The sequence below is a fragment of the Herpailurus yagouaroundi genome, unplaced genomic scaffold (genome assembly GCF_014898765.1).
Source record: "Herpailurus yagouaroundi ecotype Mexico unplaced genomic scaffold, PumYag 498, whole genome shotgun sequence".
In the NCBI taxonomy this organism is placed as follows: Eukaryota; Metazoa; Chordata; class Mammalia; order Carnivora; family Felidae; genus Herpailurus; species Herpailurus yagouaroundi.
The window spans coordinates 125932-198020 of NW_024412715.1; the positions used below are offsets into that span (position 1 = coordinate 125932).

A 72089-nucleotide genomic window follows, 5' to 3' on the forward strand; every position below is an offset into this window, starting at 1 on the left:
CTGACCAAACCAGAAGAAGCAATCTACAACTCCAGAGGTTCTGGGAGACTGCAGCCCTGCTTTAGTCACTCTGGAAGCTGACTAATCTACGCACAGCAGAAGCTTGAGGAATCAACCGTCTGATGAAACAAAAGACTGTCCTTATTTTGTAAATCTGTTTCCTTACTGTGATACACTGTCACCCTTTGTCCCTTGCTGTTATTGTGATTCTTCCTCTACTCTTCGCCATAGGATTGGCAGAGGCTGCCCCAGCTGGCTGGGAGTGTGTTGAGAGGTTTCTGTTAGTGCTCACCTTCCTTTTGTGGATAGGATGCTTCATTGGTATTGGCTGCTTCTAATCTGGACCCCTTCTGTAGACCTAAATTCCTCATCATGTGACTCATGTGTTTGCATAAACCAGGTCAGGCCAGGGAGTCACTTGGACCTTACCATACCATACCCACTTCTCATGCCAAAGAAAAGTCCTGGGGCCCTGCAGACACAATAAGACCACCTATTCTAACTGCCAATGGGAGATTCAAAACCCTCATAGGTATTACCCTCTTGATTTTGGGAGTTTGCTTAATCCTACCTTGCCTAGCTCCCCTGGTTATAACATCATCTCCAGCCTCATTGAGGTAATGGTAGAAAGGAAAATGGCCACGCATGTGACATATAAAATATATGAAATATATGATATATAATATATATGAAATATAAACCTCTAAACCAAGATGATGCTCTTTGACCCAAAATAGGAGGACTGTGCATCAAAGGGGGGAATGTAGTAAAGCCCCTCCCTAAGGCATGTGGTGAACTGCTCAAGACAAGAGAAGGCAACTTGGTTATGTTCACGTGCATGAGATTCCTCACAATTCTGTAACATAGACAGCCCATTCAGACTTTTTGTTACCATATATAGGAGATAAAGGAGCAAAAATTGTACAAAAGGCAACCCCCCCCCCATCCGGTTCGCTCAGGGTTCATTCAGCCTTTTGCCCATGCTGGCAAAAACCCGTGCTGGCAAACCCGTGCTGGCAAAAAAAAAAACAAACCCGTGCTGGCAAAAAAAAAAAAAAAAAAAAAAAAAAGCTGCTTCCTGGAAGAAAAAGCCTTGGTGTCCCAACTCTCTGTGTGTGAGTCACTGCTACACATTTACATAGCATAAAATATATGTATAGGCACAGTTCCTTAAGGCACATGTGTGACCTTATGCCCACCTATATATACAATGACAAGGCTTCCCTTTTTAAATATTTATCATAAGTCTAAACAAAAGGAGCCCATTCACCCTCTCTTGGGGAGTCATTGCTTTGGAAGCCATTCCCCTGATCTTCTTATTTGCTGCAAATAAAAGTTTTCTTTGTGTGACAACTCAAACTGGTGCAGTTTTGACTCACTAAGGAACTCAGGTTGGTTTGGTTACAATGTGTGTGAATGATATACAGCTGCACACAGCAGTATGGATGACTCTCTTAAATATAAATTAAGTGGAGGAGAGCAAATAGACATGCAAAAACATTAGAGTGAACTCTATGAAGTTGCCTTTATGGAGGTCAACAACTAGAATATTGACAACTTCATGGTTCAACATAAAACATACCGTAAGGTTCCATTTGTATCATTTATGGTGGGGTTTCAGAGTGGTGGGGATTTGGAGCTGATGGCCAAGGCACCGTTGGTGCAAAAAGGTTATTTTATTAAAGCATGTCTGGGGCGCCTGGGTGGCTCAGTCGGTTAAGCGTCCGACTTCGGCTCAGGTCATGATCTCACGGTCTGTGAGTTCGAGCCCCGAGTCAGGCTCTGTGCTGACAGCTCAGAGCCTGGAGCCTGCTTCAGATTCTGTGTCTCCCTCTCTCTCTAACCCTCCCCTGTTCATGCTCTGTCTCTCTCTGTCTCAAAAATAAATAAACATTAAAAAAAAAATTAAAAAAAAAAAAAAGCATGTCGATAGGACCCATGGGCAGGAAGAGCTATATTGGGGTTATGAGGAGTAACTATGGAGTTGGGGGAGGTAAAGGCAAAGGGAGGCCTCCCGGACTTGCATATATCAAAGAGGATTCCTAAAAGGCCTTGCTATTTTCAAGTTAAGGTTGTTTTCTCTCTAATAAGCTATTAACATTAACATTAAGAAGTAAGAAAAATGTTACTATCTGTATTTGCCTCAAGTATTTGCCAATAGGCTGCAGATTATAAAGGAATTTAATTTTACCTACCATTTCCTTCTTGGCTTTGTTCCCCACATCATTGTGGAGGGGAGGGTGACATTAGGGGCTCCAGGAAATTGAATCTATAGGTTTCTGGAGATAAGTCTATTGATAAGATTGCCTTTTTCTTGTAATTTACTAAGATATTTGCAAACTGATGGAGACTCATGTCCTGTATGACTGTGATCTCTATCAGTTAGCCATTTCTTTCCTTTCCTTTTTTCTTGGGTAGCCAGGAGTGCCTGAGGAATGTCACACACATCCCACCTGGGGGGGGGGGGGTGGTTGCAGGGTGTCAGCTTGCCTTATGCTCCCTCATCAATTTATATAACCTACAGAAACTGACAAAGCAAACCTATACCATAGAGGTCAGGACAGCGGTTATACTTGAACTGAGGACAGGATGGTAGTAACTGAAAGGGAGCAGGAGGGAGGTCTGTGTCATGCTAATATTCTGTTTCTTACTTGGTGGGGGGATGGGCTGCTTACCTGGTTGTGTTATCACTGAAAATTTTGTTGAGTTGTGAACTTAGGATATTTATACTTTTCTGAATGTATACTTTAATAAAAAGTTTGAATTTTAATTTCATCATATAATACATATATATAATTTATAAGTAATAGATTTGTACAATCATCCTAATATTTTATGTTATAAGCAAACACAAAACATAGATAATTTTAAAGGATGAGAAAAAGATAAACACAGAAAAACATTCAAATATTTTGTTCTGGCCCCAGTGGATGGTTTTATGCCTCTTCAGGGGACAAGCAGCCCCTGCTGGAGATTTTTTGTAGTGGAGTCCTGGGTTACCTAGCAACTGCATGACAAGGAGCAAATCTCCTAGTTTCAGTTTCTGCATTGGTAAAATTGAAACATTGATCACCTCTCCACCTTTCTCCTACATGGCTATCCTCAGGATCAAATGAGATATTTATGAAAACACACTGTAAATGGTAAAATGTGAGATTATCATTGATTATTACTGTGATATTGTGATTTATAATAAAAAATACATATTTGGTCTTCGTTGTCTCTTACACAGAGCTCTTACTCCTTGTTGGTTTCTGAGTAAGAAAGATCCTAAGGATATCTTTTGTTGTGTTAATAACCTGTGACTTTTGGACCACATCTAAGAATGCCTTTGTTCCCCATATCATCACTGAGGGGTGATGTTGGGGTTCCAGGAAACTGAGTCTATAGGTTTCTGGAGATTGCCTTTTTCTTGTAATTTACTAAGATATTTGCAAACTGATGGAGACTCATGTCCTGCATGACTGTGAACACTATCAGCCATTTGTTTTCTTTCCTTTCCTTTGTCCTTGAGCCAGGAGTGCCTGAGGAATATCACACACATCACCTGGGGAGTGGGGGTGGGGGTTGTTGCTAGCTTGCAGTTTGTCCTCAGTCTGCCCCAAGCTACCTCAGAACTATGCACCCCTTCCATCTGGCTGTTCTTGAGTTACAGCCTTTTATAATAAGCCAGTAATCTAGTAAGTACAGTGTTTATCTCACTCTGTAAATCACTCTCCCAAATTAATCAAACCCAAGGAAGCGGTTGTGGGAACTTCTGACTTATGGCTGGTGGGTCAGAAGTACAGGGAACAATCTGGACTAGCTACTGGCTTCTGGGGAGGGGGGGAGGGGTACAGTCCTGGGGGACTGAACCCTTAACCAGTGGAATCTGATGCTATCACCTCCAGGTTAATGGTGTCAGAATTGAGTTAAATTGTCAGGACATCCATTTTGTGTCTGAGAATTGCTTGTTAGTGTGGGAGAACCTGGACCACGTTGGAACTGGGATACAGAAACAGCATGGAGTTAGCATTAGCAGAGTCACTATTAGCATAGTGTTACATGCTAATAAAGAAGCAATCTTACAACAAATCGTTGTGAATTCAGTTAGAAGTAGCTCAAGATTTCAGGAAGAGCTTTCCCCATCACTAGCATTGGCAAAACTACCTGCCAGGAATGTTGCAATCATTTCTTTTTTTTTTTTAAGTTTATTTATTTATGTTGAGAGAGAGAGAGAGAGAGTGCAAGCAAGGAAGGGACAGAGAGAGAGAAGCCCAAGGGGCTTCACAGTGTCAGCACAAAGCCCAATGTGGGGCTCGATCTCAAGAACCATAAGATCATGACCTGAGCCAAAATCAAGAGTCAGTTGCTTAACCAACTGAGCCACCCAGGTGCCCTACAATCATTGCTGTACCAAGTAGAGAGTAGAGATAGATTAGATAGATGATAGATAGATCGATAGATAGAAATAGGAAGAAAGAAAATTGTAATACTGGAAAATACTATGTAGCAGATATTTTCAAAGCACTTAATGTATATAAATAAATCTATTATAAATAAATAAATCTATTATAACCCTTATAACAACCAAAAAAATAGGTCATCTTATTATCACTATTTTATAGGTAAGAAACCAAGGCTCAGAGAAGTTAATTAACTTAATTAGGGTCTCACAGATAATAACTGAGAAATCTGAGCCTCAAATCCAGGTTGCCTCATTCTGGAGTCTGTATCATACTTAAAAAAGATGTCTTCCATATTATCTTCTAAAGCTGATGCTAACATTTGTAATCTCTTCTCATTCAATAAAGCTTAGTCTGATACAAAATAAACTTCCTTCATTAATCTATTATTCAAAAAATATTTGTAGACACCAATTACATACCAGGCACCCAACTTTGAATTGGGTGTGTCAAACTCTGATGGGTCTCTGACCCATCCCTGACACCCAAGGTTACTTTGGTGTGTGGATATGATGGCCGGGATGAATATGTACATGCATATGTGAATACTTGTTTACATGAATAAGCATGCACCTACCTGTGTGTCCCACTACACCTCAAACAACGTGTATATGGTGTTAGATTTTATCCAAAGTGCAGTGGGAATATAACTGAACTAACATGAGTTGGCTTCTTCATGAGTCACAGCAACTGCACCAGGTGAGCTGTTGCACAAAGAAAACTTTATTTGCAGCAAATAAGGAGATCAGGGAAATAGTTCCCAAAGCTGTGGCTCCCCAAGGGTGAAAGGGTTCCTTTTGCTTCAAGTTTGGATGAATATTTAAAAAGGGAAGCCTTGTCATTGTATGTAGAGGCAGGTATAAGGTCACATATGTGCCTTAAGGAAACATGCATATATATATAGTATTATAGTATGTTATGTAAATGAGGCTGGGTTTCTTCCTGGGGCAGAGCTTTTAGTATTATAATGAAGTAAAGGTAATGTTAGGTCATTCCAGAGGTCACTCCATGGTCCGTCTGTGCAGGCATGAGTCAGGGGTTCAGTTCAAAATGTATGAGTGGTCTGGGTCAGCAGGAGGACTTGTCAGGGCAGTCACTATCACCTGAGGGGTGTTTTCACATTTCATTTGCATGAACTAAGAGGTAAACTTAAGCTGGAAAGAAGACCTTAAGGAAAAATGTAAGACAATGGTTAGTGAGTCCTAGCAGTTTGACAGTGTCAGGTCTTGAAGTCTAGCAGGTGACAGTAAGACCCTGAAAGATTTTAAGCAGAGAAGTGACATTTGATTTGACTCGAGACCTCAAAACATGACTCAATCTGCAAAATGGATAAAGGAAGGATGATAGAGCATGCCTAAAAGGACATGTAGTTATGAGTAAAGACAATGGATGGCAGCAGCAGAGACAAAGAGGATGGACCTGAGAAGTGTTTTGCAAGAGAAATTAACAGCATTAACAGGTGGATTCACTATGTGGCACAGAAGAGGGAAAAACACAGAAGTACTCCCAGGTTTTTATCTTGAGTAGATGGTAGGGCATTTACAGAGAGGTGAAGACTAGGAGATATCTGGATATATAATTCTCGAGCTCAGAGATGTTTAGGGCAGAAATATAAATTTCAGAGTCGCTGAAATCACCCAAGGAGAAGAACAGGGGACCCTGCAGGTCTCAAGTTTGAACAGTGGAGGAGAAGCCTGTTCGGCCAGCCAGCTAATAAGGAGCATGCAGTGAAGGCAAGTGAAGTCTCAGAAGACAGGAGAATAGAGGAGCGGAAGAAATCAAGGAGAATCAGTCAGTTGATTCAAACATCACAGAGGTCTCTGACACCTTTGACAAGACTGGTCTGAGTGACAGCAGAGAAGCCAGGATAGAACGTGGTGCTGAGGTCTAAGGGACAAAAGGGAGATGCCAAGGTGAAGATGATCTGTGTGGACTGTTCTTTCAAGGTTCTTGGCTATGAACATGAACAGAGAAAGTGGGTGATAGCGAGATGGAAAATAGGAGTCAAGGACACTTGAGCTGTTTGGTTTTTCTTAGGGTAAGTGACACTAAGAAATGATCCAGGAGAGGGGGAAGATTGAGGATAGAGAGGGAGGAGAAACTGAGGACTGAGGTACTTAAAATAGATACCTGGCAGCCTCACTGTTTAGGTCCCAGCTCATGCTAATTCTTGAAAAATTCTTACATGCCTCCTAGCTGTACACACACATACACGCACACACATGGCTGTCACCATCACCATTATTACCATCATCATCATTCTGTTTTCTATGTGTTGAGTTTATATTCTTCTTAGCACTTACGTAACACAATAATAATATAGGTAAAAAAACTTTCCTGTCCCCTCATCCACCTCCCCTCTGGCAACCACCAGTTTGTTCTCAGTATTTAAGAGTCTGGGTTTTTTGTTTGTTTGTCTCCTTTTTTGTTGTTGTTGTTCATTTGTTTTGTTTCTTAAATTCTGCATATGAGTGAAATCATATGTATTTGTCTTCCTCTGACTGACCTATTTCATTTATCATTATACTTTCTGGCTCCATTCATGTCCTTGCAAATGGCAAGATCTCACTCTTTTTTATGACTTAGTAATATTCCATTGCATATACACACCACATCTTCTTTATCCATTCATCTATTGATGGACACTTAGGTTGCTGCCATATCTTGGTTATTATAAATAATGCTACAATAACCATAGTGGTGCCTATGTCTTTTGAATTAGTGTTTTTGTTTTCTTTGATAAATACCTAGTAGTGGAATTACTGGATTGTACAATAGTTCTATTTTTAATTTTTTAATACTGTTCTCCATAATGGCTGCACTAATTTGTGTTCCCACAAATTAGATTCCTTGCCCCCCACCCCCACCCCACATCCTCACCATCACTTGTTATTTCTTATATTTTTGGCTCTAGCCATTCTGACGGGTGTGAGATAATATCTCATTGTCATTTAGACAATGGTGATTAATGATATTGAGCATCTTTTCATGTATCTGCTGGCTAGATAATAATTCTTTGTTTGGATGTTTATTCTGATTTTTCCCATTTGAATATTAACTCTAAGAGGACATGGATTTGTCAGTCTTCTTCATGACTGTATTCATACCATCAGAACAGTAAGCTACACAGCAAGTATCAATAAGTATGTGTGAATTGAAGGGTTCATGTGGAGAGAGGGGAGGAACACTGGCTCAGTGGTAACAAGAGGGAGGATGGAGAAAAGGCATCTAGGCTGTTTGACTTGGTGGTGAGGAGACAAGGCAGTTCCCAGCTGAAGGCTTCTGTTTTCTCAATGAAGCCCACGTTGAAGTCTACAGTCATGGGCTGGGAGTAGAAGCAAGGGAGTATAGGAGATAGAAAGTATAAAGGACTTATCCAGTAGGCAGTACTTGACAGCCATAACTGTTCCAAATCATGGAAGTTCTCAAAACATATTCGACTTTACATATGTTCTTCCCTCTCCTGGGAATGGCCTTTTCCCCACTTGTCGCCAGGCAAACACCTCCAAGATTTAGCCAAAGTGTCACATCATCTGTGGGGCTCTCCAGCAGAGCTCCTTCTCCTGACAGCCTGAGCTTTGCTCACCTATTTTGTGTCCCCATTTGTACCTATTCACATAAAAGTCATCCCTTGGTGGTGGTCCCACTGGATGTAATGGTTTGTAGGCATGGTAGTCTCCCCGACCTGCCTGCAGGCCCCCAGAAAGCCAAGCCTATCATTTTCTTCCCTTCATCCCAAAGCTCTGCATGGGGACTGCCACACAGTGATGTTAAATACAGTATCTCTGGATTTAGTTGGATTTGTTTGCTGTTCAAAGAAAATTGCAGACTAGAGCTACCTTGGGACATAAGAGGCCTTAATGAAAGATGTGTGGCTGTGGGTGTCAGGTGTGGACAAGCTAATGGGCAGGATCATGGCTGAGCAGCCTGCTTCCCAAAGCCAGGGGAGAAGCCAACCCTGAAGGCTGGGCTCCATTTATAGGGCTTTCAGGGTGGACCTGGAACTTTCATGAACACTGTGCCCCAGTTATAAATGCAGCCCCACCTGAGCCTTTAACACCATAGAGGCTAAATCAGGTACAAATGGTGAGTGTGCTTCAGGCCATAGTCAGATTCCACATGGAGCTGTACCATGAAGTTCACCCTATCCATCCCTGCCTCTCAGCCCCCACCATGTCCTAGAAGAGGGAGCACCACTTCCTCTCTACCCTTTAGAGCCTCATGCATACATGAGGTTTACACACTGTACCCATCACACCAAATGCCATGACACATGTAAACAAACACACACACACACACACACACACATCCTCCATGGGCACACACTACACTACACACACATGAACATAATACACATGCACCCACATACATAACACATGTTTACTCACATACATAAACATAACACATAGGCATACACATGTGTATAAAATACACACACACACACATACATACATACATACACACAGCTGGCTCTCCTCCAGAGCCAGTGCAGGTAACTCTGGATGCTGGCACCATGCCTGCCCCCTTGCCCTTTGCCTACTGCTTGAGCCTGAAGCACAAGCCACGTGGCCACAGAGGCAGAAGGAAAATTATGGTTCTATCATTTGGTAATGTACCTCTATCATTTTTGTCCATCACAGCGTCCTCAGTTGAAGGTCTGAGTGTCTACAGATTCCATCCAGCATTGGAGGAATCATTCCATCTGATGATCCAGCCATTACCACCAGAGACCCCCAGTTTAAAGACAGAACACAGCTAGCCTCAGAGAGACCCCAACCCTACCCTCTGGAGCCTCCAGAGAGACACACCCAGTTTGAAGGGCAAGGAAAAGCCCCTGGCCTCAGAAGCCCCCCACATGCTAGTGACTGTACAAAGTTTGAGAGTACTCATTTCACACACCTCCACCTCACGTTTTCCAAACTTTTATTTTTTTTAATGTTTATTTATTTTTGAGGTGGGGGGGGGGATTCAGAGGATAGGAAGCAGGCTCTGTACTGTCAGCACAAAGCCCAATGCAGAGCTCGAACTGAGCCAAAGTTGGATGCTTAACCGACTGAGCCACCCCAAGTGCCCCCAACTTTTTCTTTCAGAAGACATTCTTTAGGGGCACCTGGCTAGCTCAGCCAGTAGAGCATATGACTCTTGATCTCAGGGTCATAAGTTTGAGCCACACCAAGGGCATAGAGCTTTAAAAAATTATAAAAATAAAAGTATTTAAAAAAAAAAGACTATAAGAAGCATTATCAACAATAGCCAAACTAAAGGGGCACCTGGGTGGCTCAGTCAGTGAGCGTCCGACTTCAACTCAGGTCATGATCTTGCAGTTTATGGGTTTGAGCACTGTGTCAGGCTCTGTGCTGACAGCTGTGAGCCTGGAGCCTGATTCAGATTCTGTGTCTCCCCCTCTCTCTGCCCCTCCGATGCTCATGCTCTGTCTCTCTCTGTCCTTCAATAATAAATAAATGTTTTTAAAAATAAAAAAAAAACAATAGCCAAATTATGAAAGAGCTCAAGTGTCTATTGGCTGATAAATGGGTAAAGAAGATGTGGCATATATGCACAATAGAATATTACTCAGCCATGCAGGCACCTGGGTGGCTCAGTTGGTTAAGCATCTGACTTCAGTTCATGGCTCATGTTCAGTTCATGGGTTCAAGCCCTGCATCAGGCTCTATGCTGACAGCTCAGAGCCTGGAGCCTGCTTCAGATTCTGTGTCTCCCTCTCCCTCTGCCCCTCCCCAACTCGTGCTTTCTCTCTCTCTCCCTCTCTCTCTCAAAAATAAATAAAACACTAAAAAAAATATTATTCAGCCAAAAAAAAAAAATGAAATCTTGCCATTTGCAATGATGTGGATGGAGATAGCATATATTATGCTAAGAGAAATAATTCAGTCAGAGAAAAACAAATATATGATCCCATTCATAAGTGGAATTTAAGAAACAAAACAGATGAACATATGGGAAGTGATAAAAAAGGGAGGCAAACCATAAGAGGCTCTTAACTATAAAGAACAAACTGAAGGTTGCTGGAAGGGTGTTGGATGGGGGAATGGGCTATAGGGGTGATGGGTACTAATGAGGCCACTTGTTGGGATGAGCACTGAGGGTTATATGTAAGTGATGAATCACTAAATTCTACTCCTGAAACCAATATTATACCATATGCTAACTAGAATTTAAATAAAAATTTGAAGAAAAAAAGACAAAAACATGGTATAAAAAACAAATGAAACACACAAAGAGAAACTTACTAAATTATTCATGTTTAAAGAACTGTGTAAAATCTGGCAAGCATTTTTCCACCTATATGTTGAGTACTCAGCTGAGGTCCAACCCAGGCTAGGGTCAGAACACTGATTCTGACATTCCCAGTCTATATATAATTGCAGCTTAATACACTACTACCAACACCATCACCCACATTTACCTTGACCCAATTTTAAACTCAAGAATTTAAATTGCTCTCCAAATCCCAGGTGACATTCCCAAGACCAGATCCACTTGACTGATGACAAAGCTCACTATGTCTGACTCAGAATGAGTTGCCTCATGCACATTTGAAAGAAGAGGACAGTTATGCAACGTGTTTTGACAGACTGTGAGGAGGGCCAGATGTGTGGCAGCAAGAAGAAGAACCAGCTGATAATTATCACTGCTTCTACTGGAATAACCAGGTGACAAATCCACCTTGGTGCCCATAGACCCAGATGTTGTGAAAGCCAGAAATGGGTGAGTCTTATTGGCTATTCCATCCATGGACTCACATAGCATAAAAGGATTACTCTGTTTCAGCTTCATCTGGGATCAAATCATCAGATCCATTTGCTGCCCTCTTTTCTATCTCTGGGGTGGGTAAGAGCCAAGGATATAAATAATGTTGAGCCCCTTACCTGTGAAAAGAAGAGATTGTACTAGATGCCCTCTAGCCACATCCAGTGCTCTAAGCAGGAGTCAAGAACGCTGGAGTGGGAAATCACCCATACATATATGAAGTATATGAAACAATGGGGGACCTACCCAGAGCACCTTAGTATAAGGTTCCAGGAGAGGAAGGCTGGTCTCCAGCTCCACACTGCAGAATAGTGGCAAATCCCTGGCATAACGAGTGTTTGACAGCTAAGTATGAATGCAAAGATTGCTCATGAAACTGGCATGGTGTGTTCATTGGTCTGTGCATTCATTCAATACACATCTAGTGGGAACCTTCTGTGCCTGGCTCAATGCCCTAGGAATTCAGAAAATAAGACAAAGTTTCTGCCCTCAAGGGGCTCGAAGTCTACTGAAAGAGGCAAACATATGAACAAAGAAACAAATACAATATGATGAAAGAAATACAATGCTAGAAAAGTGTCTAGCTTAAAAGGTGGCCAGAATGAGCAGGTGGATAAGAAAGTTATTTCATAAAAGCAGAGATAATTGAGCTATAACTTAAAAAAAAATGGACCTGGGACCCCTTTAGCTTGACCTCGAATTCTTGGTACTTATAAGCTATGTGGAAGTCACCTGTGTCCTCAGTGTCATAAAAGGACAGGTTTATAAGATGAGGGTATGCCCACAATGCTCTTATCTAGTTCATAAAGTACTGAACATCAAAGAACCAATACAGTGACTCCAAGTGCAGGCAAGGACCCAAAACATAAGTATGATTCAGTCTCTACAGGCCGATATCAACCATGAGCTCAGGCCCTAAATAAGTTTCAGGTAAACGCTCAGTCCTTAATGTTTGGCAACATTCAAACCTCAATCTAACTGCAATATCATAGGTGTCATACATCTTCAAACATTGGTGAATATGGCAATGTTTTAGCATCCCCTTAATGCCTATCTAATAATGCAACAACACTTTGGGATATAATAAATTTATGCCTTCAAGCCATGTAGAATTGGAAGGTGAGTGATACAGTTCTATATCATGGTTCAGGTAAGGTCTCAAGGGACCAGGTCTAGACTATAATTACCTCCAGAGCATATGGATCAATAGTAATTGATCATTACTGAAAATAGCTGTCTTTGGCAAATTTTCTCTAAAATTCAGTTGACTCAGTAATTCCATGAAGCAAACTTGTACATTCCGCCAAAAATGGTAGGAAACCATTTTGCAGCTAATTCAAAACCACGGGGTCCTGAGAGAAGCCTCTTGGCTCAGGATCAGGGGAATCTTGCTAAGGTATTCTGTAATAAAACTTTTTGTTTTCAGAACAAATTAATTCTGCCTGTGCTGTGGGAGAGAAGACTGGGGCCTCAGTCAAGGACCTCTATAAGGGTTAGAGCTGAGCCTAAATTCTTCCCAGAGAAAACTCAGACTTACCAGCAGGTGGCCCCAAAGCCTGGCTCTGTACAAACACAGGCCACCTACCATGTAGGTTTGAGCAGTGGTTTGACTTCTCAGTTTTCATAACAGATCATGAAGCCTGCTTCCTACTCCCCTGTTTCCAAATCCTGTATTTGCACAGTGCACAAGCACTTCAGGCATTTATCTGAAATGGTACCTTCTCATTCAGTGCTCCAGAATCTACTAGAAGCCTCAACCAAGAGTAGGGTGACCATAGGCAACATTGTTGTCCATGTATGATATGGATATCATCCACACCACAGCCCTCTCCAGTAGGGCCTATGCTTCTTTCATCTGAGACTGGGACTCTGAACTTTAAAGATGTCAAAGTCAGAAAACTAGTGAGGAGGTGGAGCCAGGACTTGAACCTGGGCAGTTTGTCAGCCTTTACTTCTAACACTGAAAAGAGAGTCAAAGGAAGCTGCTATCTAACCACTCTTGTCCTCTAAATCCTATGTAGGAGACAAGTTAGACAAGTTAAGACTCAAAAGTCAAATGCATTAACTTAGATGCTCAAAAAGTGACCTTCCTTGGACCAAAATGTCATTTGCTGACCTAGGATTTTATGCAGGTTTTAACAAAAGGGGGCTATGGGAAACTATGTATGTTACCACACTCTTACTGGAGACTGGGTGCTCTGGGTCACCCAATGCCTCTTCTGTAAGGTCCCACTGATATTTCTTTTTTAATGAAAAGTTTCCTTTGAGGAAAACAAGACTTCCATAATTTATTCTGTTTTCCTTTTTGCTCTAGCTACCATGACCTAAAACACAATGTTTAGTATAATCATGAAAAAAAAAATCAGACAAACCCAAAATGAGGAACATTCTGCAAGATATCTGACCAGCACTCTTCACAACGGTTGAGGTCATATAAAACAAGGAAAGTCTGAGAAAATACCACAGTCTAAAGACATGGTGACTAATGTGGTATCCTGATGCTGGGGCAGAAAAAAGACAGGTGGAAACAAATAGGTGGACAAATTGAGTATGGACATTAGTTGATAATAACACATATTGATATTTGTTCGTTAATTGTGGCAAATGTATTACAATAATGTAAGATGTTAACAATAGGGAAAACTGTGCAGGGTAAACAGGAATGCTGTGTTATCTTTGCAACTTTTCTATAAATCTGAAGCAATTTATTTTAAAATAACTTGATTAAATAAGTTATAAAGATAAGAGGTTATCTCCATGTTTCTAGGTAGGTAAATAAACAAATAAAAGATAACCTCCATGTTTCTAGGTAGGTAAATGCAAAGAGCAAAAATATCAATTCTCCCCAAATTAATTTATAAAATGAATACAATGCTAATCAAAATCAGTAGTGTCCTTAGAAGTGACAAATTATTCCAGAGTTTATTTATGAAAATAATCAGATGATAATAGCCAAGAACATTTCTTTAAAAATTAGTGAAGAGTGGACTTGTGTCAACAAATATTAAAGTATTTTATAAAGCTACAAAAAATTTAAAATACAAACATGGGAAAAGAATACACAGCCAAGAAACAAACCAAAAGATATAGTTTAGTCTATAATAATTGATAATTAAACAAAAAAGTGGGGAAATTATTAAAATTCCAAATTAATTTCATTTGAATTCAAAAAGTAAAAGTAAAAATTATAAAAAAAGAAAAACTGGAAAAATACAGGCAACTTATCTCATGGTACTCTTTTCAGTATGCAAGCATAATAGGCAAGAACAGCAAATAAAATACAATTTCTGTGTCTATAAGTAGAAACAAAATAATTGGGGAACCTGGGTGGTTCAGTCAAGCGTCCAACTTCAGCTCAGTCATGATCTCACAGCTCATGAGTTTGAGGCCCACATCGGGCTCTGTGCTGACAGCTCAGAGCCTGGCACCTGCTTTGGATTCTGTGTGTCTCTCTCTCCTCCTCCCCCCACACCCCCATTCATGCTCTGTTTCTCTCTCTCTCTCAAAGTTAAACATTAAAAAAAAAAAAACAAAATTAAATAGCACAAGAAAAACTGAAAACAATACATTTATAACATATGACCAGCAAAAGGTTAATATACATTATTAATAAATTAAAGAAATTCATAAAGAAAAAGATGAACAATTTATCCCAAACCAAAAAAAAAAAAAAATCATTTGAAAATTCACTAACAAATAAACAAATACCAACAAAGACATCAAAAAGAATGTTTATCACTAGTGACCAAAGAAGTAAAATTAAAGCAACATGTTTGCTTATCAGGTTGGCAAACAATGAAATAAATAAGAGGAATGATAATACCCCATGTTGACAAAGGTGTGTAGAAATGAATGCTTTCATACAATACTTGTGGGAGTTAAAATTGAGACACTCTCTCAGAATGATAGGTTGGCACCCATAAAAACAATAATGATAATGATGATAGCCAAGAATTTTGTGCTTACTGTGGGCCAGGCCAGGATCTAAGGACTTCCTATCTATTAGGCCACTTGCCTAATTGAGTCATGGCAACTCAATAAAGGAAGTACTGTTAATATCCACATTCACCAGGCAGGAAAACGCTGGCTAACAGGGTGGAGGTTGAGGGGGGTGGGAGTGGCTAAATTAAGTTCTTAAAATAAGGGAACAATGGAACTGCTCTATCAACTGACTTCCTTTCAGGAATGATTTCTCTGTAGCATAGGATGCTATTTGATAGCATTTTACCCACAGTAGAACTTTCAGAATCAAAGTCAATCCTCTCAAACCCTGCTGCTGTTTTACTAAGTGTATGTAATATTCTGAATCTTAGTTGTCATTTCAACAATCTTCACAGCATCTTCACCAGGAGTAGATTCCATCTTGGGAAACCACTGTCTTCGCTCATCCATTAGAACCCGCTCCTTCTCCATTCAAGTTTGATCATGAGAAGGCAGCAATTCAGTCCCATCTTCAGGCTCCACTTTGGCATTCTCTTCCTATTTCTACCACATCTGCAGTTACTGTAGCCACTGAAGTCTGGAACCACTCAAAGTCATCCATGAGGGTTGGAATCACCTTCTTCCAAACTCCTGTTACCTTTTGACCTCTTACCATGAATCATGTATGATCTTAATGGTATTAGGATGGTGAATCCTTTCCAGAAGGTTTTCCATTTACTTTGCCCAGCTCCATCAGAGAAATCACTATGGCAGCTATAGCCTTAGGAAATGTATTTTTTAAATAATATGGCTTGAAAGTTTTTTAACTTTAAAACTTAAAATTACTCCTTGGTCCAGGAGCCACAGAATGGATGTTTTTAGCATCATGAAAACAAGATTAATATTATTGTATATCACCATCAGAGCTCCCGGTTGACCAGGAGTGTTGTCAATGAATAGTAACATTTTCAAAGGAGCCTTTTTTTTCTGAGCATTATGTCTCAACAGTGGGCTTAAAAATGTTTTGTAAACCATATTGGAAACAGATGTGCTGTCACCCAAGCTCTATTGTGCTATTTCTAGAGCACAGGCAGAGTAGATTTAACATAATTCTTAAGGGCCCTGGGGTTTGTGGAATGGTCAATGAGCAGTGGCTTCCACTTAAAGTCACCACTGCATCAGCCTCTAACGAGAGAGTCTGCTTGTCCTTTGAAGCTTAGAAGCCAGGCATTGACTTATGCTTTCTAGTTATGAAAGTTCTAGATGGCATCTTCTTCCTATACAAGGCTATTTTATCTACATTGAAACCCTGTTGTTTTTTGTAGCCACCTTTATTAGTGATCTTAGCTAGATCATCTGGATAACTTTGCAGCTTTGACATCGGCACTTGCCTCTTGGTCTTGCACTTTTATGTTATGGAGGTGGCTTCTTTCCTTAAACCTCATGAACCAACCTCTGTTAGCTTTAAACTCTTCTGCAAATTCTTCACCTCCCTCAGCCTTCACAAGAATGAAAGGAATTAGGGCCTTGCTCTGAATCTGGTTTTGGATTAAAGGGAGTGTTGTGACTGGTTTGATCTTCTATCCAGACCACTAAAATTTTCTCCATATCAACAAATAGGCTGTTTCACTTTCTTATCATTTGTGTGTTCACTGGAGTAGCACTTTTAATTTCCTTCAAGAACTTTTCCTCTGCACTCACCACTTGGCTGTTTGGCACTAGAGACTTAGCTTTTGGCCTATCTTGGCTTTCAACATGCCTTACTAAGTTTAGTCATTTTCTAGCTTTTGATTCGTGACTCTTCCTTTCACTTGAACACTTAGGGGCCATTGTAGGATTTTTAATTGGCTTAATTTTAATATTTTTGTGTCTCAGGGAATAGTGAGGTCCAAGGAGAGAGACAGAGGCAGTGGAATGGCTGGTCAGTGGAGCACACACACAAGTCAGAACACATATTTATGATTGCAATTTTTATATGGACGTGGTTTGTGGTTCCCCAAAACAATTATAATAGTAACATTAAAATCACTGATCACAGATCACCATAACAAATATAATAATAATGAAAAAGTTTAAACTATTGTGAGAATTAACCAAAATGTGACACAGAGACATGAATTGAACAAATGCTATTGGGAAACAGTGGTACCAATAGGTTTTTTTCCATGCAGGGTTTCCACAAACTTTCAATTTATAAAAAATACAATATCTGCAAAGCATAGTAAAGCAAAGTGCAATAAAACGAGGTGTGCCTGTGTCTGAAGAACCAAAGAAAGTGTGAAAGGCATCCTACTTTCCTTAACTCAGAGGTGTGGCTGCCTACAGAAATGCCAAGACCCAGGGTCCTGATGCAGTAGGAGGCATCAGGGTGGGGTAGGGTTGCACCATAGCACCATCAACCCACTCATTCTTACAGCTGAGCACTTAAGAAATCCCTTTTTCTTGTCACTGAAACATTGCAGAAGAAAGGGAGCACCTGGGGGGCCAAGGTGCCCTGCTAAGCTCTGTTGCCAGTCAGTCATGTCCTGGGAGCAGTTTTTCCAGAAGTGATGATGGATTTGTGTTGGTCCAATCATTCCCTTGTGATGAGAGTCACAGGCCACTTGTCCTTGCCAGCCCTTGGAGGTCTCACCTGCTGCCTCCACCTTGGGAAGAGAGAACTGTCGGGAGAACATTTAGCTCTTCAGGTCCCTCACACACCTCCTCCTCAGAGGGATATCTGGCCATCACCTCACATACCACATGGGGCCCTGCAGGGCCACTTTATCACAGAAGGCATCAACTCTGGGCACTGAAGCTTTCTGCAGCCACACAGAGTGATGCCCCATTCAGGAACTCAGCATAATAAACTCTGTAGTCACTTCCCTGGCCTTTGGGGACACTCCTGGCAGCAAAGGAGTGCTGAATTGTGCCAAATGAATACTGGCACTCACACACTATGGGTTCTGAAGCCACTTTCTTGACTTCTGTGAGCCTTCATTTACTCAGCTGCAGGGTGGGAGTAACAATGATGCCAAAATCACGTTATTTTAACAATTAAATGAAACAATTCTTTAACTACTGATCAGGGTAAAGGTATTCTCTGATTTATTTGTTCCATGTGAGACTATCAGACCAGCCAATGTAGTCAGTCAAACTTGGTCATGGTTACAAGATCCACCTTCTAACATTTTCCCAGGCTGCTGCCAGCCCCTTCCTGGACCCCATTCCTGTTGTGCTCTCTCTCCCACAAGTCTGCTCCCACCTCAAGGCAGCCCAGCTTTTCCTCAGGGTGCCAGTATTTTAAGAAACACCTTGTGCAATTAAGATTTAATCAAGCTTTTTCTTTCTAAAAACAAAAACCAAACAAACAAAAAAAAAAGACAAAAAACCTTTGGTGGCTGCCCATATCCTTTAAGATAAAAGTCAAAACTCCTTGACATGGCTTTCAGCCTCCTTCATGATGCCTCACCCCTCCCTCTTCACGTGCACTACACCACACAGTCATCCTTCCTGGCCCTGCAGTGCCCTGCACACACCCTGCTGTGTTACACCCATGTCTTCTCACATGCCTCTCCCTCTGCCTCAAATTCCTGCCCACACTTCTGTTCCTATGACATATTCTGGAAGATTCTAGACCCCACCACACTTTGTATGCACCTCTAAAGTATGTTCCTGTGTGTCACCCGTGGTGCAAACATGCATCAACAATTCTGTCCTCTGGAGGTCAAGGGCTGTGTTTTCTTCATCTTAGTAACCACATCTTCTACCCCATAGTAGTGTTTAGTGCATTAATATATGCCATTCCCTCCAGAAGGGAATTGATTTCATAGTCTGCTTCCAGTGTTCCAGCATCCCAAGCCAGCTGACCTGTCCTCCTCAAGGGCCAAGTATAGGCCTCCATTACTCTCTCGTGGGCATCCAGTTCAACTCTGCTCCCCACCCACTGGCTTCTGCCCCATCACAAATGAGAATTTATGTGCATCCACACTTTATATTTAACTATATGTGTATGTATCTTATCTGTGGGTAAACACCTGGGTGCTAATTAGGGCAACTTTCTCAAAGTTTAAGCATGTAGTTTGTGGCTATGGAACAGAATAAACTAGATTGGCCAAACAAGGCTTGAAACCACAATTCCATATCATTTTGTTAAGACAAATGAAGTGAACTCCCCAGAGATAAGCTTTATCACATTCTGAGAGTAGTAAAGTAGTGATGGTAATAATAATTCTACAGCCCTAATTATCACCAATTAATCCTAGAATGACGCTAACATCGATTGCATGTTTTCTGTATGTTGAGCAGAATACTAAGAAATTTTACATGTACTGATTCAATGTTCACACCTGTACAAAGGATCCACCACTTACGGTTGTGTGACCCTGAGTAATTATATTGCTTATTTTTGCCTCCCATTTCCTAATGAGTAAAGTGGGGATAGTCATGCAGTCATTACTACCTCATAGTAATTAAATAAATTACTGTATATATTAGTAAGCTTCCTCAAAACATGACCCTCTTATCCTCAAAATTCATCTGAACCTGAAGTTATCAGTCTTAACCAGTAGGGTCTATTACTTCGGAGCTGCTAATATGGCTCAGGCTGCCCAAGGGAATAACTAAAACCAACAGGTAGAAGAAAGAGAAAGCAGACTCATAATTTTCTAATAAAGCCTTTAAAATTATAAATGCAGCAATTTTACATCTTCTCTATCTTTGAGAAACTATTCTTCATGTGTAAAAGGAAGCATATATAAAAATACGCGTGGAAGCCTTATTTGCAAGAGTGGAAAATCAAAGCAATCTATATGGCCATCAATTTAGAAATGGCTAAATAGACTGTGGCAGAACCAAAACATTACTAAGGACAAGCAACAATGTGACTTTATGCCTCTCTACAGTATGTGCAGGGCACTGATCTAAGTGCTTACATAAATTAATTCATTTAATCCACACATGAACTTAATGGGTATAAACCCACTGTAATCCCTTAACAAAGGAGGAGATTGAAGCTAAAGGAGGGTCAATAATTTAGGTCATGCAAATAACAGGTGACAGAGCTGTGATCTGAATCCATGCAGTCTGGCTCCAGAGTGCATCCTCTTCCCCATTCTACTAATCTGTTGAGTGGAAAAAAAAAAAAAAAAAAAGCAAGGGTCAGACACAAAAAGTATGTGTACACACAAATGTACACACAATGCAATACTACATTGTTCCTAAATATGTACATAAATTCAAGAGAATGACTTACTAAAAAAATCATAGCAAATTATAACATTGGCTGCCTGTGCAAGGCAACAAGACTTATGAACAAGGATTGAAAATGGTGTCTAGGAGAAATTTTACCCTAATCTAAATTTTACCCTAATCTAATTTTACCCTAATCTTAGCTTTTGAGAAGACAATGTATTTCAGTATTGTAGAATGATTAGAAACTTAATATAAAAATGGCTAGAAGGAACCAGCTACTTCAAGTTAAATGAGTTCCCTAATCCTAAAAGAATTGGTCATCTACAGCTTAGATTGCCACTTTTAAGGAATTCTTTAGAGAGGACCCAAGCATCAGTGAGTGAGTGGGATGCAAGGCCACCTACTGGCCCAATCCAGGTGGTTGACATCTTAGGCAAATAAACTTAACATGCTCCAAATTACTCATTATCTTTTATCATCAAACTTCTCACCCTTCTTGTCTGCCCTAGCTCCATGAAACACCTTGCTTATATTCACCAAGATTAAATTCTAATTCCTTTTAATTTCTGTCCATTTTTCTAACTTCTTTACTCACCCTAAGTAACTTTAACTATTCTACAGACTTTTAATCATTCAAAGATGACTATTCATTAACCCCTAAGTCTTCTCTTCCCCATGCTAGTTGTAATAGTGGTGGTGAAAATAAGTAGTGATGGTGATGGTGATGGTGGTGGTGGTAAGGGTGGTAACGGTGAGAATGAATCACAGTGGCAGTAGCAGGGGTAACAGTGGACATAGTGAAGATGGTAACTGATGGTGGTGGTGGTGGCAATGACTGTGGTGTCAGTAGTAAAGAAGATGGTTGAAGTGATGATGCTGATGACAGTGGTAGTCCTGCTAAAGGGAGTAGATGTGATAGTGGTGATGGCAGTGGGAATGGTGGAAGTGGTGACATTGGGGATGACAAAGTTAGTAGAGGCAGTGGAGCTGGTGGAGGTGATAGCAGCAGTGATGATAATGAGCAGAATTAGCAGGAGTGGGGAAGGTGGTAATGATGATGCTATTGAAGCACTTTAATATTGAAACTACTAGCACTAGTATTGAAACAATGCAATATAGCCATGGTGGCAATGGCATTGAAGATGATGGAAATAGATATGTTGAATTCAAACTAGGCACAAAGCAAAAAGCACCTCTATATATAAGGCTGGTTACCTGACTGCTTAGACCCAAGTCCCTCCTGCTTTATTGCTGCCATTTGGCAGGACAAGCAGAGGGGAAGCACATGGACTGAAGTTAGAGCAGCAAAGGGGATGACACTTCCCAGGAGGGGTGGGCTGTAGGATAGCACTTTCTCCTTCCCAGCCATAGCAGTTTTTTCTGCATCTCAGCCTCCACATCCACTTCATTTAGGGTTTGTCCAGGATGGCAATTTCTGTGTGCATTTGAGAGAAAGAAAAATGGGAATACAGAGTAAGGTAAGCCCACCAAGGGAGGCTTTTCAGGTGTTTCTACCATGGGCTAGACTTGGCCAGACCTGTCAGAGCCTGGCCCTACTAGTTGTCATTTCCTGTGGGGAGAGGTCAACAGGCAGAAGTGTGAGGTCACATTCCAGTGGTGTTGGCAAGGCCCCACCAGCCACACCTGGCTCAACACCCGCACAGACATGGAGCCCCGCTGAGGGACACTTGGCCTGTTCTGCCACAAATAGGAAAGGTGAGCAATTAATCTCAGGAATCAGAACACAATTTAAAGGAAAAAAAAACGCTGTGCCTATAACATCTTGTGCAGAGTAACCACAACAGCCATGGCATCTCTGGAATTCAGTGGCATTTCTGAGACTCATTTCAGCAAAGGCAACATGTAAGTTGGACTCAAACCAATTTAATTCCATCCCCATCATCCAAAAGTTTGGCTGAAGCACCTCTATTATCTCAAATTTGATTTCCTGAAGGATTAGGCACACTAGGCAGTAATTACCATCACCTTGTTCTCATCTCTTTTTGTGCTTTCCCCTGAAATTACTGGCTTGCCAAGATCTGACACTTACTGAGCAAGGCTCAGGGTTAAGTGTGGCATCCATATATCCTGTCTGTAGCCAAGTCTTAAGTAGTGATGATAATGATGGTGGTGGTAGTAGCATCAGTGAAGGCTCCAAACAAGGACTGGTGACCCACTCACCATGACAAGCTCATCTTCCAATGAAATAGCATCCTTCCAGAGCCCCAAATGCCAATCATCCTTAAAATCTTACTCTTTCCTCTTCTTCCCCTTCTCTTAAAGGTCTGGTTACCTGCTCCCTTGTGGGTACAATCACCTTGGTTATGACATTTCTCCACATCTATAAGACACCACTTCATAACAGACACTGCACTGAGTACTAAAAATTGGATGCTCAGTAAGTTTTAGTTCTACCCTCAATTTCTTAGCCCAGCAAGGAAGATAGACATTAACACATAATGTAAACACAATATGGCAGGTGGTTTTTAAAAATATAATAATAGGGGTGCCTGAGTGGCTCGGTTGGTTGAGCATCTAACTCTTGATTTTAGTTCAGGTCATGATCCCAGGGTCATGATAACATGTGCCAGGCTCTGTGCTGAGTGTTGAGCCTGTTTGAGATTCTCTCTCTTTCTTTCTCTCTGTCTCTAGGATGGATGGATAGATAGATAGATAGATAGATAGATACATAACTCAGGCCATTTTAGAAAGGGGGCACATAACCTAGTGTTGGAAGAGGCCTCTTGGATTGCATAATATCTGGCTTGGCTGAGAACCTCCTTTCCATTCAGCCCAAAGCAAGGTCAACTTAGGGGTCCCAAACCCTAGACATCCCCTGTTGAAGAGAGCCACAATAATGTCCCCCATTCCATTACAGAAGCTAAGTAAGTTGGCTTTAATTCCAGCTTCTAAAGGTCCTGAATTTTCTGGGTTCCTCAGAGGTCTCATCCCAGAGGAGGATTTGTGTGTGTATGTTTTGCCCATGCCTAGAGCAATGGGTGACAACTACACACCTCTCAGAAAACACTTGCTGATGCTGATGTTGATGTTGACTTGTATCCCATAGGATAGCATAGTCTGAAGAGCATGGGTTCTAGAGTCAAACAGACCTACCTATAATTCTGGCTCAGTTACTTTTCAGCATGTGACCTTGGACAAGTTCTTTATATTCCTCAGACCACACTTTGTCATCTGCAAAATGTGGGTAATAGGAGTACCTGGGCAGCTTAGTCAGTTGAGTGTCAAACTTCAGCTCAGGTCATGATCTCACAGTTCGTGACTTTGAGCCCTGCATTGGGCTCACTGCTGTCAGTGCAGAGCTTGCTTTGGATCCTCTGTTCCCCTCTGTCTCTGCCCCTCCCTTGCTCATGCTCTCTCTCAAAAATGAATAAACATTTAAAAATAAAATATGGGTAATAGTCTCACAGTACGTGGTAAGGTTCAAATGAAGAAACGCTAAAATAGTGAACATAGTGCTTTTCCCATAGTATGTGTTCAACAAATGGTCATTGTCAACATTGGTAATAATAGTATTAAGTACTGAATGAGTGACTCAGAGAGAAACATGGGAGAAAACTGGACAAAAGGGACAAGGCCAGCCAGAGCCCAAGCCCAACGTTAGCCTTAGGGAAGGCAACACCACTGGAGAAAATCTGCCTTGGAAAGATTTCCCCTGATCACATCTCCACCCTCAGCTCCCCAATGACACCTGACATTTTACCATAAGAGCAACATTCTTCCAAATATAATTCTGACCCTCACAAATTGCGTGCCCCCAGATGGAAAACCTCTTTGAACTAATATCAGATGTGTACACTCTGTTTTAAATGAATTGTACAATCTTTCCTTGAGTTTGACATTTAATCAAACACCTATTATTTTCCAATAGTATTTCCAAATAATAGATCTTGTTTAATCTTCACAACACCCTCAATACATAGGCAGATAAAGCCTTTTATACCTAGAGATGTAGCCCTAAGAAGGTTAAGTAATGTATATGCAGCCCCACAACCAGTGAGTGGTGAAACCAGGACTCTGCCCCATGTCTCTGACATCTGTCACCAAAGTCTTGCCACAATGCAGAGACATTTCTGAGGATGATCTGGGTATAGAATGGAAGAGTCTGGGGGCTCCAAAGGAAAGAGTACAACTCAGAGGACACACTGGCTGCTTCAGGGTGACTCTGGCCTGCCCCTGAAGGCAGAGCTCTGGGTCAGCTCCTGAGTCTTAGTGTTCCCCAGGTCCATGGTGTTTCAGTAGGACAGAGATGGGCCTGCTTTCATGGTTGGAGCTTCCCCACCCACAGCTGAACCTGAGGTCCAACTTCTACACCAGTCTATTTCCCAGGAAGATGTTTGGAACCCTCCAGAGGAAAATAGCAGGGCCCGTGTTGTAACTTAGGGTGTCCAAACTCTCAGGAAATTCACATATTTCCTTCACAGTTTTCCCCATATCCATGTCATCCCTGTACTATTAATACTTTTCTCTAGATCAACTCACTGTTTTACTTAGCCAAATTTATTTCAAAGGTATATTACCATGGTATTACTTTATTTTACTTCATCCTACACAATAATATCCATAAAAATTATAAATCTGAAGTGCTTGTTCTAGTACACATTAAAAATAGTGCAAAAGTATAGATAAATATTTCTAGAAATATTTCAAATTTTATTTTATTTTATTTATTTATTTATTTATTTATTTAATATTTTTTGTTTGTTTTTGAAAGAGAGAGTGTGAGGCAGGGAGGGGCAGGGGGAGAAGGAGACACAGAAGAAAGCTCCAGGCTCTGAGCTGACAGCAGAGAGCCAAATGTGGGGCTCAAACTCATGAGCCATGAGATCATGATCTGAGCCGAAGTCAGACACTTAACCGACTGAGGCAGGTGCCCTGAGAAAATATTTCAAATATTATAAAACTATAGCCTTTGTAGTCTATTCATGGCATGAAGAGATGAGTAAAGTATTTTGACAGTTTATCAAAGTTAGCAAATGAATGAAAATATTAAAACCATTAGGATCTTTTTGAAGGTCAAAAGTAACATTTGTTTGCCTTTTTTTTTTTTTTTAAGTAAACTCTACCCCTGATGTGGGGCTTAAACTCACAACTCTGATATCTAGAGTCACATGCTTTATTCACTGGGCAAGATGGGCACTCCCAAAGGTTCCCCCCCCCCTTTTTAAAAAGTAACTCACAACCTTGAGATCAAGAATCATGCTCCATGGACTGAGCCAGTGAGGTGCCCCTAAAGTAACATTTTAATAACAGCTTATCTATTCCTTTTGAAAATTATCATCCACTTACATATTTACATGTGTGTAATAAGGTTTTCTACCTTCATCCACAATCTCAAATGTGAAGAAGTCATTTTCATTTTTTAAAGGGAGAGATAGGGAGGAATATTTTTTTCTATTCATTCTCAAATACACATAAGTGATTATATTCCCAGATTGTTTCCTAATCTTTCCACCTCAATTAGAAATATTCATTCCGTGATCCAGTGTTGAAACTTGGTTCTTTCATATACTAACCCAATAATTGTAAGGTTGATATTTCTTTATATTTTTTACTTTAAGGTAAGGTCGAGTGACTGCCCCAAAGTCCAAAACTGTTTAAGGAAATAACTCAGAAATCGAATACATGGTCCAGCACAAACCTTAATATTTTCATATGGGAGGGAGGAAAGTAGTACACAGCTATTACAATAAGAAATGCTTGTGATTCACCAGTGGAAAGCACACCTCACATTATGTAACTCCTTTGCAATCCATATAGGATCTAGCAGTGATTATGAGGAGTAAAATGTCTTCATTAATCATGGAGAGCAATTAAATACCATTAATAATTTAATCAGATATTAATATCAATCTATTTGAAATGAAATCACAGCAAAAAGCCACAAAACTAAAACCTTCAGAAAACTTCTGAAATGATATAATGTCTGATTATTTCCTTCTTTGGGGGCAAATGGGTCTTATAACTTCATGGAGTTGCCAGAATTAGACCAGAGAACCCAAATTTGGGAAGGGAGAGAAAGTCAATATTCTGTTCAGACTCAAACCATAAAGCTTGCAACAATTCTCCTGCCCTTCCTACCTTCTTTTTCTCTCTTACTCTCTTCCTTCCTTCTGTTCTCCACTTCATTCTTTCTTTTTTTCTTTCCCTTCAATAAACACTGACTCAGTGCCTGGTGAGGCTCCAAGTTTACTGAGAGCTGCAATGCCACCCCTGCCCTCCAGGAGCAATCTTATCTGGGAAGTGAAAATAGGACAGAGACCTGATATGTTCTCCACCCAGGCTAAAACACAATGTCCAGGCCACTGACAATTCTAGACGTGAGCTGGATTCTACCAGCATCCACTGCATGTTGTGCCAGGCATGTGGTGGATGCTTGGGATGCAAGGAGCCCCCAGTGTGGTGGGGGCAGGATTACTGTGCTGCAGATGAGGTGCTCCCTCAATCAGATGGAGTGTTGGGCAAGGTTTTTTGGAAGAATGATGTCTGATGGAATATTGAAAGGAAAATAGAAGTTAGACAAATCAAGGAAAGGGGGCATTAACAGATGTAGCAAAAGCACAGGAAAAATACAAAGTTATTAAACACAGCCTAGATCAGTGGCAGAGAGGGTCATTGAGTTTGCAGCAAAATGCTTCTACAAGGGAATAGTCAAACATGGGCAGTACTGAACCACAAAAAGCCCTTTGGACTAAGAAATCAGGGCTTCATCCTCATGTGGAGACACTGAAGACTTTTAGCTGAAGCATGACCTTATTGGGCAAATCTACTACCATGGCTAGAGAAACAATGGAAAATGATGTGGGCCAGTTTGACACGTAATACAGTTACTGTGGACACTGAGGGCTGGCTGACAGCAATTCCAGGGCCAACATTCCCAGGAGAGAGGGAACAGGTTCTATGAAGAAGAGTCTGATGTGAGGAAAGATACTGAAGTCTGTGGAAAGGAGACAGAAACACATATACACAGATATATATACACACATCACACACATATATGTGTACACATAAACATGGACACATGGACATATGGACACACACCCCACACACTCAAAGACACATACACATATCACACATGCCTACACACGTGTATAAGCATATAATATGTACACACAAACATGTGTGCACATATATACACAGACAGGTACACACATTATACATGTCCATACACATCATTCATTCACACACGCATCACACATGGACACATACACATCACACGTGTGTACACACATCACACATGCACACCTAGCCACATACACATGAAAGGAAATATGAGAACCAAAGCTCAAATCTGGAGAAACCTATCTACAGTTTTCACTATTTTCCAATCCCAACTCAAAACACCTCTTCCAAGAAGGCTTATCCAGTGACTCCTTTTCTCTGCATCCCCTTATCCAATGGGCACTTGGCTACTATTGCCCTAAGTGACTTGTTTTTCAAATGCCCCATTAAACTGCTGACTCTTCCTCTGTCCCTTACTCCTACTCTCCCACACATACACTAAAAGGTTTGCAACAACATGAATGGAGCTAGAGAGTATAATGCTAAGCAAAATAAGTCAGTCAGAGAAAAACAAATACCATATGATGGAATACTCATAGATGGAATTTAAGAAATAAAACAGATGAGCAAAGAGAAAAAAAAGAGAGAGAGAGAGAGGCAAACAAGAAAACTATAGTTAAGAAACACTCTTAACTATAGAGAACAAAGAGATGGTTCTGAGAGGGGGTGGGCAAAATAAGTGATGGGGACTAAGGAGTGCGTCTGTGATGAGCACCGGGTGGAAGCAATCACTGTGTGGCAGACCTAAAACTAATATTTCACTGTAGACTATACTGGAATTAAAAATTTTTTAGAAGGTATTGTTTCTGACTGCACATTCCCAAGGGAATCCTGGCCCTGTGAGGAATAGATGGAGACAAAATGAAAACATTTGATGGAAAATAATGGCTCTGTGGAGTTAGAGTCAAGGGGAACTGAGGCACTAGGTTCTGCACAGTCATCGGAGATGAGAACTAAAGGATTGGGGATTGGTTCTCATGCAACTAACCTTTCTCCTCACCTACTATGAAGCCACTCTGTGCACATAAAGGAAGATAAAGATAATTAGCAATCTGTCAGGGAGACAACAAATACCCACTGAAATTCAACAATGAGGTCTTAAGGGTAAAGAGGTTACAGGGCAGGTGGAAGTAAGATAAGGAGCGGGAAAAGGAGCACAGCCACTAAAACTAATGGAGGGCCATGGGGATATGTGCATGATGAAAATGTCACGTGGAAAATCAGCACCCAAAACGGAGAGTTTATATGAAAGGAAGGTATAAGTAAGAAGGAAAAAGAGATGAAAGTACTAACCAAGACTTAACATTAATTGTATTTAAATACTGGAATTAAATGTAACTTGTTTTCTCTGCTTTACTTTTCAAGTTATGGTGAAGCTACTTGGTTTTTGTTTTTGTTTTGTTTTTCTTTGTATTTTACAACAGAATGATTTACTAGAAAGTAAGGGGCCAGTTCCACCACAAGGGGATTCACTTCCAGGGAACATTCAGGAGATAAAATAATCCTTCCTCTGAGACCCAAAGTGATCTTTGCTAATCATAGAAGGATCTAAGGCAATAGTAGCCTGCCCACATGTTTCTATTAATCCCCAGCAATTATATCCACCCTGGGTAATGATACTCTGCAAAGGTTACTCATAGCACAGGCCAACTTTCCTCACCCAACCCTTCTGCTAAATCCCTCCCTCCTCCTCCACAGCAAGCTTGGTGGGGGGAAATGTTCTTGGGGAAGAAAAGTACCCAAAATGCCTCTCACTGGAACAAGGTTAGCACACAGGGAGGTATGAGAGTTTCTAACCTCTTTTCCCAGGGGCCCTTGATTCTTGTCATCCCACCTAGTTTCTTCCCTATTACTCCCTCTGATCCTCATTTCTCCTTCCTCTCTGTCCAGAGTGAGGCCCTGGGAAGGAGGGACCAAAAGGAAACTGGACAGAAGTCAGACTGACTGTATGCGTGGAGAAATTGAAGTTGGGGGAGGGGGGTGGGAAATGTGAGCCCAAGATCACAGGTTTAGAGCACAAGAACTCCGAAAACCCCAATACCTCAGAAGAGAAAAGATTCTAATCCTTAACCTTCAGAACAGACCAGAGACTGGCAAACCTCAGAAGTGCACCCGGGGTGCTGCTTCAGGCCCCTCCAGAAAGCTGACCACTGGACCATGGGTGATTAGTATCTCTAGGAAAGCATGATCCAAGGGATATTCTGAAAAATAAGAAAGGGAGATGATAGGGGAATCAGGCACCTTGAATGAAAGATGGGGGGTGGCAGGGGAAAGCAGCTTGCCATGACCAACCAAAATTACTTTAAAAGTAATTTCCATGGGGGGGCGCCTGGGTGGCGCAGTCGGTTAAGCGTCCGACTTCAGCCAGGTCACGATCTCGCGGTCCGTGAGTTCGAGCCCCGCGTCGGGCTCTGGGCTGATGGCTCGGAGCCTGGAGCCTGTTTCTGATTCTGTGTCTCCCTCTCTCTCTGCCCCTCCCCCGTTCATGCTCTGTCTCTCTCTGTCCCAAAAATAAATAAACGTTGAAAAAAAAAATTTAAAAAAAAAAAAAAAAAAAAAGTAATTTCCATGGAAAACTAAATCAGATTGTATTTTCCCTGGGATATGAGGCTAAAATTCTCATCATCTCCTTCACTGATGAACAAGTACATATCAAATACTCTGAGTTAAATGGAGAAATGGAAAATTAGGAGCATCCAATCTTGCCTAGATGCTGCTCCTAGTCCAGGAGAGAAGGCCCTAGGAATCCACACCAGATGTGAAAAATGGTTCCATAGCCCTTCACCTTGGAACTCTCTGAGCATATGAAGGGACCCAATGGAAAAGTCAGTAGAGGCACACAAACCAAATTGTGATTATTCTTACATTTCTAAGCAATCAAAAGGTTTGCCATAAATCATCCACCCAATTTCAACAGCTTCAACTATTGAAATAAGGTATAGTTTGAAGAATGAACAAAAATTAAGGATAACCAGCAAATGTGATGAAAGAGCTTTCCTGGTCAAAACACAGGCTGAATCCAGATTCTGGTCTTCAGTAGTAAATCCCATTAGCTGTCTTTGAGTCAGAGAGGTCACATCCAAAGCCTGCTGTAGCCCCAGGGAATTCCTGAGAGACCCATGTAAGAGTTAAAATTAGATTTGAGACCAAAATGGAAAAAGCACTTACCTTACCTTGATTTTCAATGACTCCCAGTAAAGGAGAGGTATATTGGTGCTGGTCATCTAAAGCAGCATGCTCCTGAAAGAATTTGGGTTAAAGCTTTAGGCCAAAGAGCCTAGAAGGCTGTGGGTCTGAAATGTTTGTGCTTTTTCCTTCATATCGTTTTGATTTCCAGATTTTATTTGACTTGGGAGTCAGTTAAAGCAAAGATGCATTATCTGCCCATGGATAATCAGTGGATTAACAGTGGATGGGCTGAACCAACATTCTTGGGCCACCAACTACCACCAGGCGCAAAAGTCCTGAGAGGCCTCCTCTGACACAGCCTATCTCGGAGCAGGACAGGGCCCATAACTGCTGTTCACTGCTCCTCCCTGCTTGTAAAGTTTATATGTGAGCCCTCAGGCTATGCAGCAGCTGCCCACCTGTTGAAGGAACTCAGCATCAACAATTTCCTTCCAGGCCCAGAGGCTAGAGCACTCAGACCCAGGAGTTTACCTGAACATGTCAGCTCAATACTTTTACTGTCTTTGTAACTACTTCCTGGTCTCACTGCCAACACCTGGAGATAATCTTGTCAGGAGAAATCACAAAGCCTCAGCAGAGTCTGCAGTGGGAAAAGCTTAGAATGGGAAGGCCGGAGACCCAGGCTCTAGTCTCGGGCCTGTTGTGTGGCCTTGGGAAATAGTTTGGCTTCTCTGGGCCTTGGGTTGTTCATCTACTTCCAACAATGGTAAAGGTCTATCAGATGACCTCTACCTCCTCTTGGCTCCTACAGTCCACTAATTAACAGAACCGTCCTTGAGCACCTGGGAGCAACCACAAGAGTGAGATCTGTTCCCTGCCTCCTAGAGGGTGTGAACCTGAGCCTGCCTGGGATGTCATCCCCTCATTCTGCCCATATTGATTCAAAAAGAAGAGGCAGTAGTACTTGGAAAGAATGCAAAATTTGGAATCAAAACAACTGAGTCTGAATCCTGGCTTTGCCACTTAAAGGTTGGGGAAATGTAAGCAGTTCCATTAGCCTCTATGGGCTGATTGCTTTATCTGGGAAATGAGGATGACATCACTGAGCACACAGGACCCTTGTGAGGAATAGACAAGACCCATATGCAGCAGCAGTCCATAAACACCAGAGTCTGTCCACACCAGAAGTGTCTAAGCCAAGCAAGTGCAGTCCCTGGGCACACTGCTCATCTTGCATGCATCTACAAGCTATTCAGGAATGCTGGAACAACTCTGCTGTGGGCCTCCTTCTCCATGCAGGGATGAGCTCCAAAAGCACCCAAAAGAGAGTCATTCAAAAGTCAACACGTCCAAGGGGCGCCTGGGTGGCGCAGTCGGTTAAGCGTCCGACTTCAGCCAGGTCACGATCTCGCGGTCCGTGAGTTCGAGCCCCGCGTCAGGCTCTGGGCTGATGGCTCGGAGCCTGGAGCCTGTTTCCGATTCTGTGTCTCCCTCTCTCTCTGACCCTCCCCCGTTCATGCTCTGTCTCTCTCTGTCCCAAAAATAAATAAACGTTGAAAAAAAAATTAAAAAAAAAAAAAAAGTCAACACGTCCAAATAAAGCTCCAGGATGCTATAAACTCTCTTTGAATCTTAGGATGCAAAATAAGGAACTAATGGGGACCCAGCTGTCAAGGACAGTTATAAGTTGAAAAAAGGAGACAAGGCTACTGGATGTGTCATTAGCAGGCTGTAACTGGTACAGTAGTTCCTTAAGGGATTGGAAAGGGAAAGTGGCAAAGAAAATGGAACCACTGGGTGGATGGACCTAGGGAAGCTTCCTGGAGAAGGAATTCTAGCAGCCATGAACCACTAGAGAGCTGTCCTTCTCCCAGTTCTCTAACAAAGACAACCACCTCTTCAAACTGCTGACCCAGGAACGTTGGAGAGAGGATGAATATGTACCCTGGAGCGGTGGGGGGGGGGGGGGGACGGCTGTTTTGAAGCTCTGAGGCACCTCCTGGGCAGGACTAGAAGAAGAAACTTTCACAGTGAATGTAAACAATGTTACGTTTAGGGCTTCCAAGCTCTATGCCTGCCCTGCCAATGCTCCTGAGCCCTTGCCCTGTGTCTTTTTTTATTCTTTACAAACCACCTGTTGCCCTTTAACCCTCAGTTAGGTTGTCAGCACTCAATCATGAGGATGCATGTGTGTAGCTTTAGACACATAAAGACTGTAATGAGTAGGCTTCTATCAGGCTGGGGGGTCCCCATATTCAAGAACTGTGATCTCCCTTCAGACTGAGGATTGCCTGGGATAGGGACCATGTCCCCCCGTCCCGCACCAGAGCTGTTAGTCAACAGGCATTAAGAATTCCTTTCAGGGGCACCTGGGTGGCTCAGTCGGTTAAGCTTCTGACTTCAGCTCATGTCATGATCTCACAGTTGGTAAGTTTGAGCCCTGCATCGGTCCCTATACTAACAGCTGAGAGCCTGGAGCCTGCTTCTGATTCTGTGTCTCCTACTCTCTCTGCCCCTCCCACACTCACGTTCTGTCTCTCAAAAATAAATAAATCTTTAAAAATTTTTTAAATTAAAAATAAAAGAATTCCTTTCATTTCCACCAGGATTCAGTGAGCAGCTATTAATTCCTAGCACCACACTAAGCACTGAAGCATTTGCATTCTGGTCCATCCCCTCTAAGGATACAGGTAAAGGCAAGAACAAAGATGTGATCTGTGAGGCTGCAGAACTCAGGTGTGCTAGCACACATTCAAGGTAAGTATATAAGGGTTATAAATCTTAAAAATATGACATATGAAGTCAAAAAACTTCAAATACCCAAGTGTAATAATTCTACAAACTTCCATCATTTCCTCACTGATTTGATGAAATGTGATCAATTGCTGTCCACACAGTATCTCATTACTTCTGGTCTAGAGGGATAAAATGGAGAAGCAAGCTCATACGTTCACCTCAGGCAAGGTTAACTTAGAGCCTACAAGATCTAGCATTGCTGTCAATACCATGTTGCATCAGCCTCTTCTACATGTTAGCAAAGTAGAATGTACTAGTTAGAAAGGTTTTCTTATTAAATGCTACCTAGAATAGCAAAGGCAGGCATGGAATATCCCTCTCCAAAATCCACCAAGGAGATCCGTGCACAGCTTTGACAAGGTTTCTGACTCTATTAATGTTCAGTGTAGTACCCAGTACACTGTGTTGGCTGGATTAATGCATAAAGCTCTAGAATCTCAAATCTTATATATAGAAAGAAAGAAAATATCATATCTTTACATACTCCAACTGACATGGGCAATTTGAAGATTATTATCTTTATGGGATTACCTGCACTTGAGGCTTCCAAACTTGAGAATTTCATATAGTAACATTTCCCTCTCTTCTGTGATAGCCAATTTTTATAGTTTGACAAGTAAGGACTTGAAACAAACTACAACCTCCTGGAGTTTCCATCACTTTTAAACAAAATGATATTTTTAACACACACAAATGTAGGAAGGCCATGATTTCAAAATAAATGACTTTTCTTCTCAAGAATACACTACTGAGGGGCACCTGGGTGGCTCAGTCAGTTAAGTGTCCAGCTTCGACTCAGGTCATGCTCTCACAGTTCGTGTGTTCGAGCCCCACGTTGGGCTCTGTGCTGACAGCTCAGAGCCCAGTGCCTGCTTCGGATTCTGTGTCTCCCTCTCTCTCTGCTCTTCCCCCACTCATGCTGTCTCAAAAGTAAATAAACATGGAAAGAAAAAAAAAAAAAAAAAGAGTACACTGCTGATATACTTTTACTTACATTTTCCTCCAGACTAGAGAACACACAGTAATGGGCCAACATGGGCCCACAGATCAGTGCTGGAATTGTGCATGGTCTACACCCTCTCTCTTTCTCCAGTGCTTCCCAACTAAATAAAACCAACCTTTGTTATACCCATGGTAGTCATCTAGTTGGGGCTTATTTCCCTTCAAAATCTCACCGGTGCCTCAGCTTCAAGTTGAGAAACATGCTTTCTCCAATAGGTCCTGGCTTCTCCCTTCTGGCTAGTCTCTCAGGAGGAGAGCATCTGGGTTTGCCTGGGTTCATGCCTTTCAAACTAAAACTAGAGCCACAGGTTTCTGAAGGCCACAGTCTAATCAGGACCACTTGATCATTAAAACTCCACCATAATTAACAGTCAATTTATTATTGGAGCTGTCATTTCAACACACAGATGGGTGGAACAAAGTTCAAATGCCATAATTTAGACAATAACAATTGAGTTCCAGTGATGAAAGAAGGGGGGGAGCATGCCATTCATACATAGAGGTGATGCTACTGATCCAGGGTCAATGGGGAATTTTTGAGTTATTTTCCCACTAAGAACTTGCCTCAAGTTACCCATGGACTCCTTTCTGGCCTTGGTGTCCAAGGGTAGGCCACGTTGGAGGTAAGACTGTGATGTAATAGGAGAAAACAATAAAAACAAAAGCATCACCTTCTGCACTTTATATAACTATTCCCTGCTTCCTGAGTCTATGAAACAGGTATTATTCTTATTTGATAGACAAGGTCACTGAGCATCAGAAGCCTACTTATTCAATAGTCAACAAATAACTACTAAGTGCCTCCTATGTCAGACACTGGGTAAGGTGCTGTGACTTTGTCCAAGGTGACACAGCTGACAAGTACCATAGGGAGCACCCAAACCCAGTCACTTAACCTCAAGTCCCCTCCATTCCACGGCTGCCTCATAGGCTGAGGTCACTGTTGCCACATAAGACCTCAGGATGTCAGGGCCAAAGGCCATGGTGGGAAGGACCACATGGCCCTTCCTTGCTCCTCTGCAAGGAAAGTGAGTATCAACGATCAGAGGAATAAATCTGCAGAAATAAATAAATGTAGATACCCATGTTCCATTAGTAATAGCCCTGTCTATGGTGTAGACTCTTGGGCCAACTCTTGGGCCAGTTATAGCCCTGTCTATGGTGTAGACTCTTGGGCCAACTAAGAGTCTGAGACCTAGTCCTCAAGCACGGACCTCTGTTCACAGCATGAACCCTTTGTCATAGGTTGTGGAAACAATGACTGCCATCCACTCTAGCCAGCCATCCCTGCTGCCACACAGTTGCATCAGAGAAGGGGCCAGTCACACACTGTCTCAAGAATGCCAAAATCTTCATGAATGGGCCACCCTGTGCCTGTAATCAACAGACAGGTGGGGTGACAGCCATGGGTCACATAACTGAGGCCAAACATGAGAGGCTGGCCCAGATCAATAGATGAGTCAGGGCTCAGAGTATAAAATCTTGGGAGCTCCAGTGCTCCTAACATAAGCCAGCATCTCCTCTCCTCACTCAGCTCCTGGTGCTTCAAGTAAGTGTGAGTTCTCCTGACTCTCATCTTCCCAGCTAGTCTTCCCCAGGCCTGTGCAGGCTAGGTGGACTAGGGGACAGATTGGCAAGACCTCTGACCCCTTTGGAAACTATAGGACCTCTGACTTTCCAACTGCATTCATGTTTAGAGGGAATTCAGGCAGGAAGGCAGTGGGGGCTGAGCTGTTGCTGTGTGGATTTGTGTCTCTGATCTTCAGAGACACAGAATGCCAGAATAGGAACTCCACAAAGACAAGACTACCTTCTATCTCTACGGCACCCTTCTAGGAGCAGGCCAGTGATGGGCACAGAGGGACATTCTGCAGACTGCTCCTATGAGTGGGCAGGATGGACCTTATGCACTGGTCAGGAGAATAGGCTGAGTCTTAGTTCCAGAGAGTAAGGGAGAACAAGGAGAGTAATGCAGACAATGCTGCAGATGGTGGATATTTGGGGAACCTCAGGAACCCAGTGCCAGTTTTTCAGAGATGTTCTGAGAGAGAAATGGCATGAGATGCCATGGCACAACTTCCTACTATTAATGGCCCCCCTCAACCAAGCTTGGCTGTAAGCAAAGCCTACATCTTCTGGTCAGAGATTCTGATCCAAAGGACCACTGGGTCCTTTCCCCTGTGTACAGACAAGACCAGACCAGGGGGAGACTGCTTTTTCTGGTAACTAGCTTCTGGATCATGGCTAGGCTCAGTGGGACAGACCAAGAGTTTGAACTAAGAGCTTTTGCAGAGAAGGGGGCGGGGGGGGGGGGCAACAGCCCTCTGACATTCGGACAAACCTCCCTCTGTTTTGTCAGGGATAGGTAAAATCCTCCACCCTAGGTGGAGGTTTGTGGAAATTTCTATTTGCATTCAGAGAATCCGTGTTGGGATTGGAGGAGGCATGAGTGATGAAGTGCTCGAACTGTCTCATTTTTCAGGAAGTGAGGATAGAGGTGGGACTGTGGGTCATTTGCTCCCAAATCACTCAGATGCCAAAGGCAGAGCTGGGAGAGAGAAATGCGAGCAGTACCTGGGCTATTTACTGCTTGGTAAAGACTTTCTGAGGGGGAAACGACTAATCCCAGGAGTCCCATATGAGAGTTCTTCCCGGTCTAAACAGAGGGCATCAAGCCCAGCCTGGCCGTGCTGCCCTGGAGGATGATGGGCGTTTCCACGGCTGTCCCTGCCTCTTCCATGCGCTTGCGGTTGGTCCAGTGATGCTCCCTGCTCTTTCTAGGCTTCTCTCTCTCCTTAAACAAGATGTCTCACCAGAAAAAGCAGCCCACCCCCATGCCCCCAGTGGGCTGCGGGAAGACCTCCGGTGGGGGCGGCGGGGGCGGCGGAGGCGGCGGAGGCTCCGGTTGCGGAGGCTACTCTGGAGGCGGCGGAGGCTCCAGCTGCGGAGGCTACTCCGGCGGCGGCGGCGGCGGCGGCGGCGGTTCCAGCGGGAGTGTGAAGTACTCTGGGGGTGGTGGCAGCTGCGGAGGCGGCGGAGGCTCCAGCTGCGGAGGCTACTCCGGGGGCGGTGGAGGCTCCAGCTGCGGAGGTGGAGGCTCTAGCTGCGGGGGTTACTCCGGGGGCGGGGGAGGCTCCAGCTGCGGGGGCTACTCCGGGGGCGGCGGAGGCTCCGGGCAGCAGGTTCAGTGCCAGAGTTATGGAAGCATCTCTAGCGGCGGCTGCGGCGGGGGCTCCTCCGGCTGCGGGAGCGGCGGGGGCTCCTCCGCCTGCGGGGGCGACGGGGGCTCCTCCGGCTGCGGGGGAGCTGGCTACTTCTCCTCGCAGCAGACCACCCAGACCTCCTGCATGCCGCAGCAGAGCTACGGAGGGGGGTCTTCCTGCGCTGGGGGCGGCGGCTCCTCTGGAGGCGGCGGCAGCTGCTTCTCCAGTGGTGGGGGGTCGTCCTGCGGTGGGGGCGGCGGCTCCTCCGGGGGCGGCGGCGGCTGCTTCTCCAGTGGTGGGGGGTCGTCCTGCGGTGGAGGCGGCAGCTCCGGTGGGGGCTCCGGAGGTGGCAAGGGCGTCCCGATCTGCCACCAGACCCAGCAGAAGCAGGCGCCTACTTGGCCAAGCAAATAAGGCCAGTTGGACGCCGCGGAGACTGAGGAGCTGGAGCCGTTTTCGGTGGGCGCCTATGGGCTCAGCGCTCTCTTGATATTGCCGAGGTTCCCAAATGCTTCGTGTGTTACACCCAGACGAAGCCTTAGAGTTCTGGGGCTGCTTCTTGTTCTACAGGTTTTCCTCTTTGGTTTCTGTACAACTACCTCCCAACCCCAGTGCCTCCTCAGTCAATAAATTTGCAATTCATGAGAATTTCTGGGTTTTAGTCACCTTTGTATCTTCCAAGTCACATTTCATTCATTTCCTTTCCTCCGTTCACTCATCCGTCCATATGTACATTCAGTCAACAAATACACTTATTTTGTTGGGGGAAGGGGGTCAGCAGAGGAGGGAGGAATGACTGGCAACCAGAAGCAAAGATGTGAGCTCTCTGTTTTAAGGCTTAAGATGGTGAGGTGATCCTCAAACACAAAGATTCTGCGGACAGATTTCCATGAACAACCCCATAGTGGGTTGGATTGCCACTCTGGGTCTTCTTCTTGAGCTCAATGCTTTTTAAAGGCAGGTCTGCCCTGGGGAGATGCTGTCTCTCATAGTCCAGAACTTGCTCTGCAAGGTCTGAAGGCAGGGTGGCTTCACATGAGGAGCACTAGCGTATGCTACCCAGACTCACAGGAGAAAGAATAATTGTATATATGTGACTCTCTACAGCGTGTGAGATGTTTACTAGGTACCTGTAGGGAGAGGAGGAAGTACAGCAGCTGTTTCCTGATCTCTTAAAGACGCTTCACCTAACTTAGGAACATACAGCGTAAGTAGTGTATGCAAAAAACATACCAGTACCAGAGAGGTCATGGGGAAACACAGGAAACATACCAATTAGCAAGGAAAAAGCTCTAATTGCTCTGTTAATTGCGTAGGTCTCAAAAAAGATATAGAGTATCAGTCTGGCCAGGAATTCTCCTTTCATATCTTGATTCTACTACCTCTAGGTAAATGTTAACTTATTGATTTACCTGAAGCAAAACACCTGCTACACCAAAAATCCAAAGTACTCTCCTTACCCAGTCATTGTTGGAGACAAAAAGACAAATTATCCCTCCCCAGTTCTTCCATTTAGAGAGTCAAAACAGGTAGCAGCTTTAAAGACCCAATAGTCCAACCACTGCATATTATATATACATATACATATGTATATTTTTTAAATAAAAGTAAGACATTTAGTTCTGTATCGGATGGAGTAGATGCACTTCTCCTTATTGCTCCAGCTAAATGTAACTAAAATATCTGGGCATAATATATTTAAAAAAACATAAGGACAGTCTAAAAGGTGGAGAAAAGAAGGCAGAGTAGCTAGGGTCCTCAGAACTTGAGGACTGACACTGTCTGTGGTAAGTTCCCTGGGTTTCCTTTTCGCTTCCTATTATCTTAGATTGGGCACTGCAAAGTCTGCAACCAAGAAATGCCAACAGGTGCAGACAAACAAATACCTCCCACCATAGCCAAAGGACCAAGAAACATGACCTAGAGAGGCAGAAATCTTTTATGATAATATCCACCCTACTATAACTAACCACCCTGGGAAAAAAGAACGAGAAGATTGGACTTCTCCTTTCCAGTGGTAAGGAGATAACACCCCCTATGCACACACTTCCTTCACTGGTGTAGTATTAGCAGAGACCTGCTGTAATATAAGATTTGAATAAGATCCAGGGTCTCAAAACATAATGCCTGGAATGTCTAGCGCACAATAAAAAATTACCATACCAAGAACCAGGAAAATCTCAACTTGAATGAGAAAAGACACAATCAATACCAACACTGAAATGAAACAGATTGGGACTTTAAAGATATTATAAAAATGCTTCCACAAGAATTTACAAACACACTTGAAAAAAATAGAAAGTCTTGGCAAAGAAATGGAAACTATAAAGAAGAATTAAGTGAAAATTTATAATAAACAACTGTAGAATTAAATTTTAGAATTGAAAAATATAAAATTCACTGGATGTGTTCAGTAGCAGAATGGAAATCACAGTGTAAAGAATCAGTGAACTCGAAAATAGGTCAATAGAAATTATCCAATCTCAATGACAGAGAGAAAATAGGCTGAAAGAAAAGAAGAAGAAGAAGAAGAAGAGAGCTTCAAAAGCCTGTGGGATAACACAAGAGCTAGCATTCATGTAATCAGAGTCCCAAAAGGAGAAGAGAATATGGGGCTAAAAAATTTAGAAGAAATAATAGATCAAAATTATGTACATTTGGTGAAAGACATAAATCTACAGTTTTAAGAAGGTAAGTCAACTTCAAACAGGATAAACCCAAAGAAAGCCACACCAATACATCACTCTATAAAAGTGAATTTAAAATGAATGAAAGACTAAAAGTTAAGACCTGAAACTATGAAACTCCTAGGAGAAAGCATAGGGATAAAGTTCCTTGATAATGGTCTCAGCAGCAATTTTCTGGATATGACAACAAAGCATAAGCAACAAATGCAAAAGGATAAATAAATGGGACTACATCAAACTAAAGTGCTTCTCACAGCAAATGAAAAACCAACAAAATGAAAAGGTGGCCTACAGTATGGGAGAAAATACTTGCAAATCATATAACTGACAAGGGGTTATAATCTAAAATTTAGAAAAATAACTTACAACTCAACAGCAAAAAAAAAAAAAAAATTAACAACTTAAACACTGGCAGAGAAGCTGAATATACCATTATCCAGACACACCAATGGCCAACTGGTACATGAAAAGGTACTCAACATAAACTAACCATCAGGGAAATGCAAGCCAACATCACAATGACATATCACCTCACACCAGTCAGAATGGCTATACTCAAGAAGATAAGAGATAACAAGTATTGGCAAGGATGTAGAGGGGGAAAAAACAAACAAACAAACAAACAAAACCTAGTGCACTCTTGGTGGGAATACAAATTGGTACAGCTGCTATGGAAAACAGTATGGAGGTTCCTCAGAAAGTTAAAAATAGGATTACCATTTAATCTAGAAATCCCATTTCTGGGTATATATCCAAACTGAAATCAGGATCTTTCAGAGATATCTGTATACACAATGTTCACTGCAGCATTACTCCCAATACCTAAATGTCCATCAATAGATGAATGGATAAAGAAGACCATGTATATGTGAATATTATTCAGCCAAAAGAAAGAAGGAATTCCTGCCATTTGCAACAACTTGGATGGACCTTGAGGGCATTATGATAAGTGAAATAAGTCAGATAGAGAAAGACAAATGCTGTATAATATCACTTATATGTGGAAGCTAAAAAAGACAAACTCAGAGAAATAGAGAGCATCCTCATGTTTATCAGGAGTTGGGGGGGTGGAAAAAATGAGGAGATATTGGTCAAAGAGTACAACTTCCAGTCATAAAATTAACACGTTTGGTGGTCTAATGTAAGTATGTGATTATAGCTAATAATCTTGTAACATATACTTGCAGGTTTCTAAGAGAATAGATCTCAAATATTTTCATCAGAAAAAAGAATACGTAACTATGTGACAAGATGGAGGTAGTAGCTAATATTATAGTGGTAATCATTTTGCAATTTTTTTTAACATTTATTCATTTTGCAATTTTTAATGTATCAAATCAACATGTTATATAACTTACACAATGTTATATGTCAATTATATCTCAATAAAGCTGGTAAAACATATAATAAAGATGCTTATAAGAGTTGTACACATAAAAGCAAAAGAGAGAGACAAAGAAATGAAACCCACACCAAAAACATTATAACCAAACTTCTGAAAACTAATGACAAAGAAAAAAATCTTGAAAGCAGGTAGAGAAAAATGACACATCATCTACAGGGAAACTATGGTTTAAATGACAGTAGATTATTCATCAGAAACCAGGAAGGAAGGAAGGAAGGAAAGAAGGAAGGAGAGAAGGAAGGAAGGAAGGAAGGAAGGAAGGAAGGAAGGGAGGAAGGGAGAAAAGAAGAAGAAAGGAAGGAAGGAAGGAAAAAACCATGAAGGCCAGAAAGAAGTGGCACATTTTTCAAGTGCTGAAAGAAAAAATTGGCAACACCAAATTCTATATGCAGTGAAAATATTCTTCAGAATGAAGGTGAGATATAGTCTCAGATGAAACAAAACAAAACAAACCAAAGATTGTTTCCAGCAGACTTACTCTCAAAGAATGGCTAATAGAAGTTCTTCTAACAAAAAGGAAATGATCAAAGAAGGCACCTTAAAATACCAGGAATGAAGAACAATGCAAAGTATAAAATTATGAGTAAATTTAGGACAGTATCTTTCTTCTCTTGAGTTTTTTTTATTTTTTTTTATTTTTTTTTTCAACGTTTATTTATTTTTGGGACAGAGAGAGACAGAGCATGAACAGGCGAGGGGCAGAGAGAGAGGAAGACACAGAATCGGAAACAGGCTCCAGGCTCCGAGCCATCAGCCCAGAGCCTGACGCGGGGCTCGAACTCACGGACCGCGAGATCGTGACCTGGCTGAAGTCGGACGCTTAACCGACTGCGCCACCCAGGCGCCCCTCTTCTCTTGAGTTTTTAAAAATAATATTGAAAGTTGTACCAATAACCAAAACATTGATGTAGTTCTCAATGTATGTAGAAGAAATATTTAAGATAATATAATTGGGGAATTTAAGTAAAGGACCAAAATGGAGATAAGGTCTACCTTTCAAAATGTCAATAACAATAGTCTGTGATAAGTTATGTTGTATACATAATGTAATATCCACAGTAGCCACTAAAATAAAAAACTATACAAAGAGATACAGTCAAAAATATCATCATAGGTAAATCAAAATAAATTCTAAAAAAAAAAAGAAAGGTAAAATTTTATGGTAGTATAGCATACATTTTCAGATGGTCTCTAACTTACAATGGTTTGACTTAAAATTTTTTTATTTTACAATGGTGTGAAAGCAATACTCACTCAGGAGAAATAATACTTCAAATTTTGAATTTTGTTATTTTCCCGGGCAGCTCCCGGTCAGCCACACAGTCATGAAAGTAAACAAATAATACACTTACAACCTTTCTGTACCCATACAACCTTTCCATTTCCCACTTTCAGTACAGTACTGAATACATTACATGAGATATGCACACCTTTATTATAAAGTAGGTTTTGCATTAGATTATTTTGCCCAACTGTAGACAAAAGTAACTGCTCTGAGCACATTTAAGGTAGACCAGGTAAAGCCATATTGTTTGGTAGGTCAAGATGTAGTAAATGCATTTCAACTTAAGATATTTTCAATTCACAGTGTGTTTACTGGGATATAACGCTGTTAACAGACTTGGGTCCCTGGTCCTAGCAAAGGTAGAAATGAGGCTGGACCCAAAATTTAAAAGCACAGGCAAAACTTTATTGGGGCTTATGCTGGAGTACAAAGGAAAGAATCTTTAGGCTGACTCACTGAGGAGAGGTCAGGGAGGATTTTTTAAAGAAACTTAGGTGGGAAAAGTGTGCCATCTAAGCATGTAGAAGTGGGGATTTATTAGCACCTGTGCACTTATTTTTTTTTTTTAATGATTTTTTTTTCAACGTTTATTTATTTTTGGGACAGAGAGAGACAGAGCATGAACGGGGGAGGGGCAGAGAGAGAGGGAGACACAGAATCGGAAACAGGCTCCAGGCTCCGAGCCATCAGCCCAGAGCCTGACGCGGGGCTCGAACTCACAGACCGTGAGATCGTGACCTGGCTGAAGTCGGACGCTTAACCGACTGCGCCACCCAGGCGCCCCAGCACCTGTGCACTTAAACACCATGCTTCTTCATGAGTTGCATGTCAAATTAGCATGTTAAATCTCCACACCTGAGCGTGACTTTTAGTATTATAATGAGGAGAAAGTTGGTGAAAGTTCAGCACCATCTTGGTGCAGACTGGTTTGGACTGGTCTTGGCTTGCTCCTTAGCTGGTAGTTTGCTCTGCAAGACCAGGCAGCAGGAGGCTTTCCAGGTGCACAGGGCCTTGCTCCCAAGGTTCCTGACTGTTTCAACCCTGCTATAAGTTGAGAACATCTGTGTACAAATGCACAAAATAGAAATGACAAAATAATTTTTACCAAGTGAACGCACCACAATAACTAAACCTTATCCTGTCTTAGTCATTAAATATGTCAGATGTATCATTGTTCTGACTTCTAATATTTTAGGTTAATTTTGCTTATTCTTGAAGGTTATATTAAATATAGTCCTGTGGTATGCATTTTTTGTGTCTGGCTTTTTTTGCTCAATATTATCTCTGGGAAATGTGCTTGCTTTGAGCAGTTAGCTTCTTATTTTCATTACCATTTGGTTTACCAGTGTGTAAATATATCATAGTTTGTATTTTCTATTGTCATTAGAAATTGTTTTGTTTCTTTTTGTTATAGCTTTGAGACACTCAAGTCAGTGATTAGTTTTCCACAAATCAAATCTTTTTTTATTATATTTTTACAAATCAAATCTTAATATTGTGTTTTCATTACCACTTATTTCAAAATATTTTATATCTTCTGTGATGTTTTTTTCCTTAGCCCATGAGTTATTAGGAGTGCTTTACCTAATTTCTAAATCTCAAGGGATTTTCTAGATATTTTTTTTAAAAATTTAAATCCAAGTTAGTTAACATACATTGTAATAATGACTTCAAGAATAGAATGTAGTGATTCATTATTTACATATAACACCCAGTGCTCATCCCCACAAGTGTCCTTCTTAATGCCCTTCGCCCATTTAGCCCATCCCCCCCACCTGACATCCCACCAGCAAGCTTCAGTTTGTTCTCTGCATTTAAGAGTCTCTTATGGTTTACCTCCCTCTCTGTTTTCTTTTTAATGTTTATTATTTTTGAGAGAGAGAGACAGAGTGTGAGCAGGGGAGGGGGAGAGAGGGAGACACAGAATCTGAAGCAGGCTCCAGGCTCTTAGCTGTCAGCACAGAGCGCGATGCAGGACTTGAACCCACAAACCGTGAGATCATGCTGAGCCCAAGTCAGAAGCTCAACCGATTGAGCCACCCAGGCACCCCCTCGCTGTTTTTATCTTATTTTTGCTTCCCTTCCCCTATGTCCACCTGTTTTGTTTCTTAAATTCCACATATGAGTGAAATCATATATTATTTCCCTGACTGACTTATTTTGCTTAGCAGAATACACTCTAGTTTGTAAATAGCATTGCAGTGCACATTGTTGTAAATAGCAAGATTTCATTCTTTTTGGTTGTCAAGTAATATTCCATTGTATGTATACACCACATCTTCTTTATCCATTTATCAGTCAATGGACATTTGGGCTCCTTTCATACTTTGGCTATTGTCCGTAGTGCTGCTATAAACATTGGGATGCATGTGTCCCTTAGAATCACCACTCTACCCTTTGGATAAATACCTAGTAGTGCAATTGCTGGGTAGTAGGGTAGTTCTATTTTTTTTTTTAATAACAATCTTTTTTTAAAAGTTTATTCATTTATTTTGAGAGAGAGAGACTGCAAGTGGGGGTGGGGGTGGAGAGAGAGAGACAGAGAATATCAAGCAGGCCCTGCACTGTTAGTGCAGAGCCTGATGTGGGACTTGAACCCACAATCCATGAGATCATGAACTGAGCTGAAATCAAGAGTCGGATGCTCAACCAACTGAGCAACCCAGGCACCCCTGGGTAGTTCTATTTTTAATGTTTTGAGGAACCTCCATGCTGTTTTCAGAGTGGCTGCACCAGTTTGCATTCCCACTAACACTGCAAAAAGGTTCCCCTTTCTCCACATCCTCACCAACATCCATTGTTGCCTGAGTTGTTAATGTTAGCCACTCTGACTAGTGTGAGGTGGTATCTCATTGTGGTTTTGATTTGTATTTCCATGATGATGAATTCCATGATGATGATGCTGAGCATCTTTTCATGTGTCTCTTAGCCATCTGGATGTCTTCTTTGTAAAAGTGTCTATTCATCTCTTCTGCCCATTTCTTCACTGGATTATTTGTTTCTTAGGTGTTAAGTTTGATAAGTTCTTTATGATTTTGGATACTAACCCTTTATCTGAAACGTCATTTGCAAATATCTTCTTCCATTCTGTCGGTTGCCTTTTAGTTTTGCTGACTGTTTCCTTTGCTGTGCAGAAGCTTTTTATCTTGATTAGGTCCCAGTAGTTCATTTTTGCTTTTGTTTCCCTTGCCTCTGGAGACATGTCAAATGAGAAGTTGATGCGGCCAAGGTCAAAGAAGTTGCCACCTGTTTTCTAGGATTTTGATGGCTTCCTGTCTTAAATTTAGGTCTTTTATCCATTTTGAGTTTATTTTTGTGTATGGTGTAAGTGGTCCAGGTTCATTCTTCTGCATGTCACTGTCCAGTTTTCCCAACACTATTTGCTAAATAGATTGTCTTTTTCCATTGGATATTCTTTCCTGCTTTGTCAAAGATTAGCTGGCCATATGTTTGTGGGTCCATTTCTCGGTTCTCTGTTCTGTTCCATTGATCTGTGTGTCTGTTTTTATGCCAGTACTGTACGGTCATGATGATTAGAGATTTGTAATACAGCTTGAAGTCTGGAATTGTGATGCCTCCAGGTTTGGTTCTCTTTTTCAATATTACTTTGGCTATTCAGGGTCTTTTCTAGTTCCATACAAATTTTAGAATTGTTTGTTGTAGCTCTGTGAAGAATTCTGGTGTTACTTTGATAGAGATTGCATTGAATATGTAGATTGCTTTGGGTAGTATGAAAATTTTAACAATATTTGTTCTTCCAATCCATGAGCATGGAATATTTTTCCGTTTCTTTGTGTCTTCTTCAATTTATTTCATAAGCTTTCTCCAGTTTTTAGTGTATGGATTTTTCACTTCTTTGGTTAGGTTTATTTCTAGGTATTTTATGGTTTTTGGTGCAAATGGGATTGATTCCTTGATTTTTCTTTCTGCTGCTTCATTATTGGTGTGCAGAAATGCAACCGATTTCTTTTTTTTTTTTTTAATTTTGTTTTTTTCAACGTTTATTTATTTTTGGGACAGAGAGAGACAGAGCATGAACGCGGGAGGGTCAGAGAGAGAGGGAGACAGAGAATCGGAAACAGGCTCCAGGCTCTGAGCCATCAGCCCAGAGCCCGACGCGGGGCTCGAACTCACGGACCGCGAGATCGTGACCTGGCTGAAGTCGGACGCTTAACCGACTGCGCCACCCAGGCGCCCCAGAAATGCAACCGATTTCTGTACATTGATTTTATATCCTATGACTTTGTTGAATTCATGTACCAGTGCTAGCAGTTTTATTTTTTAGTGGAGTCTTTTGGGTTTTCCACATAAAGTATCATGTCGTCTGTGAAGACTGAAAAAGTTTGACTTCCTCCTTGCCAATTGGATGCTTTTTATTTCTTTGTGTTGTCTGATTGCTGAAGCTAGGACTTCCAACACTATGTTGAATAACAGTGATAAGAGTGGGCATCTCTGTCATGTTCCTGACCTTAGGGAGAAAGTTCTAGTTTTTCCCCATTAAGAATGATGTCGGTCTTTTCATATTATGACATTTATGATCTTGAGGTATGTTTCTTCTATCCCTACTTTCATGAGGGTTTTTATCAAGAAAAGATGCTGTATTTTGTCAAATGCTTCCTCTGCATCAATTGAAAGGATCATGTGGTTCTTATCCTTTCTTTTATTAATGTGATGTATCACATTAATTGATTTCCAATTCATTAGTTGAACTAGCCCTGCATCTCTGGAATAAATACCACTGGATCATGGTGAATAATTCTTTGAATGTATTTTTGAATCCGGTTGGTTAGTATCTTGTTGAGAATTTTTGCGTCCGTGTTCATCAGGGAAATTGGTCTCCTTTTTACTGGGGTCTTTGGTTTTGGAATCAAGGTAATGTTGGCCTCATAAAAAGAGTTTGGAAGTTTCCCTTCCATTTCTGTTTTTGGAACAACTTCAGAAGAATACCTGTTAACTCTCCATTAAATGTTTGATAGAATTCCCTTGGAAAGCCATCCAGCCCTGGACTCTATTGGGAGATTTTTGATTACTGATTCAATTTCTTTACTGGTAATTGGTCTGTTCAAATTTTCTATTTCTTCCTGTTTCCATTTTGGTAGTTTATATGTTTCTAGGAATTTGTCCATTTCTTCCAGATTGCCCTATTTGTTGGCATATAATTGCTCATAATATTTTGTTATTATTATTTGTATTTTTGGGGTGTTGGTTCTGATCTCTCCTCTTTCTTTCTTGATTGTATTTATTTGGGTCCCCATACTGCTCCACCATCTTAACTCCTCTCTAGATATCTTAATGTTACTCATTTCTAATTTAATTTCATTGTGGTAAGAAAATATATTCTGTGTGGTTTCAGTTCTTTAAAATATATAGGGATGTCTTATGGCCCAACACATGATCAATCTTGAAGAATGTTTCATGTGCATTTAAAAAAACTTTTTAAAGAATTTTAACTCTTGGATGTTTAAGTCAAGTTGGTTATTGGTAAATAACATTGTTCAGTGTTCCTAAATCTTGACTGATTTTTGTCTACTAGTTCTATCAATTCCTGAGAGAGAGGGTGTTAAAGTCACCAACTGTGATTGTTATTAGGTACAAATGCATTTAGAATTGTTACATTTTCCAGGTGAAACATTATGAAATGTTTCCCCTTACCTATCATAATCTCTTGTTTTGAATCCAGCTTTATGTGATAGCAATATAGTCACTCCATTTTCATTATACTTACTCTTCACATGGAATCTCTTTTCTCATATTATTACTTTCAACCTCTCTGTATCTTTATATTTAAAATGTTTCTCTTATAAATAACATATAGTAAGGCCATCTTTTTTAATCCAGTCTGAGATTCTTTGTCTATGATTGTTCCCCTGATGGTAATGTGTTCCTTTTCATTGAAGACTTCTTAATTTTTTTTTCTCTTCATCTTTGGTTTTCAGTAGTTTGACTAAAATAGACTGAGGTATGGTCTCCTCTTTATTTGCCCTGATTGGCATTCTCTGAATTTCTTTTATCTGTGGTTTGATGTGATTCATTATTTTAATGAATTAAAATATTATCTCCTCAAAGATTTATTCTTCCCCATTTTCCCTGCTTCTGTTCTTTTTTTTTTTTTTTCCTGGCATTCTACACACTTGTTAGCTAATTTGATATTGCCCCACATGTCTTAAATACTATTCTGTTTTGTTTATTCTATTTTCCTCTTCTATTTCAGTTTGACTAATTTCTATTTCTTTTTCTTCAAGTTCCCTGATTCTTCAGCTGAAGAGAATATGTTATATTCTTCTTAATTCTATTTTGAATATTATATTGTAGTTTTCTTAGAACATTTTCCATGGAAATCATGTTTTGTTTTGTTTTGTTTTTAAACCATGTTTTTGGAAAAAAAAAGGGCATTAATATTCTGCTTATTATTCAACTTGTAAAAGAGCAGACCACTTGGCAATTCTTGTAGCGTCTGAACCATTTTTCCCAAATGTAAAGGACAAATGCATTCCATAACTCTAGAGAAGGGCAAGTAATATTCTGCATCTTGCTAAATATTTGGCTTATTTCATTTGACATAAGTTTTTATGGAAACCCTCTATTACTATAAAAGTGTATGTTCTCTACAATTCAAAGCAGTAAATGCAACTTGTGTACAATATTTCACTATAGTTTTAATTTACATTTCTCTGATGAAAAATAAAGTTAAGGGTATTTTCATATATTTATTAGATATGTAGGTATCCTCTTTTGTGATTTGTCTATTCTTATCTTTTGCTCATTCTATTATTGAATTGTAGAGTTTTTCCTATTGATTTTTCAGAGTTTTTAAACCTATTTTTAATATAAATAACCATTGTCATTTCTTATTCCATGTCTGACAATTTTAATATATGATCCATTTATGGAGCTAATTCTTCTGTCTCTAGTTTCTGCTGATTCTTACTTTTTGTAAGAATTCTTACTCATTGTATCTTGTCTCTTTCTACGTCTTGTGATTTTTTTTCACTGTGTCATGCTCAATTTAGTAGGAGCTTTAATATGTAGGAATATTTTGAGACTAAGGCTGAAGCTCAGCTCTATGGGAAATAGGTTTAAGAATTCTCTATCCGTAGGGGTGCCTGGGTGGTTCAGTCGGTTGAGCGTCCAACTTCAGCTAAGTTCATGATCTCACGGTCTGTGAGTTCGAACCCTGCATGAGGCTCTGTACTGACAGCTCAGAACCTGGAGCCTGGAGTCTGCTTCAGATTCTGTGTCTCCCTCTCTCTCTCTCCTCCCCTCCCCCGCTCATGCTCTGTCTCTCTCTCTCTCTCTGTCAAAAATAAATGTTAAAACATTTTTTTAAATAAAACAAAAAGAATTCTCTACCCTTACACCAATGGGTTAACAAGGCTTAGGGTGGAAAGCCACCTCAGGGAGAAAGTGCCCAAGGCTAGTCACTAAGTAGAACAAAGCATAGAGTGAAAAACTGCTTCCACATGACCAAAGCATCCCAGAACGGCTAGAAGCAGAAAGCTGTCTTAACAGGATGAAAGCTTCAGAGAACAGCTGATATACACGTAGTAATGGAATCTTGGGTAACTTATTGTTTTCAGGGTAGCATGCTCCATTTATCTTAGTCCTTAGAAAAGTCAGACAACCAGATGAAGTACCTGCAGGCAATGGCCTTCTGCTTGGTCCTGAGATGTTGTTTTTTCTTGACCCTAACCTCTAACACCACATGCCTTCGCCTTCCAGACTCTATCTCTCACATATGAGTTAATGATTACTATTTTATTGTTTCTTTCTGCACGTCTATCATGTATGTAAACTTTCAAGATCCTAATAAGTTTGGAGAAAGGACCCTTACTCAGGGCTCTTGTCTCCCCAGTAGACATTAGCCTGTCTTGTATTCAATTCTGTGTCTGCTCTCTTGGTGGACAATAGAGAACTCTAGACTCATAGTCTGCGACACAGCTCCCCCGGAAAGAATGTATACCAGTTCTTCCAATCCCCTGGGGGACTCCAAACATGTAATCGCTTTCAATTTTTCAATCACATTTATAGCATGCATTCATATCACAAACTCACGTGAATTCTAGCTGGTACTTACAAGTTCTGAAAGGATTTTTTTTCTTGATACTACCAATTTTCAATAAAATATTTTGTTCTCTTCTGCAGGATCGGTTTATTTCTCATTTACCTTTATACTGAAGGAGTAGTCCTTTGGGATCTATGATGGTTAGTTTGAAGTATTTACTTGGCCATGCTATAATACTCATTTCATAAAGCACTCATCTGTGTGTTGCTGGAAAGGTATTTTGTAGATATAGCCATTATCTATAATCAATTGACTTTAAAAACAAGAGATAACCCTCCATAATGTGGGTAAGCCTTCTTGGGAAGGAAAATTTTTTCTTTATACTTAAAGATTCTTCCAGCTAGTCCAAGAATTAAATTAGTTACCTTAATAACTAGCAAGAGAAAAAACACACACAAAGTGTAATTACATGCATATGGAAACCAAACAATAAACTTGAGACCCAAAGAAATGACCAACTCATGTAGCATTTATACATTTTAGACAAAAAGACATAAATCTCTGAGGAATTGACAGTACAAATAAAACTTATATTTGGGAGCTTCAAATAGTAAGAAATCCTCAACAGGATTTGGGCCCGGGGTAGTAAATTAGTAAAAGTACAAAGGTTATTTAGACAGCTTTCTTGGCCCTGTATTCCCTATTTCTGATGATAAGGATGTCTCTTTACCTCCTGGTACAGAAAGGGTACTTTTCACATGGGAGATCTATTTCCTGCTTTCTGGAGACAAAGGAGGGTCATGATGTTCTTCCTGCACTGGCTGTTTCTTAGGTAACTTTAACTCAAAATAATCAATATGCCATTGTGGCCTTTCTTGGGGCAAGCTGCCCTAGGCCCCTAGAGTTCATTCAATGAGTTAATGGAGCAAAAACTGAAATTTCTTGGGAAAGATGGGATTCTGCCTTAAGATTGTCATACAGCAATCCTGCCTGAATTTTCTGTCATATAGATTTCACACTTGCCAGCCCTGACAATCACATGAGCTAATTCCTTAAGATAAATATCCCTCCTTCTCCCCTCACCCACCTTTCTCACCTACTTGTTATCTTTCTCTGGAGAACCCTGATACATTTATGCTATTGTCAAAGCAGATGCTCAGTACCTCTGTGGTTGAGCAGAAACCTTTAGGGCAAAAGCTAGCTTTGGCACTCAAATTTCTCCCATTTCCTGCTTTCACTTGATTTTTAATATTCTGCGGGTTTCTTGGTTTTGTACCAGTTCAGGATGACACTTTGATAAGTTTTCCTTTTAACTGTTGCAAGCATTTTAGTTGGCTCAATTCAAAGGGTCATCCAGAGTATATAATCTGACATACTGACAGATATAAAGAAGTTTATTGGATGCAGCTATTATCTCCATTTACAGGGAATATGAGACTTAAAAGAATAACATGCCTAAATTCACACCCAGAACGACTAAGCATATTTCCTGTGGTTGAGTAATTAAAAATACCAAAAAATTATGAGATAACTTTGTCAGGGAGGAAGAATTCTTGCACCCTTCAAAGTCTCTCTAGCTGGACTAAAAATCAAATTGACATGAGGCAGATTCATAGAAGAAAATCAGATTTAGTAGCATATGTACAGGGAATCCCATACTGACATGGAAATTCCAAAGACAGTCAAGCAAATTAAGGTATACATGTAATCTAAGCAGAAGGGGGTAGGGGGTGGGAACTTTTATCTTCAAAGGGAAGGAATGTAATACACAGGGCAACAAAAAGAAGAGAAGATATTTAATAATTAGATGTTTGCCCTGCCATATAGGTGGGTCACTCAGATAAAACTTACCTCTGGTAATGCCCATTATTCTGGAAAAGACCCTCAATTTAGATTCTCCTCTTAAAGGGGGGGGCAAAAGTTTCTCTTGAGCCCACAGGGTCTTGATTGCCTTCAGCTCAAAATAGTCATCATGCCTAAGTGGCCCATCTTGGGACAGCCTGCCCTTGGCCCCTACAACTTCTATCAGGATGAGTAGAAAGAAGGTAGGAGTCCTAGATTCGTGGTTGGAGGAGACGGGTTCCAAATCTAGTTCTGTCACCTATCCTCAATATCTTTATTACTGAAGAGTTGAAATATAGAGACCATGCCTGATACTATTTAATGCTTGTTTACTGAATGACATGAGGGCCCAAGAGGATCCTGTATTATTTTGAGAGGGTGTGAAAGGTTATTGGAGAAGAATATGTACAGTCATTATTCAGAAGATTTTATTCTTCTGATCTTTCAAGGCAATGACAATTCTCATTTAGAAATCTTCCTGTTATTTGGTTAAAATAGCTTCATTTTTTGAACCAGGGAGTTTCCTCTTTAAAAAACATCTGAGCTCTCTCACTACCTTGACTGTTGGAATCAGAACTAAAGACTTTTAGGAAAACTTTTGCAAGAATTTGGTTCTTAGGCAACATGGCTACTGGAGTTTTTAAATTTATGGGAGAAGCTAACTTAGAAATCTTTCCTGAATTGTGCTAATTCTACCCCACACATCAATTCTAAAGCCACAGCCCCTGACTCCATTTGTTTTGCCTCCATTTTCTGCTGAAAGCAAAATCTATTTTCATTGACTATGGATAAAAGAGGATGAACATATACACACATATACACATACATTCACACAGCTCAGGTTCAGCTCTTCTGGTCATTTTCTTTTCTTCACTGTGTTTATTCATTTGGAATGCTTTTACCTTTTTTGGCTACTCTTCTCTTGGTCTCTTGCCCTGTGTCCAGAGCTCTCATTTCAGATACACAACAATGTAATAACAACAATGACAATTTACAAGGCACCTTCCATGGCTGCATCCTATTTGACTTTTTACTCCTGTGAAGTAGAGTGGAAATTATGCCATCTTATCAATGAAGAAACTGAGGCCCAGAATAGTTAAACTTATTTAGCTAAGGTCACTGCTCAGGGCCAGAATCAGATCCAGAGCCCTGGGTGAGGTGATCTGGGAGACCCAAATCTCAGTGAAAATTCAAATGATTTAGATGAGGTCATGAGAATGGACCCTCATGATGTGATTAGTGCCCTTATAAGAAGAGATGTGTTCTCTTTCTCCTTGCTATGTGAGGACACAGCAAGAAGGCAGCTGCCTGAAAACCAGGAAGAGGCTCTCAGTAGAACCCAATGCTGCTGGCATCCTGATCCAGGATGGCCAGACTCCAGAACTATGAGAAAATAATTATCTGTTGTTTAAGCCACACAGTCTATGGTATTTAGCCCAAGATGACCAAGACATAGAGTTTTTGACTACTCAGTAGATAACTAGCACTTATTTGATAAATGAATAAACAAAAGCTTTCTCTAAATTCTGCAGCCAGACCCAGAAGAAGCAGCAGCACCTGGACAGTTTCTTTCAAACTTACCATATAATGGAATATATATATATATATATATATATATAATGGAATATTACTCAGCCATTGAAAAGAATGAAATCTTGCCATTTGCAACTATGTGGATGGAGCTAGAATGTATTAAGTGAAATAAGTGAATCATAGAAAGACAAATATATGATTTCACTCATGTATGGAATTTAAGAAACAAAACAGATGAACATAAGGGAAGGGGGAAAAAGAGAAGAGGAGGAAATAAACCACAAGAGACTCCTAACAATAGAAAACAAACTAAGGGTTGATGGAGGTATGTAGGTGGGAGATAGGCTAGATGGATGATAGGTATTAAGGAGGGCACTTGTGATGAACACTGGGTGTTGTATGTTAGGGATGAATCACTGAATTCTACTCCTGAAACCAATACTGCACTGTGTGCTAAGCAAAATTTAAATAAATTTAAAAACTGAAAAATTTAAGCCAAAAACCCCTAAAATATAATGAAATAAATCATTGTTTTTGAAAAAATTTACTCTATCTGCTCCTGAAGAAAGCATTTCAAGCTGGGGATTTCCCTGTTGCTGGGAAGTCTCACAATATTCGTGTGTGTGTGTGTGTGTGTGTGTGTGTGTGTGTGTGTTTAAAATTGTTTGACCTACCAGTGCAATGTGCCAGCAAGAGCCCAAGATGTGCAGTAAAATAATTGGATGTGGGGACACAAGGTTTGTAAGCCTGTTTGGCCTTAGACCACTCAACCTATCTGAGTCTCTATAAAATAGGGTCAATAAAGTCCATCTCACATGACTGCCATGGCACTCTTAGCTATAAATCCCTATCAAGATGGAAGTCATTGTTACTGCTTTATGATATCAACCTACTTGAGAGTCCCTGACTCAGTGCTCCTGCTTCTTGCCTCCCACACTGGTGAGCACAGACTCTCCTGCCTCCTACTAGTAAGCAGCAGCCCTGCATCTTCTCTCTATGTCATTTGGAGCCAAAGTTTGGAGGTTTCCTTCCTAGACCTGCAAGTGTTTTCCTACATTCAACACTTTACAGGTACCCTTGTGGTATTTTCTGACAAGGGCTCGTTGGTCTTTGTCATAGGTTCCGCAAGAGAGTGGTAGAGTACCCCTGTATCTCTACTGGACATCAGACTAGAAAAAAGTACACTGGCTTTGAAGTCAGATGGGCTGTTTGCCTGTTCCCTTAGTAGCTGGGCCATCTTGGACTCCTCATTGGCATTTATTGAGACCCACTTGGTCATCAGCTTTCTGAAGCCACTTGCATTTTAAAGAAAATACCAAAATATTAAGAGAAACAAAATGTGTCAATTAAGACCAACAAACATTTTCATACTACTAAAAGGATTGTCATTCCATCACTGTTGTAAACAGAATGAATTTCCCACAGCAACTATCTTATAGATGCAGATGAAGAAACTGAGGTTCCAAGAGATTAATCTAAGACACCAAGCTTATTTTTATTTCTATTATTTTTGTTGTCTATTTTAACATCACCTTAGGATCAAGCAAAACCCCATCATGGTAGAGGAGGAATGGATGGGGGACAGGGTTTGGAGGGAAAAACCAGGAAGACATTCCCACAGACTAAGGCAATTCTGCTTCAAGGAACCTCCAGCAGACTCCCAGATCTTTTGCTGGGATCTAACTCAGCCTGAGCCCCTCACACTCTAGGATCATCCAAGCAACTGTAACCTGAGGGCATCCTTTTGCCCTTATTCATGAGCTCATTTTCTCACTTTCCTGCTCACTCACACAAGCTATTAAGCAACTACCACATTCAGGAATGGGTTCGACCGTGAAGACACAAAGGTAGATGGACACAGGTCCTAGCCCTTCTGGAACTCAACTTCTAGTGGGAAAGCAAATAGATAACAATACCATTAGTTTATGAATCATGCCACAGATGTTTATTGATCCTTATAGGCTGGAGGATCATCTCAAAATAATACAGAATGTCACCCTTCTCAAAGCCCACAACTTCACAGGTGATATTAGGAAATAAGGCAAAATCCTAACACAGAATGAAAAGCAAGAGTTTCCAGGGTCTCAAATCAAGGACCTCTGTCTTAGAGGATGGAGGAAGGATAAATAGAAGATGTGATGTTTGTGCTGGGTTTTTAAGTGCCATCAGGTTATCAGGCAGAGGAGCAAGGGAAGGAACACCCAAGGAGATGGAACAACATGTTCAAAGGCAGACCTGAGAATGGGTCTGGTATATTCAGGGAAGAGGTGTGTTGGCTCAGACAAGAGAGAATCAAGGGAATGAGGAAGGAAGGGAGGGAGGTCTGAGAGCAGAGAATGAAATGCCCGGTATCCCAAGATAAGAAGTTTTCATATCATACTATGAGTAACAAGACCCCAACAAGAGCCTGACAGATCAGGCTTTTTTGTTTGTTTGATTGACTGCTTTCTTTGTTTTAAGAAAGGTTGCATCATAAGCACTGTGAAAAATGAAGAGGCAATAATGGGACTAATGAAGTACTTGGCTGAGAAATGATGGAATTAACTGAGGCATGGGAAAGGAAAGGAGAGATTAGAGTCAGGAGACATTTCTTAGCTCATAACCAGAAGACTACAGCTAATTGCTTGTAAGCACTTCATCTGCATTATCTTGTGCAGTCCTCATAATAACCTTGGGGCTTAGATGTGGCTTCAGTGTCAGTCCAGCTCCAAACTATAAGTCCTGAGCCAGTATCAGTACTGCCTTCCACAATTGGTGTGGATGAAGAGGAGGAGGAAAGAGAGCCATGGAGTTTTCCACCTTGGAAAGGCTTTGGGGGAAACGAGGTACATTCACTGCTGGACACGTAAGAGCTAGGACGGTCATTGCTCAGTCCATTGCACAAATGGATCTGGAGCTCAGAAAGGGATCACCATCTATCATTAAGGAATTGCAAACTAAAACGGTGATGAGATACTACTACATATCTATTGGGATGCCTAGAATCTGAAAAAAAAATCTGAGCTGGAGAGGATGAGGAGCAACAGACACTTTCATTCATTGCTGAATGCTTTGGAAACACAAAATAGTATAACTCTTTTGGAAGATAATAATCTCACAAAGTTAAATACAGTTAAATACATATTAACTAGCAGTCATGCTTCTAGGGACCTATCCAACTGATTTGAAAACTTATGTACAAGGGCGCCTGGGTGGCGCAGTCGGTTAAGCGTCCGACTTCAGCCAGGTCACGATCTCGCGGTCTGTGAGTTCGAGCCCCGCGTCGGGCTCTGGGCTGATGGCTCAGAGCCTGGAGCCTGTTTCCGATTCTGTGTCTCCCTCTCTCTCTGCCCCTCCCCTGTTCATGCTCTGTCTCTCTCTGTCCCAAAAATAAATAAACGTTGAAAAAAAAAAAAAAAGAAAACTTATGTACAGACAAAAACTTATAGCAGTTTTATCCATAATCTCTAAAAACCAAAAGCAACCAAGATGCCCTTTGATAGGTGGCTACATCACCTGTGGTACATCAGTTACTCATCAGTTAAAAAGAAATGGACTTGGGTGGCTCTTAAATGCATACTGATAAGGGGGAAAAGCTAGTCTGAAAGGGCTGTCTACTGTATGATTCTAATTACATGGCATTTTGAAAAAGGCAAAACTATAGAGATAGTAAAAATATCAGTGGTTGTCAGGGGTTCAGGGTCTGAGGAGAGGGTTGAGTAGGTGAACCAGAGAGGATTTGGAGAGAAGTGAAACTATTCTGTGCGATACTGCACTTGTGCTTTGTCAAAACCCTTTGAACTTTATGTTAGCAAGAATGATCCTAAGTGTATGCAATTAAAAAAAAAATTTAGGAGGAAAGAAAAATTCCAAAATAGAATGCATAATGTAATTTTTAAATCTAACTATATTACAAATGGATGAAACAGCATCACTGAGTGTGTGTGTGTGTGTGTGTGTGTGTGTGCATGCGTGTGTGTGTGTGTGTGTGTGTGTGCGCGGTGGAGGAGGCCAGTAAGGCTGGAGTGAAGTGAAAGAGAGGAGAGGTAGTAGCAGAGGTAGCTGGAAGCAAAACAAGGAGCCAGTTTGTGTAAGATCTTTGAGGCCTATAAGAACTTGGGCTCTTACTCTGAGCGAAATGGGAAACCATCAGAGGGTTCTTAGTAGAGGAGAATTGTGATCTGACTTGGATTTCAATAGATCTCTCTGGCTTATGTATTGAGAATAGGTTCCAGGACTGAGGACAGCATATTTAGCAGATCAATTAGGAGACCAGCGCATCATTTCAAGTGACAGATGGTGGTGACCTGAACCAGAGTGGCAGTAAAGGAGGTGCTGACAAGTGGCTGAATGCTGGATGCACTTTGAAGGTAGAATCAGACAGATGAAGAAAATGAGAGAAAGGAAGGGGTTGCCCAAGGGTTTTGGCCTGAGCAACTAGAAGCATGGTATTTCCCTTTACTGAGCTGGGGAAGACTGGAAGGAGCTGTTTTAGAAGTTCTATCAGGAGCTCAGTTTCAGGCATGAATGTTTATGATGCCATTAGATACCCAAATGGAAAAAAGCACAGATTTAGAATTGGAACTTTTGCTCAAAATAGATGTTTTGGCTATAAATGTAAATTTGGGAGGTAAAGTGATAAGTTAAAAAGGCAGATCCCAAAGGAGTGCAGCAGGAAATCAAGGGAAGGTGTAGAAAGTTGGACCTTAACAGAAGTTGGACCTTAACGGAAGTCTCTCCCCCCAGAGACTGATGTGAAGAGAACGTTGGGAATGGGGTTGCAGGCATATTTGCAAGGTTGCAGGAAGGTGAGAGTAAGAGGGTGGGGAGGGAAGCCTGGAGAAGGAAGTGGAATGTGGGGCTGTTTGTGAGGGCCCAGGAAGCAGAAGCCAACTAAAGCAAGCAGATTTGCCCCAGGGCAGTGCTGGGAACCTATCAGGATGGCGGGCAGGGCTCCTCTGTGACCTCCATCTCAGGACAGGCCACCTTGCCACTGGTCACCTGATGTGCCAAGAAGTTTTGTGGCCACAAGTGCAAGATGCCGATACGCGATACACCGTGATACGCCCTTGCAGCAAGTGCCCCAACAGGTCTGCACGCGTCTCCTACCATTCTCCCTTCCTCCCTGTGCCTGTGCCTGCCAGGACCCATGTGCTGGCCTCAGATGCTCCAACTCCACACCCACCAGGGCTTGCATGCACTCCCCACCCCCCCCACACACAGGCCCGGCCAGGAAGCCAGCCCGCCTGCACCCTCTCCTGGTCACACTGGGGCAGGATTCCAGCTCCCTTCTGCTTTGTTTCTTCACCCACCTTCTACCCTAACCTCTAAGGGAGTCAGAGCACACACTGGGACCCCTATAACTGGAAAATACCCGGGTTACCTAATTCAACCCCACTGCTGCAGAGAAGATACCAAGGATATTCATTGGTTCCACAAATATGTGTTGGGCTGCCATTATGTGCTACTGTACCTGACACCATCTCAGGAGCTAGGGATACACTGGGGAGGTCCCTGGCCTCATAAATCTAATGACTAGTAAGAAAAACAGTTATGAAATGAAAATCACAGAATTAAAGATACAGTTCCTGGGGCGCCTGAGTGGGTCTGTTGGTTGAGTGTCCAACTTTGGCTCAGATCATGATCTCACAGCTCGTGGATTCGAGCCCTGTGTCGGGCTCTCTGTTGACAGCTCAGAAGAGCCTGGAGCCTGCTTCGGATTCTGTGTCTCCTTCTCTCTCTCTCTCTCTCTCTCTCTTTCCCTCTATCTGCCCCTCCCCCACTGGCACTCACTCACTCACTCTTTCTCAAAAATAAATAAACATTAAAAAAATTTTTAAAAAAAGATATAGTTCCAAATCAAGCAGTGTTGGAAAGTAGCAAGTTCTGAAAGAGTATGTGGTTAGTGGATGGTAGGGGGAGATTTCCTCTCTGAAGACATGATGTTTAGACCAGGAACTAAAGAATGTATAGAAATTGGCCAGGCAAAAAAAATGGAGGGGGGTGTGGGAGAACATTCCAGACAGAGAAGGCCCTGAGAACCACAGCCCATGACCAGTAGGACCCTATCTCAACACATGTCACTTCCTTAGTGTATCCCCCCTCCTTCTATCTCCAGATGAAAACTTCCATAAGTTAGGTTACTCAAGCGTGAGAATATGTGGTATTTTATACTTCCGCTTAGTTGTAACATTGCAAGTTCTTCCTCTTTTCCCTTTTAAATACCAACCCAGAGAATTTCATTACCTAAATTTGACAGAATAACAAAGCAAAAGAGTATCCTTGGCTTCACTGGGCTAGAATCCAAACCAAGATTCTCTGATTTTAAGTAGCCACGTACCTTTAATTTCCTCAAACACCAGAAGTCTACAGATCATGAAGCTCTATCCACCCTCCACAAGCAACACATCACTCAGAAAAGTCCTTGGACCTGTCATATCTGGCTTACTATATATACATACACTATTCCCTGTGTGCCTGCGTCAGTAACAGGCTGGAATGCCCAAAGACAACTTGAAGAGTTAAGGGGCCACATCCAGATCCATGGCCACCAGACCAGAAGATGTACGCCTAATACATACCAGAAGATGCATACATGAATCTCATGACATGAGAGAAGAAGGGAGAATAGTTAAGAATGGAGTTAAGTTTAGTAAAAAACAAGAATAAAAATTCCATATCTGGAGTTCATAAGAATACTGATATAAAGTGAAATGTCTATGGGTGCTCCATAATGAAATGGACTAATTGATAGGAATGAAAAATGGCATTGTCACACCACACACACACACACACACACACACACACCACACATACCCACACACACCCACATATACACCACACATACTCCACACACACATACCACACACCACACAGATACAACACACACAACGCATATATATCATACACACACCACCACACATACAACACACACACATATACACCACACATATACACACCACACACACACCACACATATGTACCACACACATACCACACACACATATACACAACACATACACACACCACACATATACTACACACACCATACACACATATATACCACACACACACACACACACACCTACATACACCACACACACATACATACCACAGACACCACACACACATATGCACCACACACATATCACACACATCCACATCCACACACCCACCCCCCACACACCCCACAAACCACACACAGCACACCTCACACACACATACACTTTAGCCACAATTTGTGTCTCCCTTTAGCACTTGCAGAATTATAGGGAGTAAATGATCAATAGCACTTGCTATCATATTTGTAGTTTCTGCAACAAATAGCAGAGATTTGTGACTAGCAGATGATTAGCATCCTCAAGGTAGATTTCTATACAAGGCAATGGTGGTGCAGGGAGAGGGACCTCAATCTAGGTCCTTGACCACATCTCCTCAGTTATTCATCTGGGAAATGGGAGCACAGTGCCCTCCTTGCACCTTTTTGCAGAGGTCAAATGGGGCAATGTATGTAGGAGTGCCTGGATCTGGTTGTCCAACGCCTGTGGATGTCTGGGAGGTGACCATGAAGGATTTGAATAAAATGCTGAAGAAGAAGGAGCTATGACTCATAGACAATGATGAAATAAAAATCCAAAAGATTTCAACAGATTTTAACTATGAGGAAATACTTCTTTAACACTAAATCAGGACAAACTGGAGTCCCACACTTAGGTTGAAAAATGGGCCTGGTGAGGGCAAGAAGTAGGTTAGAGGCAGTTGTGATAGAAGGATCCACTGGGCCAGTGGGACAGACAGTGTAACCAAAAGGCAGCCTTGGAATGCATTGCTAATATTATTTTTATAGAAGTATAATTGACATGCAATGCTATATGAGTTTTGGGTGTACAAGACAGTGATTCAACAATCTGTACATTACTCAGTGCTCTCCACAGTAAGTGTAGTCAACATCTGTCACCACATGTTATTACAATATTACTGACTATATTCCTTATGCTGTATTCTCATCTCCGTGACTTATTTATTTATAACAGGAAGTTTGTACCTTTTAATCCCCTTTATTTCACCCATCCCCCCCACCAACCTCCCCTCTGGCAACTACCAGTTTGTTCTCTGTATATGAGTCTGTTTGTTTGTTTCTTTGCCGATGCTGTCACTATTACAACATGGATTCAGAACTACACCATTTACACAGGATTTTGCAGGTATCACCTTATAAATTAAAGAATATTGTTGGATCAAGGGAAGTAATTGGTCCAGTGAACTTTGTCTGAGTAAGGGATCCTTGGGTATTTTTTCTACCCATTGTAAAAGGAATGTGAGCAACCTAGAGAACAACCTGGGGAACAGAAACTCACCTCAGTGCTGGCATGCACTAGCTATGTGACTTTACGAAGGTGGCATAGATCTCTTTTGCATTGCTGGTGGGAATGCAAGCTGGTGCAGCCACTCTGGAAAACAGTATGGAGGTTCCTCAAAAAACTAAAAATAGAACTACACTATGACCCAACAATTGCACTACTAGGCATTTATCCATGGGACACAGGTGTGCTGTTTCAAAGGGACACATGCACCCAAATGTTTATAGCAGCACTACCAACAATAGCCAAAGTATGGAAAGAGCCCAAATGTCCATCGATGGATGAATGGATAAAGAAGATGTGGTATATATATACAATAGAGTATTACTTGGGAATCAAAAGGAATAAAATCTTGCCATTCACAACTACATGGATGGAACTAGAGGGTATTATGCTAAGCGAAATTGGTCAGTCAAAGACAAATATCATATGACTTCACTCATATGAGGACTTTAAGAGAAAAAACAGATGAACATAAGGGAAGGGAAGCAAAAATAATATAAAAACAGGGAGGGGGATTTAAGAGACTCTTAAATATGGAGATCAAACAGAGGGTTACTGGGAGGGGGGATGGGCTAAGTGGGTAAGGGACATTGAGGAATCTACTCCTGAAATCATTGTGGCACTATATGCTAATTTGGATGTAAATTTAAAAAATAAAATTAAAAAAATCAAAAATCAAAAAAATCAAAAACAGGAAGGTGACATAATCTCTCCAAGCCCAGCCTCAGTTTCCTCAGCTGTCAAAGAGCCCTACAGAGCTGTCTTGAAGATTAAATGAAATCATGTATATCATGTGCCCAACTGCATAAAGAAAAGACCACTGAATACTAGTAGGCACTCAACTATCTCAATTATCCATGTGTGGGTGTCCACTCTGTGGCTCTGTTGTGATCTGGTTTGACCCCAGGTCAGTTTCCTTCTGATCCCCCCATCTTCACACCCTGGCTCCTTCCCCCTCTCCCACCCTCCGTGTAATGAGCCAGTGGAAGGGACCCCATCCAGGACAGACCAAACACTTGCCACTTGCTCCAAGACAAGTCATTAAACAATCACAGCACTTGTTCCCCCTTGGAATTCTGCATGTCTAAAATGTTTACCAAGCACTTACTATGCACTAGGAAGAGATACAGACATGAATGGGGGAAACATGGTCCCCACTCTCATAACTCATAATTTAGTGGGTCAGTCAGACCATATAAAACATATATACACATGGGTACACACACAGATTTATAATTATGTAAAAAATAATTACCAATGAACAGAGTGCCAAAGAAGAACCAAATAGGAGAATCCTAATTTGGGGGACTCAAGAGATGGATTCTGAGCAGAAGGAACTCAACAAGCTGAGCCTGGAGGATGAGTTAAGAAATTTCCCAGCTCACCGCACATACAGACAGCTGCATCACTCTTGGGTACCAAAGGGCTCCCAGACACCTTGAGGAAGGAACTACCAGCTCCCTACCATGGGGAGGCACTTCTTACTCTAGCCTCTGCAGAAAGTCCCTCAGAAGTCCCTGCCACACCTCACAGGACCTCCCACCCCCACCTACCACTCTTCCCAGATAACACCTTCCCTTCTCTCCCAGCCAGCATTTCTAATTAAGGCCTTGCCCTTAGTCAGCCCTGCCAGGCAGAACCTGCTGAGCCAGAAACACCTGTCCCGCCTCTGCTTCTGTGTGGCTCTAAGCTCTGGAAAATGTGTGCATTCCCCAGAGCCACCTGGCAGCCCTGGGGCAGGGTGGGGTGAAGTGGCAGGGGTCTACAGTCTCAGACCCCTTTTGGCTGTTGCTTTCATGCTGCCATATTCTGCATGCTGGAGAAAGCAAAAGAGAAAAGGGCAAAAGCAGGGCGGACACAGAAGTAGAAGGGCAGACAAAGAAAGAAAATGAGAAGCACTGAGGAGAGAAGGGGAGGCAGCATGAGAGAAGAAGAAGAGACAGGCACAGGTGGGAGGAAGACAGATACAAAAGAGAGAGAAAAACACAGTCAAAGTGGGGAAGAAAGAAGCCAAAGAGACAGAGGAAGAGCCAGGGAGCACAGGTGGGGGCTAGGCAGGGGAGTGGCCACCCCCACCCCTGGCTGTGGCCTCCACAGTGAGAAGGGCACAGAAGCCTCCAAGAGTAGTAAGGGAACTTTGGTGGTGAAGAATGTTTTTCCCCAACTCTCACTGATGGGGATGGGGCACTGGAAGGTGGGAGCAATGAATGGCCTGGAATGAAGATGGAAGGAACCTGTGAGAAATCTAATGGGCTGCAACAGTGGGTAGTTTCAGTCAGTGTGAAGACATGGGGATTTTCCAGTCTGACAAATATCTCAGGCCCAGCTGAGGGAAAAGCAGCCGCCTTCCCAGACTGGGCATGCTGCCTGTGTTCACTCAGCCCTGCCCGGGTGTAGCTCCTGCCCTTCCCTTCTTGCTCAGACACAAAGGTGTCCTCAGTGTGCTCTTGGAGATCCTGAGCCCTGACAGGTGAGGCACAGCCTGGAGAGTCAGGGTTGGGAGGGAGAAGGGGGTGAGCAGTGATGAGCAACCACAAGCCCCAGGTAAAGTTCATGGGCACTTGGGGGAGGAAAATGTGACTTCTGGTCTGAAGAAGCAAGAAGCCTTCTGGAAGAACTAGCCTGGATAAGTGTCTTAAAAGCTGGTCGAATTGCAGTAGTCAAGAGCAGGGCAGGGACAGCATGGGCAAAGGCTCCAAGATGGGCAAGCCCAAGAAGCGAGCCCATACCTTGACCACTTGGGCTCATTCTATGGGAAAAGGTAACCTGGAGTGAGATTGTAGAAAGCCCTGGTTGCCATGCTGAGTTTTTTACGTTACCCTGTCAGAAAGGAGGGACCATAAAATGATTTTGACCAGAAGTATGAAGGAAATGGTGCCATGCTCCTTCTTTTCTTTAACTCACTGAATGAACTTGAACAGGTCGTCTGGCCCTTTTGGGTTCAGTTTTTAATAAAATGTGGGGCATTAGCCAGAGTAGTATTTTATTCTGGAATCAAATAAAACTTCATTTGGCTTTTCCCCCCCAGCTTACAGTTGTTGAAAACAACTGTCAAGATGACCTTTAGAGCCCCTCACAACCTGACAGCCAGACACTGTGAAAAAGGTGTCCCTCCTTCACCATGGACTCTGTCAGACCTCCCAAGGCCTGTGCGCCCCAAGCTTCAGGCCAGCCTGCTCTCCTAGGGAGTGCCAGACTCCTGGGGGCTGCCTCAGCTGGTGCCTGCAAAGGCACATCCTTCCTGCTGCAAATAGGACTAGTAGATACTGAAGGAAAGAGAAAGTTCTTCTCTACCCTCAAGGTCTTTGCTGGACTAACAATTAAATTTACAGGACACAGATTAACAGTAGGAAAAAAACCAAAGTTTTATTAAGTGTGCACAGAGGTCCAGGAATGAAATTAAGACCAAAGAAATAACCATGCAGGCAGTTTTTACACTTTTCAGACAAATAGACAAGTCTGTGAGGTATTGACAGGATCAAGAAAACTTAACACTGGGAGCTTCAATTCGTAAGGGATTCTAAACAGATTTTGGGCCGGGGTGGTAAATTAGTAAAAAGTAACAAGCGTTGTTATACAGCTTCCTCTCTTTCGTTCCTGCTACAGGGAGGGTACGTTTCACATGGGAGATGTATTCCTTCTCTCAGGGGGGCGGAGGAGGGTCTGAGTGTCCTTCTTGCACAGGCTGTCTCTGAAGTGACTTTATTAAATGTTTATTTTTGAGAGAGAAAGAGAGTGCGCGAGTGAGCGTGCAAGTGGGGGAGGGGCAGAGAAACAGGGGAACAGGATCCCAAGAAGGCTCCTTGCTGACAGCAGAGAGGACTCTGCTAGAGAAACTAGAGAAACCTCGAGATCATGACCTGAATGGAAGTCGCCAAGTAATGGACTAAGCCACCCAGGTGCCCCTGACGTGACTTTCAGTTAAAATAATCGGTACGCCCAAGAGGCACACTTTGGGACAGCCTGCTCTTGACCCCTACACAAGCTATTGCCTGGGACAAAGTCACAGCAATAGCAACAAGAATAACCATAGCTCCACAAACTTTAATGAAAACATTATCATATGCCAACCATGAGGTCTTAGACATCAACACATTTTAATTCACTTAATCCTCACAACAATCCTCTGATGTGGTGAGGGGTACTATGAACCCCGCTTCACATGATTAAGGGGAGTTGGGAAGAAATTTTCTATACCAAGGACTCAGAAGAGCCAACTGAACAGAATGGGCTGCCTCAGAATTTGCCTTTAAAAAAGCATTTGACAGCTGAGTGCTCTGCTTTTACTCAGATTGTGTGGGTGAGACCAATAAAAGTCAATAATATGGAGGAGACAGTAATCCAGACCATGCAGTGTTGTTGATTTGAAGAGGCCTTGATGAGTTCTGGGGGAGATGGGGAAGTCTACAGCCCTGTAGACATAAGGCCAGCGGGCACAGGTGGGCAAGGGAAGGCTGCAGGCACAGGTGGCTTGTGTAGACACAGCCCAGTTGGGCCTAGAGGACTACTGTCTGCCCTCAGGGAACTTGGGGTGGACAGGACACAGGACCCTAGTGGCACCATTATAGATAAGCGACAAGAGCTGGCTCTGAGCCTCAGACTGGGAGGGGCAACAACAGAGAGAGAATGGCAGGATGGGGGACAGTCCCAGAAGGTGTCTCCAAAAAGAGGGGCTGGTGGAACAGATTGGAAAGGGAAGCAGGGACTTGACACACACATTTGTTTATTCATCCACCTCTCCAACAAACATCTATAGCACACACAAGACTCCAGACACTGCTGAGGAATCAAGGACATGGGGGCAAATAAGCCTGGAGAGCCTCACAATCCAGTGGAGAGAACAACCACACCTGTAAGCAATGAGCCCTAAGATAAGGGCTGCATCCACATGGGGACAAGTGGGTGTGTGAGCAGAGAGGGGCTTTGGGCCTTGACCTGGGTCCTGTGTGAAGCTTGGGGGCTGCTGGGTAGATGGCAGGGGAAGGTACATGGGGCAGAGGGGCAGCCAGAGAGGGAATGAGAAGTCAAACAAGGATCAGCCCATCTTCCCACCTGGCTTAGGAGCTGGGCACCCAGGGGAGGAGAAAATGAGTAGTGAGGAAGGTGGGGCTCACTCAAAGGCTGGATATGCCCAGCTCTAGGGTTTGGGGCTGCTGGCGGGTGGTGCTAGCAGGAGAGGATCATCCTAACCTGAGAAAGGAGGGGCAGGATGGGGCTGACATGGAGGGGACAACACCAGGTGTTGAGTCAGGATAGAGGGTGAGGACAGGGGAGACCTAGTAGCCCGGTAGGAGAAGCAATCTCAGAAGGAGCAGGGGCTCCTTCAGTGTTTGAAATGAGGCCAAGTCTTAATGATGTTGTACAAAGCTTTCCCAGGAGACAGTGTATTGACAATATCACTGTGCCCCACCAACAGGTAGTTGGGAGTTAAATACCCCTTGTCCACTGCACACTGGATCAGGTTCTGGGCTGCCTCCAGGGCTGCAGCATTGGGCGGCTTTTCTGCAAAACACATTTTCCCATCAGTTTTAGGGTCTTAAGGTTACATGCTTAGGGAAGGGACAAGCTCCTAGATTCCAGTCTCCCACTGTCCCCACCCCTACCATACCTACCACTACCATAACCAACAAATTCACATTAATTGTGGCAGCCAAGCACAAAGAGAAAACAAAGTCATTTTGTTCTCTGATTCCTCCTTGCAAAGCTCCTTCCAGAAAGTTCAAAACTACTCTAGAAGAGAGCTCCAGTACAACACAACACTCCTCAGCAAGCACCGTGAGGCAGACATGGCACCACTGGACCATCCACTGCTTTGCCATAGCAGGCAGTGGGGCTCCCCAACATTCAGCAGGGAGGAGAATACATTTGCCAAATGAGCCAGAAAAACACCATATTTGCAAAGGATGGTGTTCTCTCTTAATCCATCCTTGCCTTGCATATGGCTATAAAGACAGGGCTGAGTATGGGGACAGGTGAATTTGGGGGAAAGTTCTGCCTGGCAGGGACTCTGGGGGACCTGTGCCCTATATTGAGAGTCCACTTTAAATCTGAAATGTTCTAAACACACTGCCAGGTACCTCAATGTTGCCTTTTCCCCCATGCTTCCCAGACATTGTATATTAAACTTCATCCCCCTAGAATGTTCTCTGCTTCATGCTCACCCCTTACCTACAAAGTTGCCTATGAAGGCAATTCCTAAGGCAATATCATTGTATCCATAGGTGTGAGAGCCTTGGATATGCCAGCCAACTCCTTCATACACACCACCATCCTGTCCCACCAGGAAGCTGGGGTTGGACAAAGGAAAATAGAGAAAGTCACTCCTGGAAGGAGAATTAGCTCCATTCACCCCTTAAATCATTAATTCAGTCTTTCTTCCATTTATCAGGTATAGAGTGAACGTCTCTTATGTGCCAATGTGTATGAGACCAAACAACAACAGCAACAACAACAAAAACTCCATAATCGCTGAACCCAAGAAGTGAAGATAATCGCAAGCAATAACAGCAACTTCCGCCCATTCCAACATGGTTTTGTTCCCACAACTCCACTGAGTCTGACACCACCAAGGTGACCAGTGACTGTCTTGATACTAGTACAATGGAAACTTGTTTTTGTTCTGGTTACATTGACCCTGTTAGCCACACTCTTCTTTAAATGTTCTCACCCCAGCGCTTCCAGGAGCCCACACCCTCCTATTTTCCTCTACTCTGCTGCTCCCCCCACCTAGGGCTCTCTTCCATCCACCTCCTTTTCCTAAAATATGGTGCTCCTCAGGATTCTGGCCTTCCCCTTCTCTCTTGTCACTCAGCATATTCTCCTGGGACAGTTGCCCAGTCCAATGGCTTTAATTACTATCTATAAAAATCAACATGTCCAAATGAACCCATCTTCTGCAATTTTCTCAGCCAAAAAAGTGGACATCATCTTACTGCCTCCCCCTCTCTCTCCCTCTCCCAGTCCCATCCAATCATTGGTCATGGTTTATCAGGATACGTGGCTATATCTCTGACCTTGATTCCTCCATTTCTCTATGCCAACTGCTATCATACTGCTCCAAGTCACCATAACCTGTTGTCTGGATTACTTCAATAGCTCCCTGCCCAGAGGTTTACCTCCTTCTAATCCATTCCTGAAACAGCACCTCAAGTGCTTTTGCTAAAATACAAATCCAATCATTAGGCATGACTTCCAGTTGCCTTTCAAATAGAGTCAGTCTGAGTTCTTCTGATATGGTCCCTGTTGGCTTCTCCAGCCTTACCTCTCACCAGTCCTCTTGCTGAAATGTATTTCTAGATATGAATTAAGCTCCTTTAGTTCCTCAAGGATATGCCCTCTCTGGACCCCAGAGAGCATGCTGCTCCCCTTACCTGGAGCACTCCTCACTCTTATTTGCCCCACTAATCCCCATTCCTTACCCACATCAGAGCCTTGATACCCCTCCCTCTGGAAGCCCTTTCCTATTACTGCCAACTCCACCAAAGTCTTGTTAGAAGATTATCCTCTGCATATCCTGTTCCTTATCTGTCACAGTGTCTAACATGAAGGATTGTCATTACTATTCACTGTCTTCTCTGTAGTACTCCATGAGGGAAGGAGCCATATCTATCTTGCCAAGCATCAGGCACATAGCAGACACTCAATAAATATTGGTTAAAATGTTAGAAAATGGTGATCAAGAAGGTCCTAACTGGAGCCCATTCAATGTTAGAGATAACACACTATGAGGCTGGAGTGAAAGGGAGATACCGTAAAATCAAGGAATGAAGATGAAGTCCTTGAAGACTGAATGAAAAAGGAAAACTAACATTCCCTGAGCATTTGCCATTTGGAATTTCCAAATTTATGAACAACTCTCTCGTCTGTGCTAATTAATCAAAGCAAGGCTGTGGGAAATCCCGCAAAATGCAGCAACTGTTTCCTCCTGTTTGCAAAGGCTGCTTTTAATTTTTTAATTAAGTCTTTAATTTTAATTTTGGTACATTTAACATATAGTGTTATATTAGTTTCAGTTGTACAAAATAGTGATTCAACAATTCTATACATTACTCAGTGCCCATCATAAGTGTACTCTTAATCCCCATCACCTGTTTTACCCATCCCCCATCCACCTCCTCTCTGTAACAAACCATCAGTTTGTTCTCAATAATTGAGAGTCTGTTTCTTGGTTTATCTATCTTTTTTTTCTTTTGTTTATTTTTTTGTTTCTTGAATTCCACTTAAAATTGATTAAATACCTAAATGTGAGACCTGAAACCATAAAAATACTATAAGAGAGCATAGGCAGTAATTTCTCTGATATCGGCCATAGCAACATCTCTCTAGATATGTCTCCTGAGGCAAGGAAAACGAAAGCAAAAATAAACTATTGGGACTACATCAAAATAAAAAGCTGCATAGAGAAGGAAACAGTCAACAAAACTAAAAGATAACATATGGAATGGGAGAAGATATTTGCAAATGACATATACAATAAAGGGTTAGTATCCAAAGTATATAAAGAACTTATACAACTCAACACCAAAAAAATAAATAATCCAATTTGAAATAGGCAGGAGATATGAACAGACATTTCTTTAAAGAAGACACCTAGATGGCAAAAGCTACTTTTAAAATGGGAGTTAAAAGGAGAACAGCAACCAGCCCAGAATGACACATATGCAAAAGACACATATCTATCTGAGACTATGGTTTTATTGTAACTAAGTCATGGATGAGTAATCGAAATTTATCATATGCTAAACCTAAATTCTTTCCATGAAAATTCCAAGTCATCTTCCAAGTGGCTTCTGCCATTCCACTAACTTAATGTGTTTCTTTATTATAGATCTGGCATTAAAGGAACCAAAAGAGAACATTTTTACTTCACTCTGTATCTTCAAATAGATAAAGTATTATTGTTCCTGTTGCAGAGATGAGGCAAAAGAGGCCCAGGAAGGTGAAAAGTTTGTGTATCTATAAAATGGAGTAAACTATACCAGAGTTATTATAGGATTCTAATATCAGAGGGAGCAAGTTTGAGGTTGGGCCAGAGTAAGGTAGGAGGTGAGTAGGGCCTGTGACCCTGAGTGGTTGGAAGGGATTGCATAAAAAGGCACAATCCTCCAATGGCCTTCCATAAGGGTCTCATGGTCTTGCTTTATCATTATTGTTGTTAATGTCTTTTCAGAGTCTTCCCAACCACTCATAGAGAATATGCCCAGGAGAGATAACTAACCCTTAGCTATGATCTAACTGATACTCAGTCCAGAGACTTGCTTGAATAAAATGTGATGTTTTATGTGAAGCACCCACTACCAAAGAAGGGTTCAATAAATATCAGTTCCTTCCCCAGCCTTCCTCCTACAGTCCTGAAGAATAGAAGGGCATGTTTTCTTTTCTTTTTTAACATTAATTTATTGTCAAATTGGTTTCCAAACAACACCCAGTGCTCATCCCAACAAGAGGAGGGCATGTTTTCAATCCCACTTACTG

The 72089-nt window shown here is 41.9% G+C and overlaps 2 protein-coding genes and 2 long non-coding RNA genes across 15 annotated transcripts in view; 2 read left to right on the forward strand and 2 right to left on the reverse strand.

The window, feature by feature from the left end:
• Nucleotides 1–17303: 17303 nt before the first annotated feature.
• Nucleotides 17304–43042, reverse strand: LOC121023065 (uncharacterized). The gene is made up of 3 exons (XR_005787226.1): nt 42866–43042; nt 21525–21744; nt 17304–20239 (listed from the first exon to the last, which is right to left on the reverse strand). It is a non-coding gene; the product is annotated as an uncharacterized LOC121023065 (long non-coding RNA).
• LORICRIN (loricrin cornified envelope precursor protein) lies at nt 35387–38167 on the forward strand. 6 transcript variants are annotated; one of them, XM_040464720.1, is made up of 3 exons: nt 35715–35865; nt 37098–37265; nt 37347–38167. In XM_040464720.1, the coding sequence occupies exons 2-3, from the start codon at nt 37121–37123 to the stop codon at nt 37931–37933; spliced, it is 732 nt and encodes a 243-aa protein (XP_040320654.1). In that variant the 5' UTR covers nt 35715–35865; nt 37098–37120; the 3' UTR covers nt 37934–38167. The 6 variants fall into 6 exon arrangements, with proteins under 6 accessions (XP_040320651.1, XP_040320650.1, XP_040320654.1 ...); XM_040464718.1 differs by having other exon boundaries at nt 35717–35865; nt 37098–37372; nt 37406–38167; XM_040464719.1 differs by having other exon boundaries at nt 35718–35865; nt 37098–37277.
• Nucleotides 41153–58164, forward strand: LOC121023066 (uncharacterized). The gene is made up of 3 exons (XR_005787227.1): nt 41153–41164; nt 43124–43128; nt 57853–58164. It is a non-coding gene; the product is annotated as an uncharacterized LOC121023066 (long non-coding RNA).
• A 7791-nt stretch (nt 58165–65955) lies between these two features.
• PGLYRP3 (peptidoglycan recognition protein 3) overlaps nt 65956–72089 on the reverse strand; it is a 24611-nt gene continuing 18477 nt past the window's right edge. For all 7 annotated transcript variants that reach the window (XM_040464710.1, XM_040464707.1, XM_040464714.1 and 4 more), the window contains 3 exons: nt 72088–72089; nt 68784–68902; nt 65956–68117 (listed from right to left, as the gene is read on the reverse strand). The exon at nt 72088–72089 is cut by the window's right edge and continues 197 nt beyond it. In XM_040464710.1, the coding sequence (XP_040320644.1) occupies nt 67939–68117; nt 68784–68902; nt 72088–72089 (300 nt within the window). In that variant the 3' untranslated portion in view covers nt 65956–67938. The remainder of the gene's footprint in view (nt 68118–68783; nt 68903–72087) is intronic.

Bases quoted from the DNA above. Each gene is read 5' to 3' on its own strand.
- LORICRIN (XM_040464717.1), top strand. From the start codon at position 37,121: ATGTCTCACCAGAAAAAGCAGCCCACCCCCATGCCCCCAGTGGGCTGC.